Raw genomic sequence first — 72,089 nt, 5'->3', positions numbered from 1 at the left:
GAATGTTGGATGAAGGAGGAGTTGATGTAGAATCCTCATTTGAAGAGGCTCAAAAATCTTGTTTGTTTGTTTATGCCAGCACTTAGCAACTACCCTATAGATTTTCTTTGCCTCTCACTCGTCAATGTCATCATCATCATGTGTGTGTGCATCCTCTTCTCAATGCTTCTTTGTTCCCTCTTCTTTGTAGCCCAGTAGTTTTGTAGACCGGGTAGAAGATACCTCGGGATGTGTTGTGTAATAGACACTGAAGGCAGATGGGTGCTTGCACTACCATTCTAAACACTATGAGATTCCATGTGGAACAAGTTAATGATATATCATAGAAGACCATCAAAACACTTCCATAGTATTCACACAGAGAGAGAGAGAGAGAGAGAGAGAGCATGTAAGGTGTTGAGTTGCTACTGGAGAAGATGCAATAGTCATGGTCAGATGGACTTCATCAGAAACATCATCCTTCCATGCCTAAGGTGGGAAGACAAGCATGGAGCTGTGAAATTTAGAAGTAGAGGATACTGAGAGAGATATAGATAGATAGATTTAATTATCGTCCACGGAGGTCAAATATGACCCTTGGGACCGAAACAAAAGCATTACATGTGTTCTTTTAGGGTGAAGCGTTCGATACATATCAGTTAGGGACTGAGGGTCCAACAGGGATAAAGGAGAAAGGGGGAAAAGGGAAGGATAGGAACGAAACAAAACAAAACCTAAGGGGGGTCATGTTGAGGGGGAGCTGGCTTGGGAGTTCGAAACTCTTGAATGATGGCTTTACCGCCACGGTAGACTGCCCATTTACCTTGTCTACGAGCTTCATGCATCTTTTTGAGCTCGCTTGCTTTACGCTTGAGTTGATTTGCAGTCAATTCCTCGGCAATCCAAAACTTTGTCCCCTTGAGGTGATAGGATTGACGTAGCAACCTCATCCGTTCTTCTTTGTTCTTGAAAGTGAGGATGCATTGGCCATGGGGCACACGCCTATGTGTGTCATTGATCCAAGAGATAGTGTCGGGCTCGACGTTGACTGGTTGAAGAAGGTCATTGAGTTTGATGATAGATTCTTCGAGGGTATCCTCCTCAGTGCACCATGGTGAGGGGAGTCCTCCAATCCTAATCTTTAAGGCAAGGGATTGTTGTATCCGGCATTCTTGTATGGCAGCTTGTATTTCGGTGTCAATCTTTTTATGCGCTGCCTCATTGGCTTCTTTCTGGGTTGTCTTGACAGTCTCAGTGAGAGACGCTTCAACTTTGAGTTTCTTTGCAAGCAAAGTTTCGCTCTCCTTAGCCTTTGTGTCCTCGAGCTTAATCAAGCGTTTTTTCAGTTCAGCATTCTCCAAGGAGAGTTCTTGGATCTGAACCTCTAAAGCTGTGATCCTTGCGTCTTGGCGAGTAGCGGGATCCTTTCTGGGCGCAGCTGCCACAGTAAGAAAACTCTTGTGTGTGTTGGAAATTGGTGTGTTGAAGGAAGTCATGACTATGCGGAAAGCTTTGGGTCTGTGGCCAAGCTCTGCTTTGTGAGAAAAATCTGTTGTGCGACCCCACTCTTGCAGACTTTCAAAAAATGAACTTAATGCTTAAGAGGAAGGGCTGGTTCTGCGACTGTCGTGACTGCTGTAGGCCGACCAAGGCTGTTGGGCAAGTGACGGCAGGTGTACACACACACACATAGAGAGAGAGAGAGAGAGAGAGAGAGAGAGAGAGAGAGAGAGAGAGAGAGAGAGAGAGAGAGAGAGAGAGAGAGAGAGAGAGAGAGAAGGGCTTGTGCCCCCTCTGTATTCGAGAGAAGCTCGGCTCTGTATTCGGCAGCAACCCGCAGCTTGGGCGTCACGGGCAGGGTTTGAGAGAGAGAGAGAGAGAGAGAGAGAGAGAGAGAGAGAGAGAGAGAGAGAGAGAGAGAGAGAGAGAGAGAGAGAGAGAGAGAGAGAGAGAGAGAGAGAGAGAGAGAGAGAGAGAGAGAGAGAGAGAGAGAGAGAGAGAGAGAGAGAGCACCACAATACTGATGGCAGCTGAGGCATGTACTAGGAGTGGAACAAAATGAAATTGGAACTTTTAGTTGGAGTTAATGAAAGGAGGTTGAGCCATTTTCTTATATTTGAATTTAAAATCTCTTTTGATAGCCCGCCTTATTCCACTCTCTCTCCTCCCAAAAGAGGTGTCAAGCGTGCAAACTTACACCTGATTACCAAAATAGATGTAGCAAATATTTGTAGAAGAGTACAACAACTTGTATAATCAATCCCAAGCAAAGATTTATAGTCTCAAAGAGTACTAAGTATCTCTCAAAGCTACATCAAATGACCATTTTGGTGGATCAGCTAACAACTACTAGTGAAGGACATGAAAAGAAGCTAAAAGAATTCAATGCCACTCTATTGGATACTAATGCTCATGCAAAGTGGCTACAGACACAGTCAAAAGTTCAAACCTCCAAGAAACACAAGCTGAAGTGAGACTCAAATATCAAAGTGAGCTACTAAAGGTCAACCAAACGTACTCACATTGCAATGGTCCAACCTGCTATATCAAGCAATGGAAAAGAGGAGCAAATACTTAAAGATAGATATTACATTGGAATAGATGCAAAGAAGGGATCTCTCACTCTCATTCATGACCAAGGAGGAAGCATATTGAAAGCAGATAGCTGATTTTGCAAGCGTCCCTAACAATGGCTCAAAAAAAACTAAAGGACAATAAAAAGGCATGAGAGAGATTACAAGATTTAGATAGTGGACTTATGTAGGCTCCAAGTGGGAGAGTGGAATCAATGATGGATATGCACCACATATGGTAATGGAAAGGATCATGTGAGCTACCACAAGTAGCATGTGTCTCTCAAGTGTGTAGCATGTGTTTATGGAATGAGTAGCATGTGTGACATATAGAGTTCCAATAAAAACGTGTGACTATGCACATAATGATGCATGCTTGGCTTTTAGGTACTGCATTCACTATGGGTGTAAGCTAAAGGCCTACCCCAATCAGCACCTCTGTAAGCTGAAGCTTACATGATGAGCATGCATTTTAATCATGGAGTCTAATATGGGTTACATTTGGTAGCTACATAGGGCTCATAAAGAATAATATAATGCGAGAAGATAGTGTAGTCTTGGAATGAGTTGATTACTTGACAACTATTCTAGGGTTTGAACTTGAGATTCAGATGCCAAATATTAGATTAATTTCAAAAAACCAAATGGAAAAGTCAGACACAATTGAAATGAAATGAAAGACTTCATATGACATGACATGAGTTGAGACAATTGGAATGAGATATTTGAGTTTGTAGCTAGTTCAAAAGCACAAATCTTGAAATAAAAATTTGGAAGGACAAATCTCCATTGTGTCATCATGCCTCTGAAGTTGATCAATTTATCTTTGAGCTCTGAGACTACGCTTCTTTGTTCAGTGTCATTGAGGATATATTTCCAGGACACCCATAGAGCCTTACTCTATTTGTACCAGTCCCTTATTTGATAGAAATTTTGGATGTACCTCATTAGATCAGTAGTCTCATCATAAACTAGCCTATATAGAACTTTGGCAACGTGTCTTCTTTTATTTAGGAGTGTATACATTAAGATTGGTGATTATGACACTGCCTCAATGTAATTAGGTATGATTTGGTTGTCTTGATGTATCAGCTTTCAAAGAATTTTAATTTGAAACATAAAATATAATTTTTTGATCCTATTGTTGTTCCCTATTGATGGTCATTTCAATCTGTAGCCCCTAACTGTTGGATGCATTGTTTTCTAGCATGGCCACAACATGGTGGTCCAAAATCCTTCTGCTATTTGCATCTTTAGTAGCATCCCTTTATCTTCATTTCTAATGTTTTTCATGCATTGGTAAGATGGCTTATTTCCTTGTAAGACTTCTAATTGAATTCCCAAACTCTGAATATTCATGGTAGTTAGTTGCTTTGTCTAGGGATTCACTAAAGTTTCATCCTATGTAAGAATGTTGTAATGGAAATGGCCTATGAACTTTGAGAATAGAGGAATTAGGAGAATTTAAGAAAATCATTTTGTAAGACTACTTTGAGAACATAGATGGTGAACTTAATTGATGGTAGCAACATAAACATAGTACTTAATTAACTTGGCATGAACAATACTTTTTCAAGAAAGAGTTTAGAGTACTTGACAGCAGTTGAGAACCAAATTTATGTGGAGCCGGTCCCCCTTCCAATAGGCTTTTGTATTTTACGTTTTCCCATCAAGAGAGACTTGGTACAATACAATCTTTGTGTTCCTTGTGACTGAGGTGATGCAATGAAGATGGAAAGATTCATGTATCACGAGTATAACATAGACTTTGTAAAAAGAATTAACTATCCCAAGCCTCAATCCCAAAGCCTCAAACACCTTCGAAGGTCGAGAGAGCTAGTGGGTAATGAGGGTAGGGAAGAGGAAGAATAAACATTCATAGGAGAAAGAAATAGTTCGTCATTTATCATCACTCTTCTTGCTAGCATACATAATAGCATAGTAATGAAGGTGGAGAAGATGGCAAGCTTAAGCATTGAAGCATGGCTCTTGGTTAGATTTTCATTCCATAGCCAAGAGTGTTGGTGTAGGCTCTCAACTTCTCTACTAGCTTGGAGAAGGAGATGGAGCTCTTGCACTTTCCACTTCTCACAATGAGAGTGTGTGTGAGTGTGTGTGGGAGAGTATGCCCCCCAAGCAACCCCCCTTCTTGCTTTGGTTGACCCCCCCTTGTATCTCATGCTTGAAGCTCATTGGACCCCCTCCAGGCCTAGCCAATCACATGCAGGAGGCATATCAAACAACAAGGGTAGGTTTTGGACAAGTTTCCTTATTTCCTCTTTTGAGAGAGAGGCTTGATAATTGCGTAGATAACTAATTAATTAACCTAAATGCTTATTGGACCCCTTTTAAGCCTATCCAATAGGATTCAGGCACTTCATGAGGGTAACATGGGTAGGGGCTTGAAATATTTCCTTGTTGCCTCTTGAGGCTTGGATTACCTTGTGTGTGTGTGTGTGTGTGTGTGTGTGTGTGTGTGTGTGTGTGTGTGTGTGTGTGTGTGTTTGTGTGTGTGTGTTCTCTCTCATCCCCCTAGATTTGGGGCTCGCCCCCTCCTTTGTAGGGATGCCTTTGACCTATGAGACACAAGCACCTTAGTCAACAAGCATAACAAAGCACCTCAAGCTTGGATATTGTTCCCACAAGCACTTCAATATCCCTAGTCGGCAAGCACAAAAAGCACTTCAAGCATCTTAGTTAGCAAGCACGACAAGCATCTCAAGCACCGTAGTCATCAAGCACGACAAGCACCTCAAGCTGGGAAATGGTTCCCACCTCAAGCTCGGCCATACCTAAGGTTAAAGGACTTTTATCTCTAACCTTTGGAGGTCTTCAATGAAGCTAACCCTAAGGTCTTTAAGCTCCATTGGCTAGCCTTGCTCTTTGACATATCTCTCATTCGGACCCCTTTACCATTGGCCAGGTGTTGAGATAGATCTATGAGCACGTGTCTATATTCTAACCCTTGTTCTCGTTTATTCTCCCACATTAAATGATCAGTTTAATATGAGAAAATTATTTGGATTGTTTAGATATTAGATTTTATGACATTACCTCTCTCTTGAAATCATAGTCGTCCTTGACTATGAGGTAGAAGAGATAAATCCTTAGTCATTAGTCAATGTTTCTTAGTGGATAGAGGATTCCTTTTTACCCTACGACATTTATTCAAGATGGATGACTAGTCCATTTGGTGCTTGGGAGACATAGCTGACACAAGCATGTCTGCTCTTTAGTCCATTTCATTCTCCCAAAGTAGAGTGACAAATTCTACTTGGTGTTTGAGAGACGTCGTCATCACAAACATGATTCTAGGCATGTATACTATTTCAATTTGTGCACAATAAAAAGAGAATTAGTCTTATAAGACAAAAAATTCATTGGTCATTTAAAAGAAAATTGTACATTTGCTTACTCTAATGTAGCATTGTAAGCATTGACAAGGTTTATACTATCCTTAAGCTGTATTTCTTGCATCCATCTAGCATCTTCAAAAGTATAACTTTTGAACTTAATAAGATACCGTCACATAATCTTACCATGTCGTAGTACCTTGTTTTCATGCCAAAGGAAAGCTTTGGGTTGTAGTAGCTCTTCTTGGTCTTCAATTTTGGGAGGGTCTTCAATAATTGGTTCACTTGGTGGCTCTCCTTTGTAGGGCTTAAGTAGGCTCACATGAAAAGCATTGTGTATGAGCCAATGGTTGGGCAACTTGAGTTGATAAACCATCTCATTGATTGGCTTCAAGATTTGCAAAGGACCATAGTATCTTTTTGCTAATTTAGCATAATATTTTTGATGGCCCGTAGGATTTTTGCTCGTCGTTTGCCTCAACAATCGAGCCTTGGGAGACTTAAGTAAGACCCAATCATTTTCTTTGAACGTTAAGGCCCTGCTATGCTTGTGGCAGCGGCTTTTTTCCTTTGTTGAGAGATGGATATAGCCTCCTTAATATTTTGAAAGGATTCTTGTAGGTCACGGCTATACTCATCAGTAGTGAAGATCTTCCCATGTACTTTAAGTAGCAAGGGACTTTTAGGTCTTCCCTCTATGATTTCAAAAGGTGCTTTTCCCGTAGAAGTATGGACAATTTTATTGTATGCATACTCTACAAGAGGTAAGTACTTTTTCCATTGTGAGCATTGATCTACTTATATAACATAAGTCTTTACTAGATCGAGTATCATAAGATTGACTATCTCACTTTGGCCATCCGTTTGTGGGTGATAGGCCGAAGAGATATTCAATCTTGTACCTAGATTTTCAAAGAGACCTTTCCAAAAATTATTGGTCATTCTAGGATCTCTATCTGACACAATGGATGTTGGCAATCCATGGTGTTTGAAAATATGAGATATGAAGACATTTTCCATTTGATGTGCTAGTCCTTTTGACAGGATAAAGTGTGCTTGCTTACTAAACCCATCAACTATTGTTCATGGATATACTCTCCCATGGTGAATTAGAGATTGACAATGGCTAGAGTAATCCATGTTGCTTCCCTCTATCATACTTAGTCTTTTGGCATACCACACATTTTGAAACATACTCTTGCATGTCCACCTTCATGGTAGGCCATTAGAAGTATGTCTCTACTCCTTGAAGAGTAGGTTGAATCCCTCTATTCCCTGCATAGGAAGGAGCATGGGATTCATACATGACTTTCTCACAAAAAGAGTGGGTGACACATAGCCTATTTCCATGGACAAGATAACCATCCTGCAAGGTGAATCATTTCTCTTTCTTCCCCAAAGCAAGCGCTGACATTATGTCTCTAAAGACAAGGTTAGTAGCATACTCATCTATCACAGAAGATAGATCATTGTGAGTTGCTATAGACACCGCATTAACTTTTGGTCGTTCATGAAATTGCATAGGCCACTTGATTGTGCTTATCGGCAATTTGAGAAATATGAAAATTAAATTGCAAAAGAATATTTTCCCACCTAATTTTTTTGTTGGAAAGCTTTGTTTGCGTCATTAAGTACTTGAGACTTTGGTGGTCGGTTCGTAGAATAAATGGAGTCCCCAATAGATAGTGCTTCCATGTGTCTAAGACATGTAGAACAGCTAAAAGCTCTTTCTCATAAATTCCCAAGACTCGTTTATAGAGCCTTCAGCTTTCATACGCTATGGCATGTCCTTCTTGAAGAAAGAATGCTCCAAGGGAATCACCACAAGCATCACATGGGACCTCAAATGGCTTTGAGAGATCCGGAAGCATGAGGACTGGTTGCTATGGCATGTCCTTCTTGAAGAAAGAATGCTCCAAGGGAATCACCACAAGCATCACATGGGACCTCAAATGGCTTTGAGAGATCCGGAAGCATGAGGACTGGTTGGGAGGTGAGCTTCTCTTTGAGCTCGTCAAAAGCATTTTTCTCCTTAGGAGTCTATAAATACTTAGCGTTCTTCTTTGTTAAGTCATGTAATGGTCCTTCTATTTGCAAAAATTTTGCTATGAAGCGTCTATAGTATGCACACATACCAATAAAGCTTCTTAGCTCATGTAGATTCCTTGGATTAAGCCATGCTTTTATTACCTCTAACTTTGATGGATACATACGGATACCATCCTGAGAGATAATATGACCTAAGTATTGAATCTCTTGAAGGAAAAATTTTCTTTTATTTTGGTTGAGAAAAAGATTGTTCTCCCTCAATGCTTGAAAAATCACTTGGAGATGTTGCTTGTGTTCCTCCAAGGACTTGGAGTAGATGATGATATCATCAAAGAACACTCCAGTGAATTTACGGTAGGGTCTAAAGATTTTCTCCATCAGACGATTGAAAGTGGCTAGTGCATTGGTCAAGCCAAAAGGCATGACTACATATTCATAAAGACCAAACATTGTACAAAACACGGTCTTTAGGATATCTTCATCCACTATCCTTATTTGATGATATCCACTTTAAGTTCAATCCTACTAAAGTAGGTAGATCCTTGTAGCTTATCAAACAGATCTTCTACTTGAGGCACGAGAAATCTGTTTTTGATAGTGATATGGTTTAGTGCTCGATAGACCACACACATACAATATGTACCATATTTCTTTTGCACTAAAAGGACTGGAGGAAAAAAGGGAGATTATCTAGGCCTCACCATCCCTTTGTCTACCAATTCTTGTACTTGCCTCATGATCTCCTCTTGTTGATCTTGGGAAACTCAATAAGGAGGCTTGTTAGGCGGTGAGATTCCTAGTAGGAGTGCAATTTGATGGTCATCATCCCCTCGTTTTGGAGGTAATTCCACAGGGATATCATCGATGAACACAACTTGGAATCCTTTTAGAAAATAAGACAAGTCTAGCTCTTCTTGATTCCTATCATTTACATTTGATGAAATATTAGGACTTTTTAGGAACTCTTTGACAAAAATCATGTACGTAAAAACTGAGATCTTCATTGATTTATCAAAAGCAGGAGGATTTACAAGTGGTATAGTACGACCTGGCTCACTAGCATCTATACACATGTTCTTTCCCCTGTAGGAGAAGTAGATTCTCCTTTCAAGGAACTTCATGTTGGAAGCCATGTGGTTGAACCATGGTGCCCCTAGTATAGCATCCTCATGTTGGAGAGGAGAGATGAAAAAGTCTTCTTTGGTGACATAGCTTTGGACATGAAGCCTCAACATCCTAATCAAGGGAGTAACGGTGGCTTTTTGTCCCTTGAAAGTTGTGTCAGCCACCGTTACAATTTCCATCATCTTGAAATCTTGAATGCCCAACTTGGTGGCCAACTCTATTGATATGAAGTTGTGAGTAGAGCCAGTGTAAAACAAGATGAAGGCATCATGCCCCCTTACCTTCCCCCAAGCATAGGAGAGAGGTGATCCTTTGCAATGAGCATCCTCTTTTGGAACTTCGATGGTGGAAGATCTAGGAGTCTCATTGCGGGCATTTCTCTTGGCACAAGAATGATAGCCATGTCCTTGCTCCCCACACTTAAAGCATTTGTGCTCCTTGCAAAAATCTTCAAGCTCTTCAGTAGAGAGTTTATCTCTACCTTTGTAGAGTCCCTTCTCCTTGGACTAATTGTTGTTGTTGCTGTTATTGTTGAAATTGCCTTGGGAGAATTTTGGGCATTGGTTTTCCCCTTTGTATCACTCTTGTCTTTGTTTTCCATGGGCTTGACATTCCGTCTAGCCCCTTGTTAGAAATTGATGTGCAAAGCAACCATGGTGTGGTGGATTACTTTGGTGATAGAACCAGGCCGTTGAGAGTTGCATACTTGGCCATCTCTTCTCGTAATCTTGTACAAAATTGTTTCTTTTTCTCGGCGAAGTCTATCTTTTGAAAGATAGTAGCCTTGAAATGTATATCCCAAAACTTGTCCACATATTTGTGAATAGACTCATGGGAGGGAATCTTCAAACTTCGCCATTTGGTAAGTACTTTGTCCTTTGCATCGATTGGTAGAAATTGCTTCATGATGGAAACTCATAGTGTTTTCCATGTCTTTGGGGATTCATTGTTGCCACAAATGCTAGCCCACCATTGAGGAGAAAATTTTTAGAAGTGCATAGCTACATGGCATAGCTTGGAGGACACCATGAAGCCCTCCTCTCCAAAGGCCACATCAAATTGCTGGATGAAGGCCAATACTTTGTTGGTGGCACCAAAGGTGCCATCATAGGCGAGAAAAGAGATACTCTTTCCTCCCTCTTTGAACTTCTTGATCTTTTGTGACCTTCACCATGCAGGTTAATATTTGCGATGTCCTCCTCTCTTGTATTCTCTAGGAGAATAGCCATAGCTTTCATTAGAAGAGAAGAAAGGTGCAGAAGAAGGAGAAGAGTGTCCTTTTCTTCCTTTTTTCCCTCTCTTCCCTTTCAGAGTGACGAGGACAAGGTTTATGGGTTGACCGTTTCCTCTTGAGAGGAGTTGATGATCATCTAGACCGCCGTCTTCGTGGAGCCACATCTTTAGAGAAACTTAGGGATTCATTACTTTCCCCTTCTTTGGATTCCTCCTCTCATATGGGAGAGTCTCTTCTTTTGGGGGTCTCATCAAGAGGCCCTCTAATCTCTCTCTCCTCTTGTAGAGGAAAGGAAATCCCATAACCACAAAGTTGTTGAGTAACTTTGGCTTGCAAAGCAAGGTTTCCCATAGCTTGCTGCAACCTAGTAACAAGATAATTGACAAACATGGGGGCATCATCATTAGCACCTTCAAGTGCAAAATCAAAGTTATCAATGTTCATTCTATTCTCTTGGTTATTGTCAGCCATGCTAATTATACTTATGTATAAAATACTTTGTGTGTTTACTTAATGTATTCTTTGGCAATTCAAAACCTTAGTTGCTACTCCTCTTAGCCTTTGAAAATCAGCACTTAAGCATTTACTCCCACGGATCGAATTGGTTAATTATAAAGAGTAGTGGAGTGGGTCTAATATTGCAAAATTGACGAGGGATAGCTCCTTTCAGACTTCTTATGGCTCAATAATGGTGAAGCCATAGGCAAGTCTAAAAAGACCCCATTCTTAAGATCAAAGCTCTTGAGGTGTGCACCATATCCCACATAGTGGGCTCAACAAAATCGATAATAGATCCCAGTCCCACTTACCCTTATATAATTAACAAAATCAACCATTAATAGGCTACTTAAGGACCTCTCTTCTTAAGCAAGAAAAGAGAAACCAAATGCTCTGATACCAATGTAATGGAAATGGCCTATGAACTTTAAGAATAGCATAATAGGAGAATTCAAGAAAGCATTGTTGTGAGACTACGTTGAGAACATAGAGGGTGAACTTAATTAATGGTAGAAACATAAACATAGTACTTAATTAACTTGGCATGAACAATACTTTTCTAAGAGAGAGAGTTTAGAGAACTTTACAATAGTTAAGGACCACATTTATTAGGAGCCAGTACCCTCTCCAATAGGATTTTGTATTATAGGTTCTCCCATCAAGAGAGACTTGGTACAATATAATATTTGTGTTCCTTGTGACTTAGGTGATGCAATGAAGATGGAGATATTCATGCATCACGAGCATAATATAGACTTTGTAAAAAGCATTAACTATCCCAAGCCTTGGTACCAAGGCCTCAAACACCTTCAAAGGTGGGAGAGCTAGTGGAGAATGAGGGTAGGGAAGAGGAAGAAGAAACATTCATAGGAGAAAGAAATAGTTCCTCACTTATCATCACTCTTCTTGCTAGCATATATAATAGCACAGTAATGAAGATGGAGAGATGGCAAGATTAAGCATTGAATCATGGCTCATGGTTAGATTTGCATTCCATAGCCAAGAGTGTTGGTGTAGGCTCTCAACTTCTCTACTAGCTTGGAGAAGGAGATGGAGCTCTTGCACTTTGCACTTCACACAATGAGAGTGTGTGTGGGAGAGTATACCCCCAAGAAACCCCACTTCTTGCTTTGGTTGACTCCCCCCCTTGTAGCTCATGGTTGAAGCTCATTTGACCCCCTCTAGGCCTAGCCAATCACATGTAAGAGGCATATCAAGAAACAAGGGTAGGTTTTGGACAAGTGTCCTTCTTTCCCCTTTTGAGAGAGAGGCTTGATAATTGCTTAGATAAATAATTAATTAATATAAATGCTCATTGGACCCCCTTTTAAGCATATCCAATAGGATTCAGGCACTTCATGAGGGTAACATGGGTAGGGGCTTGGCATGTGTCCTTGTTGCCTCTTGAGGCTTGGCTTACCTTGTGTGTGTGTGTGTGTGTGTGTGTGTGTGTGTGTGTGTGTGTGTGTGTGTGTGTGTGTGTGTGTGTGTGTGTGTGTGTGTGTGTGTGTGTGTGTGTGTGTGTTCTCTCTCATCCCCCTAGATTTGGGGCTCGCCCCCTCCTTTGTAGGGATGCCTTTGAATTATGAGACACAAGCACCTTAGTCAGCAAGCATGACAAAGAACCTGAAGTTTGGGTAGTGTTCCTAGAAGTTTTTCAAGCTCCCTAGTCAACAAGCAGGACACGAACCTCAAGCACCTTAGTCATCAAGCACATGACAAGCACCTCAAGCTGGGGCAAGGTTCCCACCTCAAGCTCGGCCCTAGCCTACCTAAGGTCAAAGGACTTTTAACACAAACCTTTGGAGGTCTTCAATGAACCTAACCCTAAGGTGTTTAAGCTCCATTGGCTAGCCTTGCTCTTTGGCAAACCATCTCTCATACGGACACCTTTACCATTGGCCCCGTGTTGAGATAAATCTATAAGCACATGTCTATATTCTAACCCTTTTTCTCGCTTATTCTCCCACATAAATGATTAGTTTAATATGAGAAAATCATTTTGGTTGGTTAGATATTAGATTTTATGACAAATGTATTCAAATATTTTGTCTAATATCTGAAGTACATTTGAATGTGCTTTTAAAGTGTGAGTCTATTATTTGTGGTAGATGATCACTTTCCATTGCCTTGTCATCCTGCTAGCTTCCACATATAGTATTTGATAGCATTCTAGATCTGAATAGGCATCATTGTCTTGAAGGTATGTGCAGATCTAAAGCTGAATTTTTCTTTTAAGAGTTTCCTTGAACTCAGACATTGATTTGAAAAATATGAAGTATGTTCTAAGTTTGGCTACTCCTAAATTTTTTTCCCATTATCTCTATATGTGAGGATCATTTGTTTTTGGTTCTCTTTAGTGTGATGGTCTGCAAATACATTTCCATGCCCCCTATTGTCTCGACTGCAATGTTTTCCACTTTTTGGTTAAGTTGGGCTTGGGACTTAGTAGGTGGTGACTGGGCTAACCCCCTATGTGACTAGAACTAGGAGCATCCATTGGGTCATCATCATACTTATTTGACAATGGATCCCCCTCAATGTTATCTTATTCTTAATCTTCTTTGTCATCTATGGATGGGTTTCCTAACCTCACTCTTATCTTATTGCAGAAATAGTAAGAACCACAAACATAATTGTCAATCCATGGGACAAAGCTGACTCGACTAGTGCATAGAGTCTACAATAGGGTGTCAATCTCATGGAAAACAACAAAAAACTCGCATATAACACAAGCTACACTCGAATGACCTAAGTCATCAAAAGCTAGTCACTAACAATTGACAAACAAAACATGACCGTTACAACATCAAACGACATCTGAATGTTATGAAACTTCTAGGACAAGTATATAAGACCTAAGCACACATGCTTATGGTCTCAAACCTCACTTTTGATGAAGTGCAGGAATCATGATTACAACAGTGAGATTTTGACCTAGTTATTTCTGACCCCGAATGCATCTACATGCTTAGTAATGATGCCCCAATATCCCGCCTATGCTTACTTTGTGGTTTCCTAGCTTAAATTCCTACTTATGATGGAGTTAGTCCATGGGTTGGCGATGCCAAAAGCTATGATTTACCATGATATGTTTATGTCAATGCATAGAGCTCTTACTTGTGGTTGCAATGCAACAGACGGCACTGCAATGTGACAACCGACAAGGAAGTAGGAAGCATGAGAAGGAGAGAGGTGAGTGTTGTTATCTCATGTTGTGTATTACTTATCCAAAACTTAGTAAAATCTTTACAAAGTTGTCTTTTATACCTTAGCGAAGGTTTACAATGTATAATGTCTTGGAACCCAAGACCTTTTAGGCTCCACAGCTTACTATATCTGCAATCTAGGTACACAAACTGACCTATTACTTACATCTTTGAACTCTTATTGAGCCCGTAACACATTACAATTATCACAATGGCTAAATAAATTGGGAAATTACAATACATGGCCATTTTGGAAAAAAATGAAAAGTGTGTAACTCCAATATTCACTGATTCTTCATATTCATCTTCGATGTGCATTCATAAGGCTTCAATCTTTAGTAGCTCCTTTTAATTGACGTTGGCTCAGTTAACATTCCCCCCGTCTGATTTTAGTTCCTGTCCTTGGGCACTACTGGAAAGTGTCTGAGGAGTCTATGGAAGGTTTTTGATTGGTTGTTTATGGGTTGATTGTCTTCATTTGTCATTGAATTTTTTGATGAGGTTCATTCCGCTGTAGCATCTTGATTGGTTCGAATATGTCTAATGTGAGAGATAATGTCATTTGTCCGTTGTAGCAACATAATGGCGAGGATGTTGTTTATTTATTGTGAGTATGTACAAGAGAAGTAGAATGATGAGGATTTAAATTATGGTCTACTACTTGGATGACCAAAGGCAAAAAAAACCCAGTGGGAAAAAAGATCCTTTGGGATAAGCGCATTATGAAGTACTGATTAGCATGGGAAATATTAATAAAATACTCAAAGGATTATTTTCTAATAGATATGGAATTAAAAATTCAGCAAATATGAGAGGTAGCATGATGGAACATTGGTTTGCCTGTTGTAGTCCACTCAAGGTGCATAGATGGAAGAAAAAAAATGTGTTTAGTGCATATTGTCCAATGGTGGGACTTCCTATATATGCATACACGAAAATGCATGGAAAACAATATGTTGTGCAAGAAAGATTTTGAGGGGTTCTTCAGAAAGATGGTGTAGCTATAAAATCACATGACATGGCTTTGCAAGCTAGCACCCTTTAAGAATGGTTTTCATTGTCAAGGAAAAGTGATCTCATCTTATTGTTCACTGTGCGTGAGTGTTGGACTTTGCGACACTCCATCAATTGTACGTTAATAGACTTTGACTCTTATACTCATCTCATCCACCAGCATGAGCGACATGACTTAGTTATGTTGAACTCTTCCAGCTTGAGCGTAAGCCTAATACCTACGACTCTTAGCACAGAGTTTAATATAACTTGAAGCTTTGGAACTAATGATTTGCTCATTTTATGGCTCAACAACCCAACTCTAACTATGCGAAAGAGTGTTTTGCACCCTGGCGACTTGACTTTTTACATTCTTGTGCTTACTATAAACATTGATTCATGTAAAAGTAAGCTTGAATCCTCAAAAAGAGGATTAGTGAAGGACCAATTTGGCATTGAAGGTTTCTTTTGCCATACCTGTTTTATCATCTTTGAATCAAAAGCTTTCTTGGTTGGGTTGTCCTTCTTTGACTGTGAAGACTCCATTGTTTGTGCGATTCTCCAATTGGGCCTATTGCAAGGAGTCTTTGAGGTTGTTGTAGGCCTCTGTTGGCTATCGCTATCTGGCTTTTGACTCGGTTCATTGCAAGAATTAGGAATCCAAATCTCTTGAGGACCTTTGTAACTCCTTTGTTGACTTTGCTTAGCTCTAGGTCTTGTTGAGCTCTTGAGATCTTCATGCATGTCTGGTGTAGTTGTAGTTGGCTTGTGGTTGACTGGTAGCCAAATCTTTGTATAACCTATGTAGAATCCTTGCCTAAGATAATATTCTTTGAGATCTGTCTCTATTATGTATTTCCTTGAGAGTTGTGGTTGATTGTAGCATTATTTGATATTGTCATTTTGTATATTTTCTTCTTAGGTATCTTAGAATATTCTTGAGGTTGATACCTTGTGGGCCTTCTTTCTTGGGAGGATCTTGATGTTACTTCATATGCTCTTACCTACAGTTTCGATATCCATATATATCTATTACCTCTATAGTACTCATGTTCTTTTAAGCTCCATTGTGATGCTATCCATCCCATGTGTTTGTTTTTTTGTGTTGATTTCCTATCTTTAATCCAAACCAGAACATTGACTTTGACTAAATTTCTTTGAACAAACACTTGATTTACCTTCTTTTGATTTCTTGAGTACTTGGGATGATATATCTTTGCTGGTCTCTCCTTAGAGGTTTTAGTTTGGTCAGCAATTGACTTGAATTTTTGAAATCCTGACTTGCTAGAAGTATATGATCCACGAGTGTTCTTTGATGTAGAGGCATATGCTGTCACACCTTTTGTGATAATGGGTGGAAGGTTCATTTTAGCTTTACCTTTGTATACAATACTTGTCATTGATTCTTGTGACTTTTGCAACTTTGAATGTAGCACTCGGGGGGTTCACTATGTGTAAAACTACCATATCACGTGCGTTCAAGACATTTTTGTAAAACCCCTTATCTGTGAATTTTGTTAGGAGTATAATGTACCCTTTTCTTTTAAAATCTGTATTTTTTTTTTAATTTGAAAAAATAATGTCCTTATGTATATATATTTCTGTAAGTTTCAAGAGCTTTAAATACCCTTCTGTTTAACTCACGTGATTGGTTACATTTTTCTTAGGTGACGTCCCCGGGATATAGCATTACTGTATGTGTTGCTTGCTATCTCTTAGAAAGTAGAGTAGTAGTATTGTATCTTCTTTGTAGGCCTTGTGTTGGTTTAACCACTGATGTCCAAGGATGACATCTGCATGCATGTCTTTTGAAGGCTTTACTTAAAACTTTATATGCTCTTAATGCTTCTGGATGCTAAAAATAGCAACCATGTCTTCTTACGCTGTATTGCATACCTAGCATTGTTTTTCTATCATGTTTTCATGAAGTGATCTGGAGGATCCTATGTTCTCTGCAACTATATTGCAGTTTGTTGTTTTATCCAATAGAGCATTGCATCTGACACTCGGTCCATTTGTATTGCTGAGAACTATAGCTATTCACATTGGAGGTTCTCTTGAAGATCTATGTCTTGCTTTTGTTGTGGTTTCATCTTGATCTAGTTGTGTCTTTATGAAAGGTGACTTGAGACTTTGTGTTCCACTCTGACTTACAACGGTTGATTCGACTATCAATGTCTAGATTTGTGGACTTCTTATAACTTCTTGGCTATTTGCAACCCCGTTCTTCTTAACTTATGGCTTTGGTGGCATTCTCTTCTCAATAGCTATCATGGTTTCTCTTTGCTCTGTTTGATATGCACTTCTTGATGTCTAATCTGCTTTAAGTTAAGTTTGATGGAGATGAATCATCTTCAATAAGCTTCTCTTTGGCATCGGTCTCCATTTTAAATGTGCTTTGAGGACTTTGTGTTGTTGTCCATGAGTGACCAGTCTTGGTCTTCATTCTTTGTTCTTTGTGATGACTTCGTCATGTTTGAACTCCATATCTCTAGCATCTTCTGGACCATTGGCATTCCCACTATGATGTTGTCTGGTACATCTTTTGCTATTATCAAAATTGGGCTTTGATGATCTATGAACCGATTTGAATGGTGGTGGAGATAATTCCCCCACATTCTCCTCATTTGTCTCCAGATATGCTCACAAATTCAGGAACATCTTCCAACTATGGTTGGCCACATTTTTTCTAAGTTTGAAAAGACATGAGGTTTTTGTCTAGCTGAAAATATAGCCTTATTTCACTCAATAGCTTTTCTTTGTTTTCACTGGTGATGTTGCACTTGATCTTCTCAGGATTTCTTTCTATACTAATTGATTTTGTTGTGGCAGTGTCCGTGGATTGAAATTTTTCTACATAAGATTTGTCTTTATCACCTGCCTCCGTTGATGTTGACTTGTATGACTGTGATACTGCACCTTTTTCTTGCAACTGTTGAGCATTGTCTGCCTGCATTTGAGTAACTTTTGATCTTATAAGATCCAATGTACTTTCTGGCAGAATCTGTCTCTTTGGAGGATATTTTGGTGGTGAACTTTGTGTAGATTTCTAGAATTTAGCTTCCATTGAATTTGACCAAGCTATCACTTGTTCTGGTAACTTGAGGCTTTGCATCATCTTGAGATAGTCTTTGACTCCAAGTTTAACATCCCGAGGGGCTTGTAAAAGGTCATGAACCTGTTGATACTCATTACTGTCTGTATCTCAATATGCATATGTCAGCTTGGTCACATATGCACTTGCTTGAACACTATGGGATTTTTTGGCTTTTGGCTTTGACTTGTGGAGATCCTCATAAACTTTTCCCTTGATGATCTTCATAGAAGAATTTGTCTACAGGTTTCTAATGGAATGTGTGTCAATTGGGAACTTCCAACAACCATATGATCTTTCAATGGTTTTTGCTTTGAAGGGTCTGATGGCTAGAAGTTCCTGGGCTTCTAATAGAGCTAAGCTTGATGGATTTGCAGCTCCCCCCTTCCTAGGGTGATCACTATATCCTACCCCATTATGAGAGTTCAAAACTATTTGGCTTTGGTTTTGTCTCATCTTTTGGGACTGTGAAGGCACACTTTTGGGTAGCACTATTGACGTTTAGCATCTGTAAACCTTCTGCATAGTTTCCTATGCATCTCCATGAAACATGTCAAATTATTCTCCAAGTCAAGCTATAAATAGCATTATCTTTGCCCTGATATTGTCTATCCCAAAGGTCTCCTATGATATGAGCTTCTGTGGTTTCAGGACCCAAGGCATCATAGATTCTAGACTCTCGTCTATATGTACGTTTTTTTGGTCAAAGTATATGCTTGTTTGGTCATAACATCGAAGCTTGATTTTTGATGGAGGAGAGTTTGGCTTTGATAGATTTCTAGGCTCACTCGGGTAATATCCTTCAGCTCTAGAGAGGATGGGCTATAATAGATTCTATCCTTTGAAATGAACCATCCTTTTTTATCTATCACTAGACGCACTTCTATGAGCTAGGATGTGGGCCGTTCAAACACTGGTTGATCCTTTTTGTACAGTTGCCCTTTTTGCTCCACATAGTGTGCATATGAATTATGTGTGCCATACAAAGCTAACATCATTCGCTTTGATGTGTCTCTTAGACTCATAAATGATTGCACACTTGTGGTAGTGGATGCAAAATCATTTTCAAACCTTACACTCTTTTTGACCTTTGGTGATAAATCAGGATTCACATTTCCAGTTTGCTCCATGTTTTGCTTGCCAGTTGATGTGTCCCTGTTGTTTGGATTTCGTGAACAATCTTCATAAAAATGTCCACGTTTTCTTCCACAATTTGAGAAATACGCCATGACTGGTGGTATTTCATTTGGTTTTGTCATGTTAAGATCTAGCTAAGAAGTTTCAGTTTGTGTTCTCGCCAAGTTGTCAACATCTTTGTTTAAAACACTGAGCATCAAGTTGTAGACTGTTCCATCTTGACCTTTATCTTGTTGTTGAAACAGTTTTCCAATTAGATTGGCTTCAATTGGCTGATCTGTTGGATCTTCCATTACTAGCTCTTGACTATAGATTTGAACAATGTAATCCATGTACAACGATCCTGATTGCATATGCACTAAATGGATGCTTTGCGAGCTTGTGCAGGTTTCTGGATAACCACTTGGATCCATCTTTTGCGCTTCTATATGCACCTCGTGTTTGAGCTTGTAATACCTAGCTCCACTAAAGTCTAAGAACATCTGGGAGTTTTCTAAATTTGGCTTTACTCTGATCAATAGGATATTGGCTCTTGTGTTTCTTTTTCTACTCATAAGATACCTACGGCCTTCTGAATCTATACAAAACCTTATCTCCAATGTAGCCATAGAGCTGTAAAATCTGGCCCGTTGCACTTGTGCATGTGTTGCTACTTCTACTGGTTAGCTTTGGTTCTCGTGCATTTGAACTCTTGGTTTAACTTGCCTTCATGTTATCTTGGTCTCTAAGAACTATCTCTTAGCTGATCCTAGTGTTGATTAGCAGAATTACTCATGCTCGAGTTTGATAAGACTGCTTTTGCAAAAGTTCTTTTGGCAGTTGATTGCTCTTAGACTCACAAGAATTGATCAACTCTAGCTCAAAAGTGTCAGAATTGCATGCAACCTTTGAAATGATGAAAATCTAGGCCTTGAATAACCTGACCTACAATCCAATGTGATTTGTGCCCCGATTCGCAAGTCCATGCATGAAACTGCCCTAATGGCTTGATTTTACTAAAAATCCATTTTGAAGTGCACTTTTATATGCTTGATCCCATTTTGATAGGGTTTTGATCGTTTGCTCAAATTGCTCAATTTTTTGCTAACTATTGTGATTGATCTGTGTATATCACTTCAAGCTAAGCTAAGTGGGTCGGTATATGAGACTTTCAAATTCTACCCTTGCAAAGAGCTAAAGGACTAATCTGCAACCTGGAAACTGAGTTAACATGTACCAATCTGGGCCCGATGGAACCCAAACTTGACTAGTGGCCTTGTATTATGTTGTTCTAACACTGTACAAGCTCAAAAGTCCAAAATATTGTCTCTGGGGCTCAAAAGTAAATAATTTGATTATTGTCTTTTCTTAGTTTTTTCCACTTTTTAGGCTAGTTTTGCCATATAAACACCTTGTTCTAGTCTCTAGACAAGTTTCCCTGAGTTTGAACAAGATTTGTCCAAATTATCAGCTGTTTAGTGTTCTCGCAAACTTAATTTTCAGTAATCTAGCTTAAGTCTCAATTTTGTGATCCAAATTTCACCAAACTTGATATGTAGAGTCTACTTGATATGCTTGACCTTGTGATATACTCAGTTGTGCAAAAATTCTCAAATCTGGGACAAATGTAAAGAATCTGACTATTTACTTTTCTCAAATTTTCTCACTTTTTAGGCTTGTTTTTCCATATAAACACCTTGTTGAAGTCTCTGGATAAGTTCACTGAGTTTGAACAAGATTTTTCCAAGTTATCAATTTAGTGTCCACAGACTCAGTTTTCAAGAATCTGGCTTAAGTCTCACTTTTGTGATCCAAATTCTATAAGCCTTCACAAAAGATGTTTGTAATCATGCATAGAGTTTTTGGTATCAACATTGATTCATTTTGAGCTAAAAGTAAATAATCACGATTATTTACTATTGACCTGAAATGAACACTTTTTCAACTTTTTAAAATACGCAGTCTTTTTGTGACACGTTTTAAGCCTCTGAGTCAAGTTTCATCAAATTTGAACAAGATTTATCAAGTCAAACTCAATTTCTCAACAATCAGTACAAATTTCAGTCTTTATCAAGTTTTTGGTATGTTTTGTGATCCAAACTCTATGAGCCTTCACAAAAGATGTTTGTAATCATGCATATCAACCTTGATCCATTTTGAGCTAAAAGTCGACAAGGAAGAGAAAGCATAGGGAAAATGAGTTTGTGAACAACTACAAAGGTAGGGAAAAGACTTTTTATTATCACAAAAAGGCAAAACAATCAAGGACGTGCTTGTTGAACATGCACATATAAACTTTGTGCTACATCTACAAGCACCACCGACAAGGTTTCCAATCGACCAATCAAATTGTGTGTTTTCTAATCTCCACAAGAGGTTTTTCTGCTCACTCTTATATTATGTGCTTAACTTGATTGGGTGTATCCATGATAGGTGTATCCACTTTCAGTAATTTCCCCCACCAATACAGCCAAGAAACAACCTCTTTTTTGCCATTCCTATGTACATTTGACTTGCTTGCACTTACTTTGAAGAGGCAAGATTTCATAGCCACACAAAACACATAGTTGCAAACACAATAGAAAGCTTCAATCTGCATTTTTTCACATCTAAATGGTAGTTTTATTGTGTGAGGACTAATTTGGTTCAGCCTGTCACACCCTGTCACCTCACAGCATTGTGACCTTGATGAAGAAATACTTATAACTTTTTATGGGCTTTTTTTCTTTACTTACCCTCTTGCACATGAAATGTTCAATTGGCAAGAAATTTAATCTGATTTATTGATAATTTTTTGGATCTTTTTATAATTAATATTCATTTTTCTTTGTTAGAATTTATATTTATAAAAACCTCATTTTTTTACACTAGATATCTAATGATGTAGAGCTTACTTTGCAAGATCCAATGGTCATTTGATAGATTTGACCCAAGGAATGTGACCATGCAAAAAAATTAAACTTTAACGGCTCATTTTTTTAAGATCTACCTTAGAAAATAACAAAGACTGCTTAGAGAACCTTGATATATATATTTTTTAAATCTAATAAATAATGTACATTGCCACTCATTTTGATTTTCATATATGTCATAACTCTTAGTGTAAGGTCCTCATAGAAAAAATTTGAGTCAATTTGAGTAAGGGAAAGACACGTTTTCATTGTTTTAATTTTTTTCACTTGAGGTGTGCCTCCTTAGGTTTGGTGAATACCAAACCTAGAAATTTTGACACTTGTCAACCAACCATGGCTTGGTTCTACTCTCCCAATCCTAGTTGGCTAGTCCACCTCATACAAGGAGGCCACCACGTTAGCAAGGGTCCATGTCATTACCCATCTCACCTTCCACATCACAACAATTACCACTTTGACCGTAACACTTGGCTTGCCATGTTACTCTAATTGGCAACTCATCCACCACCCTTCACTGCCACCTTGCATGCCACTTCACCTTAAGTGCCATGTCATCCACCACCTCACATGCCACGTGTAAGTATTGCTTGCATGGCTTGCCACATCACTCACAACCTCATGAGCCACCAAGCATGCCACATCGCCACCTTGCCAACTCATCACGTCCTTTTTTGTCACTTAATCATTACATGTCACCATTTTGACACGTCATCATATGACATGGCAAATGAGGGGATCCCATCGGCCACCTCATATTTCCACCTATGCATTCCATGTCATCAATCATCCACATCAGCTTGCCACATGGATGACCATGTCATTCATGCTGGCCACCTCAATAGCCATGTCATTTTTTTAAAAAAAGTAAAATTAAAAATCAAGATATCTCAACCTAATTCTTTACGTGGTAATTTAAGAAAAAAAAATGTTTTTATGCATTTTTTTATTTTTTAAAAGTGTAAATTAATAAAATTCTATTTATTTGAAATATCATTGGATAACAAAAAGAAGATCTTTTAAAAATAGCTTTTGGTTTACTTATGCACACGGGTCTGGGACCTTTCGTATCGATACAAGCCGCACGTAGCTCACGGCGAAAAAAACGTCCACCGTGCTCCTTGATCACACCGCGTCCCAAGCGGGAGCTTACTGTAGTCGGTGCCTCGGTCCTGGACACGGTCCGCCATCACTCATCGTCTATTGAACCTCGTCAACCACCCCGAGAACGTTGAGCCCCCCTAGACCTGAAAACAACCCGAAGCCCGTCAGTGGAAGGTAGCCTTAGCACTCGCCTGAGCCGGGGGGGGGATTGCATCCCAACGTCATAAGAGGGGTGTGGGGAACTTGTCGCCTCACCTCATCTGTCCTTTGCACCATAGTGTGCCCCTTCTCATATCAACTGAGCACCACTATCTTATAGTTGTACACAATCCAGTGTGGGCCGACAAACCCCCCAAGAACCATGACCCACGGGCTGACAAATGGGGGAAATCCCCTTGTTGGGGAAAGGCTGTAAGAGAAGGTTTCCACAAGACGGATTGCGATGGCCATGAAACTTTGCAGGGCGGGGATTTAGGTGCTTTCCCTGCCCTTGCAATGTTTCATGGCCATCCACTCCCGTCTCGTTGGTCTAGGGTGGCACAATCACCAATTTTTTTGTTTTGGCTTCGCTAAGGGCCCAATGGTAAAAAACTGGCGATTGTGCCACAGTAGACCGTCGAGACGAATTGTGTTGCCCATAAAACTTTACAAGGAAAAGTATTTAGGTGCTTTCCCTGCCCCTACAAAGTTCTTTGGCCATCCGCTCCCGTCTCGTCGATTTAGGGTGGCACAATTTGTTGGGGTATAAAGCCCAATGTGGTCGCCCAGGTAAGTGGGCGGGCCGCCAGGTATGTACACATATTCTTTTGTAAAAACCTAACAAGAACTCACTATGATCTACACATTACAGTAGAGCGAGTTCACCATATCGTCGTGCTCTTCTTCTCGCACTCTCTCGCGCGTCACACTTCCGCTCGTACTCCTTCAACTGGTATCAGAGCTCAGATCGAGGCTCGGGGCAGCACTGCAGGAGGCTAGAGTCACCAACTCAGATTGGAGTGAAATTCGACAGGCGAAGACACGGCCCCAAATCTCGTGGGAAAGTCCGAAGGGCTAGGTGTTGTCAGAATTTCATTCTGAGGTCATCTCGGCCACCGTTCGGCTTCGACAAAGGTCTGCGCAGGCCATTTTCGACTACGTGGTCTCGGCGGGTGCAGATCCGACTCTGCAAATTTGGGGTTTTCGGCCTACGACTGCAGGTGCTGAGGATATCGACACTCCCAGAGTGTTGATTTGTGGCTGTCTACACATCGAAGGACGGCTCACAGTTCTTGGAGGTGTGTCACATACGACACGGACGCATCTACACACAGACTGTAGGTGACATCCACTAGTTCATCAGGTAGCTTGTGTTTGCTGCTTGATATTCCAGATTTCATCCTGACATTGCAGGTACTTCCACATGGGATGTATTGTCAGAGATGATGTATGTCTGTTGAGGGTTTGCTGGCTGTGAGTCACGCAGCAAACAACCGCCGCAGCGGTTACAGCATACAGTGGGAAATTTGTGGATGTATGACTTTGTGGGAAGTCTATGTACTGTCAGATTTACTGCAGCCTTTGTTAAGGGTCGAGTGAGGTTTTATTGAGCTGGGGGATTCTCGAATGTTGAGATCCTTTCGGTGATACAGGTCTTGGAGCGATCCCTTGAGCACCCTTAGATAGGCAGCTAGGATGTATTGACTCTGAGTTAGACAATTGGGATTGCATCTTTGCTTTACTGCCGTTGAGGCATTCTCACAGTCTATGCTTACAGGACAATGACAAGACAGTACAGGTGAAGGACAGGTTTACCCGCAGCTTACAGTGTCAAAGAGACAGTGGTTTTTTGAGCTGTTTTTTGGTCTGTTTTTAGTACACCAGAGCCATTTTACAAAGGAGACTCTGCCAAAATTTCATCCATTTTACAAAGGAAACTCTGCCGAATTTTTCCCAGGAAAGTAAACTAGTGTGAAGCGTAGCTATGGCTGGATCACAGGACACTTCTCTTTACAATATCAAGAAGCTAGATGGAACCAATTTCCCATTGTGGAAGCAGTAGATTTGGCACGTGTTGGTACAAAAGAAGCAGATAAAACCTATAAATCTCAAGGGGATAAAACCAGAAGATATGGACGAAGATGAATGGAACGAAATGGATGAATTGGCACTTTCTACCATTATGCTGACTTTGGGAGAAAGCGTTTACTTCAATGTAGCAGACGAGATGTCGGCTTATCATGCATGGTTAAAGCTAAGTGATCTTTATGAGAAGCAGAGTGCAGCTTCATAGGTATACTGGCTTAAGAAGCTTGTTGACTTGAAGATGAAAGAAGGGACACCTATGTCCAATCATCTGAATGAATTCAACACAATCTATAGTCAGTTGTCAGCTCAAGGTGTCAAGTTTGATGAACCTGTTAGAGCTATGTTCCTGTTGATCACATTGCCAGAAAGTTGGGACACTTTTCGCACAGTTTTGAGTAATTCTGCACCTCCAGATGGTTTGAACATAGCAGGTGTAGAAGGAAGTCTGCTTACTGAAGAAACCAATAGAAAGACAATGGACAAAGGCAAAGGAGCAGCCTTAGTTGTCAGGGGAAGGACCAAAGAAAAGTACAAAGGTGGAAAGAGGAATCAGTCTCGTAGCAAGTCCCGCAGTGCTAAAGGCAAGAGTGACATAGAATGCTACCATTGTGGCAAGAAGGGTCACATGAAAAGAGACTGCAGAGAATGGAAAGCAGAAAAAGGCAAAGAGAAAGCTGAAGACCATGGTGAGAAGAACAAGTCCTCAGTGAAGATTCAAGAAATAAATGTGACAAACACTGTTGCAGAGGATGACAGTCTATGTCAGGAGACATCTACTTCTTGAAGAATACAATGGACTCAGCTCTTCTTACAGCATCTGATGGAAATGCACTGAGTGACTGGATTATAGACTTAGGGGCATCACTTCATGTGTCTCCAAACAAGGAGTGGTTTACCTCTTATGTGACCACTAAAGATCATGTTCGGCTAGGCAATGGGCAGACATGTGAGATCTTAGGTGTTGGAGATGTTCAATTGAAGTTTTAGAATGGCTCTTCTTTCACGCTGAAGAATGTGAGACATGTTCCCGCAATTACAAAGAGCTTGATCAGCACAGGTTTACTTGATGATGCTGGCTACGTCACCACTTTTGGACAGAACATGTGGAAGATATCCAAGGGTTCTATGACAGTGGCACATGGAGTAAATTCTGGAGGACTTTACATGATTTATGTATCAAATGTCTCTAAAAATGTAATCAATGTAACCGAGCAGCCGAACGTTTCTTTGTGGCATAGCCGGTTAGGACATATGTCCAAGAAGGGAATGGAAATCTTGTCTTGTTCTGGTTATTTGCCTGGCTTTTCATTTAATGATTTTGAATTCTGTGAACATTGTCTGTATGGTAAGCAAACACAGCAGCCACATAAGCATAGAAGCAGTAGAAGAGATACACATTTGGCACTTGTTCATAGTGATTTGTGTGGACCTATGCCTAACCTATCTCTAGGGGGAGCTTCTTACTTTATGACATTTATAGATGATTACTCGAGGAAAGTATGGGTTTACTTTCTCAAGCACAAGGATGAAGCATTTAGTGTTTTCAAAACGTTTGTGACACTTGTGGAGAATCAGAGTGGCAAGAAGCTTAAATGCTTACGCACTACAATGGTGGAGAGTATGTTTCAAAGGCCTTTCAGGACTTTTGTGAGTCAAAAGGTATAAAACATGAACTTACTGCTCCTTACAATCCTCCTCAAAATGGTGTTGCTGAGAGGATGAATAGGACCATACAAGAGAAGGTCAGAAGTATGTTGTCTAATGCACAGCTGCCAAATGGGTTTTGGGTTGAAGCTGTATCAACAACTGTTCATCTTGTAAATAGATCTCCTAGCAAGGTTTTGCAGAAGGATTCAATGCCAGAGATGGTATGGTCAGGCAAAATGCCCTCATACAAGCATCTCAGAGTCTTTGGCTGTGAGGCATATACTCACGTTCCAAAGGAATTTAGGAACAAACTTGAGCCAAAGAGTAGAAAGTGCATCTTTCTAGGCTATGGTAATTCTGGTGAGATGGGGTACAGACTTTGGGATCCCGAATCTAGAAAGGTTGTCCGCAGCAATGATGTTCACTTTAATGAATCTAAATATCATTCTAAACCAGAGAGGGTTGAGGAGATTAGAAGAGTTGTCTTCCAAGAAGATGGACCTGCACGTGCAAGACAAAATGTCAGGGCTCAAGAGGAGCAAGGACAGGATAGAGTGGAACCACAGGTTGTGGTTGAGCCTGAGCCACCTATTGTGCGTAGATGTGGACGTGTCACGCGACCTCCTGATAGGTTTGTTCCATCTATGAACTATGTCATGTTGACTGATTGCAATGAGCCTTTATGTTACAAGGAAGCAATGCAAATGAAGGACTCCGGGAATTGGCAATTGGCCATGCAGTCAGAGATGACAGCTCTGCATAAAAACCAGACATGGAAGCTAGTTAAATTACCAAGGGGCAAAAAGGCTATACCCTGTAAATGGGTTTACAGGTATAAGATCACCGCTCATGATAGTCAACCAAAGTACAAAGCAAGGCTTGTTGCCAAGGGCTTTAAGCAAGAACAAGGCATTGACTTTGATGAAGTCTTCTCTCCGATGGTCAAGATGACTACATTGAGATGCTTTCTTGCATTGGTTTCCATATTAGATTTGGTGTTGCACCAAATGGATGTCAAGACAACGTTCTTGCATGGTGATTTAGATGTGGAAATTTATATGCAGCAGCCAGAAGGGTTTGTTGAGAAAGGCAAGGAAGATTGGGTATGCCAGTTGTTAAAGAGTCTTTATGGCTTAAAACAATCACCGAGGGCATGGTACCATAAATTCCACAAGTTTATGCTTTCTCAAGGCTACAAACGTAGTGAGTTCGATCACTATCTATATACAAAGAAGGCCAAGGATGGCAGTTGGCTGATCCTTATTTTGTATGCGGATGACATGTTGATTGCTGGCAAGCACTTGGAAGAAATTTCAGCTTTGAAGTCAAAGATGGCAAAATCGTTTGACATGAAAGACATGGGTGAGGCAAGTCATATACTTGGTATGCGCATTGAGAGAGACAGATCAAAGAAGTTGATTTGGTTATCTCAAACAGAGTATATTGACAAGGTTTTGCAACGTTTCAATATGGAGAAGGGAAAGGCATTGAGTGTTCCATTGCCACCATATGTGAAACTTAGCAAACAAGATTGTCCTGTGTCTGAGGAAGAACAAGCTGAAGTGGATAAGATTCCATATGCGTCTGCAGTGGGTAGTTTGATGTATGCAATGATTGCTACTCGCCTAGACATTGCATTTGCAGTGGGAGTAGTAAGTCCATACATGTCAAACCCAGGCAAGAAACATTGGGAGGCAGTGAAAGGACTATTGAGATACCTGAAAGCTACAAAGAGTATGCGTATATGCTATGGGAGTCAGGAGCTAAGTGTAAAGGGTTTTACAGAATCAGATTATGCAGGTGACTTAGACAACCGAAGGTCTACGTCAGGGTATGTCTTTACATTGGTTGGTGGAGCAGTATCATGGCGTTCTAGATTACAAGATTGTGTTACTCAGTCTACTACAGAGGCTGAATATGTTGCAGCATCAGAGGCATGCAAAGAATCAATTTGGCTTAATCGACTAGTAACAGACTTGGGAATCAAAGAAGAGATGCCTGTGATATATTGTGATAGTCAAAGTGCTATACAATTGGCTCGCAATCCAGTTTATCACTCAAAGACAAAGCATGTGGTTGTGAAGTATCATTTCATCAGGGAAATGCTCGAGGATAAGCAACTTCAGCTTGTCAAAGTTCACACCACAAAAAATCCTGCTGATCTACTTACAAAAGGACTTTCCTCAGAGAGCTTTGCGCATTTTCGCAAGCAGTTAGGTGTAGGGTAGTACATCACTTCTCTACATCTCTTGTATATTAGCTTGTATAGTAGCTTCTCTCACACTTAAAGTACCACATTGGACTTTAAGTGGGAGGTTGTTGGGGTATAAAGCCCAATGTGGTCGCCCAGGTAAGTGGGCGGGCCGCCAGGTATGTACACATATTCTTTTGTAAAAACCTAATAAGAACTCACTATGCTCTACACATTATAGTAGAGCGAGTTCACCATATCGTCGTGCTCTTCTTCTCGCACTCTCTCTCGCGTCGCACTTCTGCTCGTACTCCTTCACAATTGTCCTTTTTTTTGTTTTGGCTTTGCTAAGGGCCCAATGGTCAAAAACTGGCGATTGTGCCACCATAGCCCGTCAAGACAAATTACGATGCCCATGAAACTTTGCAAGGGTTTAGGGTTTTAGGTGCTTTCCTTGTCCCTGCAATGTCTCATCTCGTCGGTCTAGAGTTGCACAATCGCCAATTTTTTTGTTTTGGCTTCGCTAAGGGCCCAATAGTAAAAAACTGGCGATTCTACCATTGTAGACCGTCGAGACAGATTGCAATGTCCTAGAAAATTTGCAAGGGTGTGTATTTAGGTTCTTTCCTTACCCTTGCAATGTTTCATGGCCATCCACTCTCGTCTCGTCGGTCTAGGTTGGCACATCGCCAATCTTTTTGTTATGGCTTCCATAAGAGCCCAATGGTAAAAAACTAGCGATTGTCCAACAATAGACCTTCGAGACAGATTGCGTTGCCATGAAACTTTGCAAGGGTGAGCATTTAGGTGCTTTCCCTGCCCTTGCAAAGTTTCATGGCCATCCGCTCCCGTCTCGTCGGTCTAGGGTGGCACAATCGCCAGTTTTTTCATTTTGGCTTCGCTAGGGGCCCAATGGTAAAAAACTGGCGATTCTGCCACTGGAGACCGTTAAGACGGATTGCGATGCCCATGAAACTTTGTAGGGTTGGGAATTTAGGTTCTTTCTTTGCCCTTGCAATGTTTCATGGCCATCCATTCCCGTCTCATCGGTCTAGGGTGGCACAATCACCAATTTTTTTGTTTTGGCTTCGCTAAGGGCCCAATGGTAAAAAATTGGCAACGATTGTGCCACCGTAGACCGTCGAGACGGATTGCGATGACCATGAAAGTTTGTAGGGAAGTGATTTGGATGCTTTCCATGCCCTTGAAAAGTTTCATGGCCATCCGCTCCCATCTCCTCAGTCTAGGGTGGCACAATCGCCATTTTCTTCGTTTTGGCTTTGCTAACGGCCCAATGGTAAAAAACTGGCGATTGTGCCATATTAGACTGTTGAGACGGATTGCATTACCCATGAAACTTTGCAAGGAAAGGAATTTAAGTACTTTCCCTACCCTTGTAGAGTTTCATGGCCATCCCCTCTCGTCTCGTCGGTCTAGGGTGGCACAATCGCCAAATTCTTTGTTTTGGCTTCGCTAAGGGCCCACTGGTCCAAAACTAGTGATTGTGCCACTGTAGCCCATCGAGATGGATTGCGATGCCCATGAAACTTTTCATGGGTGGTGATTTAGGTGCTTTCTCTATATCTACAAAGTTTCATGTCCATCCGCTCCCATCTTGTTGGTCTAGGGTGGCACAATCGCCGATTTTCTCGTTTTGGCTTCGCTAAGGGTCCAATGGTTAAAAACTGATAATTATGCCACCGTAGACCATCGAGACAGATTGCAATGCCCATGAAACTTTGCAAAGATAGAATTTAGGTGCTTTCCCTACCCTTGCAATGTTTCATGGCCATCCGCTCTCGTCTCGTTGGTCTAGGGTGGCACAATCGCCAATTTTTTTTGTTTTAGCTTCGCTAAGGGCCCAATGGTCAAAACTGGCGATTGTGCCACCGTAGCCCGTCGAGACAGATTGCGTTGCCCATGAAAATTTTCAAGGGTAGGGATTTATGTGCTTTCCCTACCCCTACAATGTTTCATGGTCATCCGCTCCCGTCTCATATGTCTAGGGTCGCACAATCGCCAATTTTTTTGTTTTGGCTTCGCTAAGGGCCCAATGGTAAAAAACTGGTAGTTGTGCCACCGTAGCCCGTCGAGATGGATTGAGATGCCCATGAAACTTTGCAAGGGGGGGTATTTAGGTGCTTTCCCTTGTCTCTTTTGGTGTAGGGTGGGACAATCTCCAAGTTATTCGTTTTGGCTTCACTAAGGGCGCAATGATAAAAAACTGGCGATCATGCCACAATAGACCGTCGAGAGGGATTGCATTGCCCATGAAACTTTGTAGGGGTGGGGTTTAAAGTGCTTTCCCTACCCATGCCCATTTTCATGGCCATCCTCTCCCGTCTCGTCAGTCTAGGGTGGCACAATCGCCAATTTTTTTGTTTTGGCTTCGCTAAGTGCCCAATGGTAAAAAACTGGAGATTGTGCCATAGTAGACAATCAAGACGGATTGTTTTGCCCATGAAACTTTGTAGGGATGGGTATTTAATGTTCTTTCCCTTCCCCTGCAAAGTTTCATGGTCATCGGCTCCCGTCTTGTCGGTCTAGGGTGGCACAATTGCCAAATTTTTCGTTTTGGCTTTGCTAAGGACCCAGTGGTCGAAAACTGGCAATTGTGCCATCTTTAGACCATCGAGACGGATTGCCATGCCCATGAAATTTGGCAAGGATGGGGATTGAGGTTCTTTCCCTACCCCTGCAATGTTTCATGGCCATCTGCTCCCATCTCGTCGGTCTAGGGTGGTACAATCGCTAATTTTTTTGTTTTGGCTTTGCTAACTGGTGATTGTGCCACCGTAGACCATTGAGACGGATTGCAATGCCCATGAAACTTTGTAGAGGCAGGTACTTAGGTGCTTTCCCTACCCTTGCAATGTTTCATGGCCATCGACTCCCATGTCATTGGTTTAGGGTGGCACAATTACCAATTTTTTCGTTTTCGTTTCGCTAAGGGCCCAATGGTAAAAAACTGGCGATTGTGCCACAGTAGACCGTCGAGACAGATTGTGTTACCCATGAAACTTTATAGTGATGGGTATTTAAGTGCACATAATGACACCTAGCATTTTTTTTAAAAAGTATTACCCACCGCTCTACCAATTAAATATTTGTAGGTGAAGACTACAAAAATGTACCTGAGAAGGACCTCCTATATTGGATGGCCACAAGACATTTCATGAGTGGGGCAGAGTATAATTTTTTCACCCTTACAAATTTTCCCAGCCATCTGATATGATATGGGCAGTCAAGGCCCATACTATGTGCTAAAATGAGACATATGACTCATACAACAAATTTTAGCACATAGTATAGGTCGAGACCTCTGAAACCATATTGGATGGCCATAATACTTTTAATGGATAGGGTTGATTACTATTTCCTAACTCATGAAAATTCTCACATCTATTCGATATGGTTTGCGTGGTCAAAGCCCATACTATGCGCTAAAATGGACCGTATGATCCGTACGACCCATTCTAGCTCATAATATGGTTTGAGACCACCTAAACCATATTGAATGGCCACAAGAATTTGTAAGGGTGGGTATGATAACTATTTTTCCATCCCTACAACTTTTCATAGCCATTCAATATGGTATGGACCATTAAACCCATAATATGTGGTAAAATGGGCCGTATAAGACATATGGTCCATTTTAGCACATAGTATGGTTAAGGACCGTCCAAAACATATCAGATGGCCACAAGAAACTACAAGGATGGGTATGATCAATGTTACTTCACCCCTGCAATGTTACACAACCATCCAATATGGTATGGACGGTCAAGGCCCATATTATGCGCTAAAATGGGACGTATGAGCCATACGGCCCATTTTAGCGTATATTATGGGTCGGAATTTTGCCCAAGTAAGGGAGAGTATAAGTTTTCCACCCCTAAAAATTTTCCCACCCATTTGATATGGTATGGGCAGTCAAGGCCCATACTATGTGCTAAAATGAGATATATGGCTCATACAACAAATTTTAGCACATAGTATGGGTCGATACCTCTCAAACCATATTGGATGGCCTTAAGACTTTGCATGGGCTGGGTTAAGTACTATTTACTCATTGTGAAAAGTCTCATAGCTATTTGATATGGTTTGGGTGGTCAAAGCCCATACTATGGGCTAAAATGAACCGTATGAAGCATACGACTCATTCTTGCGCATAGTATGGTTCGAGACCACCCAAATCATATTGGATTGCCACAAGACTTTACATGGTTGGGGGTGAGCTCTATTATCCCATCCCTATAATGTCTCATAGCCATTCGATATGGTATAGGCTATTAAGGCCCATAATATGTGCTAAAATGGGCCGCATGAGACATAAAGTCCATTTTAGCACATAGTTTGTTTCGGGACCGCCCAAACTAGCCACAATACTTTTCACAGGTGGAGGTGAGAACCATTATTTCACCTTTGAAATGTTACACAAGTATCCGATATGATATGGACAGTTAAAACGCATACTATGTGCTTAAATGGAATATATGGCTCATACAACCCATTTTAGCGCATAGTATGGGACTTGATAGCCCATACCATATCGGATGAATGTGCAAATTTTCACGGGTGGAATAATAGTTCTCACTCCCATCCGTACCATTTTTCACAGCCATCCAATATGGTTTGGGCGGTCTTGATCCATACTATGCGCTAAAATAGGCCCGTATGAGTCATACATCCCATTTTAGCGCATAGTATGGGCCTTGATCACCCACACCAGTTTGATTGGATGGTTAAATGGTCCCGATCCATACTATGCGCTAAAATGGGCCATTTGGCACATACAACCCATTTTAGCGCATATTATCGGCCTTGATTGCCCATACCATAGTGGATGGCTGTGAAAATTTTCATAGGTAGGAAAATAATCCCCACCCCCACCCCTAAAAATTTTCATAGCCATCGAAACTGGCATGGGTGGTCAAGGCCCATACTATGCGCTAAACTGGGCCGTATGGCCATTTGAGTACATAGTATGATTTGCGACCACCCAAAACATATTGGATGGCCACAGGACTTTTCATGGGTGGGGTTGAGAACCATTTTACAACCCGTGCAAAGTTTCATAGCCATCCAATATGGTATGGGTGGTCAAAGCCCATAATACGTGCTAAAATGTGTCATATGAGCCATACGACCCATTTTAGCGCATAGTATGGTTTGGGACTATTTTCCAAACCGTATTAGATGGCCATGAGACTTTTCACGAATGGGTGAGTAACACTTAACCACCCCTACAAATTTTCACAGCCATCCAATATGGTATGGACAATCAAGGCCCATACTATGCACTAAAATGGAACATATGGCTCATATAACCCATTTTAGCACATAGTATGGGTCGGGACCGACCAAACCATATAAGATGGCCGTGATACATTACACAAATGGGTGTGAAGATCATCTCTGCAAGTCTCATTGGGTGCCACGTAACTCACCGAGTTGCGTGGAATGCAAACGGTTGGAGATGTGTCCATGTAACTCGTCGAGTTACGTGGCCACCACATAACCCGCCGAGTTACGTGGACTTATGATGTGTATGCCACGTCATTGTTGAGAGTTTTTACAAGAAGGAATCCACGTAAATTGCCGAGTTATGTGGCCTGCCTATGTAGCAATCTAGTAGGCTTTTCCATGTAACTCTCTGAGTTACGTGGCTTGCCTATGTTGGCATAGCCACGTTACTCAGTGAGTTATGTGGCAATGCTGTGTGTGCATGTACGTGGAAATAACACGTCACCTTTGTGGCATGACCACATCACTTGGCGAGTTATGTGGAGCTTCTTACCAGTAACTCGCCGAGTTCTAGAAGTATGCCATGCATCCCAATTTCCTACTTCGGACACGACGGTAACTCGGTGAGTTAGCCGCATTGCGGAGGTCACACTTGGGTGCGGACTACGAGAAGTGGGTACACTCTATCTTGCATACACCCAATTATTGTAGATATCTATCCCTTGGATAATGAAGACTAGAAGACAAGGGAATGCATTAGGGGAATCTTTTATGCATCCCATGCACTGGTGTGTGAGCTTCTCTACAACACTAGTTCTAGAAGAGAATTAGCTGAATTTCTACCACCACTTTTACAATGCTCCTCGTTTTGCACTTAAATTTTTCATGCTTTGATATCTCCCACGTCCTACAAAGAAAATTCCAGAGTCCAATTCATGTCCCTAAAACATCTGAGTGCCTTTGACTAAATCTCCATCAAGAGATACTTAAGACCAAATGTTTCTAGTCATGTGATATGTGTCTCCATCTTCATGCCCATACATGTGTTTATTGAATTCTTCCATGATGAGGACTTAGAAAGACTGGTGCCATTCTTATCTACAAGTTAAACAAATGCCTTGATTCTTTAGATGATGCTTGGGATGTCCATGATTCTGATGATGTCTTGTGCAAGGTGGATAAGAAGTATATTGTGTGTAAGTATGTGATAGCCTCACTACATAAGATGGCATCCAATGCATGGCGAATTCATAGTTGTGGACTATGATTTAATTGATGACATGAACAATCTAATGAAGATGCTTGAGGTGTGTTGTGGACCTGACCTAGTGACAATTCTTATCATTCAAGGTAGTGCCACACTATGACAAGTGCATGAGGACTTAGAGAATGTGGTTGACCTCAACCTACCTCCAAAATTTCTTTTTCAATGCAACATGCAAAAGGTAATATGTTTTGAAGTACACATTGACTTTACATTGTTTTCATTCCCCGTAAATCATTGTCACAATAATTTGGTCTAATCATTATGTTGGATTAACTCTATTGTATATGTTCCTCAAAGAAAGGAGAAGGAGATAGTTTATGTAGAGATAAGATATGATCATATTCTATTTGTGGTGTAGTGCAACTCATAATTCAAGGCACAATCTTGATCAAAAGCACCATGATGCTCTACGCTACAATTTTGTAATGAAGTCGTACACAAAAACTCAGTAATTGTCATACATACGTCAATTAAAAAACAATTTTCTTGCAAATATAGTCTGAGCACAATTGTTTTTTCTATTTTGACTTATCTTTACATTGCATATAATCATGTAAATTGTATTTTCCAATCAAATATGTTGAGTTTTAACTATCTTTTGCAATACTAGGTATAACTTTCTCGGGCTTGATGATCATCAGTAGAATGTAAAGGCTCTCTATAGAAAGGTATAGAGGGAGAGTTAGGAGGGATGGAAGGTGAGCAAGTGGGTGAAGGATCAACCTCAGTAGCACAAGCAAATAAGGGTGCTGGGTCATGTTGTTGAGACAATCATGGGTGTTGGTGGATCAACTCAAGGTTGAGGAAAGGATTGTGTAGTGGCTTCCTCATTCCCCATAAAATTGGGTATAATAAAAAGGCTAGAGGTAGAGTGATAACAGAGGTGAGGGGAGAAAATTCTAGGTGCCATTCGAAGAAATTTGGACTCACTTTTGGGCTTTTTAGTTCTAGAGAGAGAGTGGCGCTCCACCGATGAGGAAGAGGCTAACGTTACGTTGAAAATTGGCATTTTAGAGGGAAACTTGTTGACAAGATAAGAAAAAACAAAAAAACTATTATTCAAATTATAAACTGTCACACTTTCAAAGCGTAAATGTCGTAAACCGTATTGGAATTGGACATGATCTCTTCGGATAGCTAATTCTAGTGTTAGGATTTAAAGCTAATGGTAAGTTGTCAGTTCAGTTAGTAAAATTGGAATAGAGACCAAAACTAAACTAAAATGGTTATCTGAAGTGAATTAATCAATTGAAAGGTAGACATACTGGACAATTGGAAAAGTGATTGCAGTTTCAGATAATCAGTACAAGATGGAATGGTTTGAAGCTCGAATGATTACAGTAGTAAGGATTACAAGATTACAAGCGAATAGATTGCTACTAGGAAATTGCTCGAAGGTTAAGCCAAAAGAACTCCGAAGTAAGAAGCAAGAATTAAGCAACCCGATTACTTGTAATGGGTCCTATTTATAGCCTTCTCAAAGTTACTGTGGTAACTACCGTGGTAACTACTGACTGATCCACTGTTCGGCTTCCAGGAGACAGTTTCCGTCTACTGAGACTGTCTTCGCCTTCTACATCCTTCCCTCCTTTCTTGAATTTTGGTACGACTCCAAAATTTTTGAAAAATCCACCAGCTGATTCTAAATTAGTGCTGAGGAACCCGTTTAGATTTGTAGTTGAGGTCCAAATCCTAAACCCTAAACCCATATGTCTGTTTCCTGAGTTGGCCGATGTTCCTCTTGAGTTGGCCTATGCTCCTCATGATAGTACTCCTCTTGAGTCACTAGCTCTCCTCGTATTGTTAGCTGTATTCCATATTTCATGCTTGTCGAGTGCTTGACACCCCTATAATTGTAATTCCAAGGGTGTCCTGCCAAAGAAATTCCAACGCCTTACTCGGAAAATCCATTGTCTAATTCTGAGATGGAACTACCCAGTATCCTTCCACTGACCCGCTTCCGCTTGCCCTTCTTTGGTGCTAGTGATTTAGAAGTTCCAATGCCAGCATTTTCCTTCTGGATAAGTTGATTAATGGCCTCCTGCTCCAGCTGATCCCTCCTCTGACCGTGGACATCTCCAATTCATAAGGCATGAGAGGATTATATTTTTAGTGTTGGGATCATACAATGTACGTCTTCCCTTTGTCAGTTGGCATCTGGCCAACTTATGACAATGAGAAGCCGTATGGAGCCATCCTTCAGGGAGAGGCTGATTTGTTTTAATCCTAGCTTCAAAGAGTATTTCAACCATTTACCTATACTATGGGCCTAAACTTGGTTTAGCCGTAATATCCTTTTCAAGGATCTTAGAGGACTCCACAGTAAGTTGAAGTAGTTGATTTGTGATCTTGGTGAGCCCTCTGACCTGGATCTTCCATTGGCCCATACATAACTTGATTCTCTGCATTTCTCCTTGCAGTTTCAATACATCATCCACTTGTAGAGCATCAACAATCAGTCTCTACCAGGATTTCCATTCTACAATGGATCGCTCATACCAATCTTGAAGATCATCAATGATATTATAGTATGTGAGCCAATCTACTAGTTCTAGATGTTGATGATACAGTGCTAGGAAAAACCTTGGCAGCTCAATTTCTCTAGCTGGTAAATCATGCAGGAGGACTAGGGAATCGGGTACAAACTCCAAAAAGTTGAGGACAGCTTAGTTCTCTTGCTGCATCATCTTTCTGGTAACTCTAACTAGCTGAAACAGTCTTCGGAGAGCAGTTGCTTATTCTCCTGCTGTCATTTAAGTTTGAGGCCCCTTACTAGTGGTAGCCTGATCTTCAATAATAGCTTGTACCCTCTGATCCAGAACTCCCCTGGCAATTTTCATTTGTAGTAAAACTTCTTTCAATTGACTTCTGACCTCTTTCATACATTTATATGTTTGCATGTTCCCCAACAAGAGCTCTATTTCGAAGGCTAGGGAATGACAGTCTGCAGTAGAATGCCGCTACAAGTGTGGATTAGCTAGTTTATCATCAGTAGTTAGTGCCCATTTAGGTACTCTCTTTAGCAAATGAATTTTGCTAGGATGTTCAGGTAACTGGCACAATTCCTGATCATAAAAAGCGGTTGATTTCCAATGCTAGATTATTTCTCTGGCGCCGACATATAGTCGCTGAAATCGTTCAAGATTAGAAAGAAGATTATCATCCTCCAAATACATCCTAGTTATAGGAGCTTGCTGATGTCTTAGCCTCTTGTTCAGTGTGATGAGCTGTAATGAATGTTGCTCATCACCTTTAAGAATCTCAATCACAGCTTTACCTTTCCCCTTCACATCCGAACTGTGCTGTGATTTGTGTACTGGTGAATTTTGAGTGTTTCTAGGTTATTGATCTCCAACCTGCTGATCACCCAACTACTACTGACCCCTATACTGGTCTGGCTGCTTTGTATTGGGCTGATTGCCCCCTGTTGCAGCTGGTCCACCAACACCATATCCTGAAGGTGGAGATGGAGGAGAGTCGTCATCATCATGCCTTTCTACTAGTTCATCCTCCTTCTCTTCCTCCTCTACTGCTTTATCATCATCCTTATCAAGGTTATTCTACTATTCAATATAGTGCAAGATGGCTTGATTTTCCAAAGCATCGTGTTCAACAATTTTATCCTGCAAATCACTTTGTATTGTTTCCATGAGCACCCTCAGATTATCTATATTGAAAACAACATTTCCCACTGGATTCAATATATCAATCAAATTATTATAGACATATCTTTGAGTTAAAGTGGCTTTCAATGCAGTGTGGTTGGTCAGCAATGAGTTGAAATCAACCCTCTTCACTCGCAGCATGGTTTCAAATCTCTCAATAGCTCTCTCGGCCTCTGCCTTTTCTTCTTTTAGCATCCTCACCTTAGACTCCATCTTTGACAACTTATTTTCTAAAGTTTGAATGGTCCTAGATGATTGATTTTCAAGGATATTGTGCCGGAGGGAACGTGCTCCTCTATCTTGATCCAACTTCTCAACTTGCTGCTTAGTCTCCCTCAGTTCGGCCTTTAACTTGGTCAATTCATCATTAGGCCCTGAGGCATCCAACGTTTGTCCTATAGCATTAACAATCAACTGAATAAGTATTGAACAACCATCATTCAACATTGATGGGTCACAAGCAACTGGCTCATAAACTGTGACAGGATCCGTATAGGGTAATGAGGTAGAATCAGGTTTATGCAGGACTAATCGTCCTCTGAGCGGATGAGTCTGCAACTATTGTAACCTGCCTTCTTGGTTAAAGTCAAAGCCAATTCATTGTAAGGGATGAAAACTTTACCAATTGGACTAGAAGGTGTTGGTCCTTTTTCCTTATCAGTATGAACCACCGATTGCTCATCATTGGTCCTATGTGGCTAGTCTTTTCCTGCACTGGTGGTCGCTGATCTTTGCCTTGCTGGCTGGCTGGTTCCACCAGCGGTCTGGACTAGAGGCTGGTCTGTCTGTGTTAACTGAGTCAACGTCAGTTAACAGAAGCTACTAAAGACCGAAGACGTACGGATGCATATCGAGGATGAATACGAAGAAGCAGTAAAGATTAGAGTTACACATTTTCCACGTTTTTCCAAAAATGGTCACGTATTATAAATTCTCGATTTATTTCAAGCCATTGTAATATTTTAATGTGTTATGGGCTCAATGGGAGTTCCAAGTGGTAAAGAATAGGTCACTTACTGTGCCTAGGTTACAGATTCAGTAAGTGGTGAGTTCTAAAGGCCTTGGGCGCCCGGACATTGCATATTTTTAACCTAGGTATATAAGGCAGTGTGTAAAAGAAATTAGGGTTCTCAAGCTCATTTGTTGAGAGCACTCTTTGGGTGAGAGCTCTTGAGGTGTGTGGCTATGGAGTCCTTGAGCTTCTTCTTGCTCATGAGACTTGATTAACACTAATCAATGATTCAATCTCTTTCAGTATGCCTCTCTCATGCTTCTTATGATTGCCTATGATGCTTAGATTAGCTAGATCTTAACTAATTGGTGGTTAATCCCTCTCTAGTCTTGTGTGATTGCCCTATTTTGCTTGTGTGTGCATGTAGATTTGATTGGAGTGTGGTGCTCAATAGATATATGTGTGTGTGCTTGGGATTAGTGTGTTGCATGATAGGATTAGTGTTGTGTGCGTCTTGCAATTGTAGTGTGTGTGATTCGGTTGTTTGGAGGTGAAGAGAAGTGGATATGGAGATTGTAGTGTGTGTGATTGGGTTGATTGGAGGTGAAGAGAAGTGGATATGGAGATTGCCCTTCATTGCGGCTTAGATCCTCCATAGGCGGAGAATCTCACTTTGTAGAGTTAACCATTTGTGTTGCCACGATTAGCTCACTAACCGTGTGAGTGTTTCCATGCCCTAGCCGGGTAGATCATCCCTCTGGATTGATAATTTTGTTGGTCGTTGGAGCTATTGCAACGATGGGACCCCCAATATTGGCGTCGTTGCCGGGGATGATGGCCTACGCTAGTGTAATTGTGACATAATCGAATGCGTTTCCTCACTAATTTCACTTGTGTGTTTATGTTTTTGTGGATTTTGAATGTGTGTGCATGAAGCAATGTGTTCATAATTCCCTAATGGGTCATCGTATCTTGCCAATTGTGTGTTTACACACTCTCATTTCTCACTAACCCCTTGCTAATTTCACTAATTTTTGCTAATTTACTAACTTGCTATGAAGGATTGGAGCATTCGACCATTCAATTGATCTTCAACGGAAAGGTAATTAAGGTGGTATTTTCAACCTCCCTAGAATCTAGAGATGTGTAAAATTGTGTAGAAATCCCACCATGATGCAATGTAATATTGATGCAATGTAATGCTATGCTATGTTGATGCAATTCAATGTTGATGTTATGGATTGAAAATTTTGCGATTATTCGTTTTCACGCCCCGTCGTAATGCCGAAATTTTTAAGAATTGGTGGCGCATGAATTTGACAAGTTTCAATTGCTAATTGATGAATCTGTGTTGCTAATTGGATGCCTAATTGAGTTAATTGCATGCTTGGATGGTCAATTTCAAGTGTGTGTGTGTGTAAAAATCAAGTGTGTGTGCATTCTAATTGAGTGTGTGTATGCTAATTTTAGGTGTGTGTGCACTATTTTGCCCATGTTTGTGCACCTAGAAATCAATGTGTGCGTTATGATTTTTCAATTGTGATGCTTAATTTGTGTTGTGCTCATACCCAAATAATGATTTGTGAAGTCACAATGAAAATCCAAAAAATTTAACCCTTTTGTGTGCGCACCTAAAGTTTAGTAAAAACTGCCAATTTTTTAGTGTGTGTGCCTAAAAAGTGTGTAATTTGCATGGTTAATTCAATGTTTTGATTGCATAATTGATGTGTGTAATGATTAAATGCTATGTTTTTGTGCTCAAAACAGGGATTTACAAACTCTAATTGTGTCAAATTTTAACCTAATTTTGTCGATAATTTTGCCAGTTTAATTGTCTAGTCTTGATTTATTTGATGAAATTATTGGCAATTGAATTGATGTGATTTGTGCAATTTTATTTGACTGCACTATTTCCCAATGTGTGGAGAATTTATTTTAAAAATTTGGGTATTTTTTGGATAATTTTTGTAATTTTTTGGCAATTTTTGCATTAATTTTTGTATAACTCCATAAAAATTTGATTTTGCGATCTTTACAAGCTATTTTGTGTGTGCAAAATTATGGCATCATTTTGTTCGAATTTGTACCCTCCCTGTTTGAGTTTTGAGCGTTTTACTATTTCCGGACGCTAGGTGGACAATTTTGTCAAAATTGGCATTTTTGATAAAATCTGCTATTTTCGGTGTGCTTTTGCCTGTCAAAAATGATATTGTGAATGATGATGATTTTCTAAGACTCCTCAAAAATTTTAGGAAATTTTTTGGATTTTTCTGGTGATATTTTGGAGTTTCGGCTTAATTTTTGCATTTGTGGATATTTGAAAATAAAAAATTAATAAAAAACGGGTTTCAAGCTTTGGTGTCGTGCCTTGCAGCGCATAAAATACTTCTCTTCTTCTTCTTCTCGTTCCCTATGAACACACCCCCTCACCCTCTCTCTCTTCTCTAACTTCCTCTCTCTCTCTCTAACTTACTCTCTTTCTCTCTCTGCCTTTCGGTGCAGTGCGTGAACCCAAAGATAGAATAAAAACCGAGGTCCAATGTATTTTAACCGGCGGAAATCCAAAACATCCGGTTATATTTTGAGCTTGCCTTGAAGAAAACCGAGAAATTTCCACAAGTTTAGTGTAGTTACCGACAAAAGCTTCAACTTTTGACCTAAAAACCGGGTAGCCCTACGCGGGAACACTCTCTCTCTCCTCTCCCTCTCTCTCCCCCTACTCTCTGTCTTACTCTCTCTCTCTCTCTCTCCACTCTCTCCCTTTTTCTCTCTAACTCTCTCTCTCTTCTCTTGTCGTTTCCACCCACACACACCCACGTCTCCCCACCTCGCTCTCTCTCGCGCGTGTCCGTTGAGTCCGCCCTCAACCTCGCTCTGCACGTTCTCGGCCCACGCGCTGACACTGCCCACCCACCTGCTCTGCTGACGGTGCTAGGCTGCCCCACTCTCCCTCTCTGTGTCTGCGCGCCACACTCTGAGTCTTCGCTGCTGTCAGAACTCGACAGCACACACTTAACGATGCAGACAGTTAAGACTAGTAAGTAAAGGTGAAACAAAAATTTATTTTGTTTTGTTTCTTATTTAATTTAGTGTATTCACTTTTTCTTTTTCTTTTTTAACATAAAAGAGTTTTAAAAATTACCCCAAAAAAAACATTAAAGAACAATGAACAGAATTTAAAAAAATATTAAAAATCCAATCAAAAATAAAAACTCATAAAAAATAGAAAACTTCTTAGAAAATTCAGTAAAAAAAATTTTGACAAAAAAATCACAAAATCAATAAAAAAATTCATAAAAATTTAAAAAAAGGATTTAAAAAATCCCAATAATTGAAGAAAATCTTTAAAAATTCAAAAACTCCACAGATAATTTAAAAAAAACCATAAAATTTTATAAAAACAATAAAAATTTTCAAAAACCAATAAAAATTCAAAAAAAGAGTTAGAAAAGTATAAAAAATAGAAAACGTATTTAAAAAGATTAAATAATTTTTTTAATCTGTTTAAAAAAATAGAAAAAAACATAGAAAATTCACAAAAAAATAAAAAACACATAGAAAATCACAAAAAATTAAAAAATTCACAAAAATTTTACAAAAATAGTAAAAAAGTTAGAAAATTTGCAAAAAATCCTTAAAAAGTCCAAAATTGACTGGAAAAATGTCAATAAATCATAACAATTCATAAAAACTCATAAAAATTATAAAATTATAAAAAAATTTATAAAAACTATAACTTTCCTAAAAAAATCATAAAAATACAAAGAAATAGAAAATCCAAAATTTTACAAATAATTAGAAAAAATAAAAAGGAAGGCGCAGAAAGTGCCAGAAAAAGCCAGAACGAGGCTGAAAAGCAAAAAACAACACCGGGGAAGCCGAGAAGTACTGTATCGCACACTGAACAAATCGCGAAAAAGCTAGAAGAGCCATAAACCGAGCAAACCGTGCAAAGTGAACCAGAGATTAGCCAGAGAAAGCGAGAAAAAAGATCAACTCGAAGCAGTTGAGCGGCATGCAAATTTTCAAATTTTGCATGCTAAAAATTGGCTAGTGCAAGCAATTGCATTGCAAATTAGCTTCTAATTGGACGAACAGGGAAAACTCACATGTGAGTGCATATTAATCTAGTACAAGCAGCATAAATTCTGCTAATTGATATCAAAATCTGCAATGAGACAGTTTTTACAAACCAGTCAACATGGACTCAAATCGATCTGAGAGTTCAAGTACAACAGGACAAGCCAATAGGAGTGGCACCACAAGTGCAATAGCAACCGACCAGATTTTACAACTATATGGCTACGATGGAGATAAAGTCTTGTACACAAATTCAGAAGGCCATAGATATCTAATGAGCAGTAAAAGCAGCGCAGAAGCCAAGATCTTATTGATCAAAGTAAAGCCAGATTTAGAGAACTCCTAGATGTTCACTGACTTCAGAGGAGCCAGGTATTGCAAGCTCAAAGACGAAGTGCAGATAGGAGTGCACAAAATTGACCAAAATGTTTATCCAGAAATCTGCACAAGCCAACAAAACATACAGTTGGTGCATATGCAATTAGGGTCATTGTACATGGATTAGAGTGGTCAGATCTATAATCGAGAGCCAGAATTGCAAGATCCAACAGATCAACCAATAGAAGCTAGTCTAATTGGAGAACCAGGCCAAAGACGGTATAAAGGTCAAGATGGAGCAATCTACAGCTTGATGCTTAGTGTTTTGAAAGAAGATGCCGATAACTTGGTCAGCACAAAAGCTAAAACTTCTTAGCTAAATCTTGACATGACAGAACCAGATGAAATACCACCAGTCATGGCATACTGCTCAGATTGTGGAAGAAAAGGTGGAAATTTTTCTGAAGATTGTCCAAGAAATCCAGACAACAGGGACACATCAACAGCGAAGCAAGGTACAGAGCAAAATGGAAATGCGAATCTCGATGTAAGTGCATTTAACTTGTCACTTTTAATGCAATCAGATGATTTTGCATTACAATTAGAAGCACCACTAAAAGCACTGCAAGTTCAAAATCAGCATAAAGATGCACAAACACCTGAAAAGCCTAAAATTGACTCTTTAAACAAAAAATTCTTGCATGAATTTAGTCAAGGTGTCGAGATATCACCAAAGGTTGAAAAGACTGTTAGGTTTGCAAATGATTCTGCATTTACTGACACAAGTGTGCAATCATTTATGAGTCTAAAGGACACATCAAACAGAATGATGTTAGCTTTGTATGGTACACATAATTCATATGTACTATGTAGACCAAAAAGGAAAACTGTACAAAAAGGATCAACGTGTGTTTGAACAACCCATATACCAGCTCATAGAAGTGCATCCAGTGATAGATCAGAAAGGATGGTTCATTCAAAAGAAAGAATCTATTATAGCCACTCCTCTCTAGAGCTGAAGGATATTACCCGAGTGAACCCAAAAATCTATTCAGAGCCAAACTCTCCTCCATCGAAGATCAAGCTTCGATGTTGTGACCAAACGAGCACATACTTTGACCAAAACAATCGTAGATATAGACAAGAGTCTAGCATCTATGATGCCTTGGGTCCTGAAACCACAGAAGCTCATATCATAGGAGACCCATGGGATAGACAATATCAGGGCAAAGATAATGCTATCTACAGCTTGACTTGGGGAATAATTTGTCATGTTTCAGGAAGATACATAGGAAACTATGTAGAAGGTTTACAGATGCCAAATTCCAGCAGTGCTACCCAAAGTGTACCTTCACAGTCCCAAAAGGTGAGACTGAACCAGATCCAAACAACTTTGAACTCTTACAATGAAGCAAGCTATAGTGATCACTCTAGGGAGGGGGGAGCTGTAAATTCATCACGCTCATCGCTTGTACCAGGAACCGCAATATCAGTTAGAAGCCCTAGAGCTTCTAGCCAACAGACCTCTTCAAAGCAAAAACCATTGAAAGATCATTTGGTTGTTGGAAGTTTCCAATTGACCGAGGTTCCCTCAGAATCTGCAAACCAATGCCTCTATGAAGATCATCAAGGACAGAAGTTTCACCTGATCTCCACAAGTCAAAGTAAAAAATCGACAAATCCAATAGTGTTCAAAAAGTTACATGTGATCAAGCTCACATATACATATTAAGATGCACATGGTAACAAATATCAGAAAGATCATGATCTTGTACAGACCCATACGGATGGCACGACCTGAAGTCAAAGACTATCTAAAGATGGTGCAAAGTCTCAAGCTGCCAGAACAGGTGGCACAAAATTCAAAGTCAAGCTGCTAAAGTCCAGAAAGCTACACAAAAGTAACCACCAAAATCTCCTCCGAAGAGACAGATCCTGCAAGAAAGTACAATGGATCTTTTAAGATTAAAGGTTACCCAAATGTAGGTGGACAATTCTCGACAATTGCAAAAAGGTGCAATGTTATAGCAAAACAAGTCGACACCAACGAAAGCAGGTGGTCGAAGCAAAGAAGTTGAAGAAAAATTTCAATTCAAGGATGCTACCACAACAAAATCAATCAATACAAAAAGAAATCCTGAGAAGGTAAAGTGCAACATTGTTGGTGAAAACAAAGAAAGGCTGTCAAGAGAAGTAAAGCTAGATTTTCAGCTAGACAAGAACCTCATGTCCTTTCGCACTTGGAAAAGATGTGGCCAACCACAATGAAAGATTCTCATGAATTTGTGAGCATATCAAGAAACAAACAATCAGAATGCTGGGGAATCATCTCCACCACCATTGAAGTAAGTTCACAGATCATCATAGCTCAATTCCATGTGATCACATCAAAAGATATGCCAGGCGACATCATAATGGGAATGCCAATGGCCCAGAATATGTTAGAGATACAGAATGCAAACATGACAAAGTCATCACAGACAACAAAGAATGGAGATCAAGAATGGTCACCCATGGACGACAGCACAAAGTCCTCAAGCACAGTTAAAATGGAGACTTATGCCAAAGAAAAGCATATTGAAGATGATTCATCTCCATTGAATAGAAGTTCCATGCTATTTATTAGTGTTAGAATACACGATAAAAAGGCCATGATAATTATGTCAAGGGTAGAAAATTAGTGTAAATATTTTTTTGAGTCCAATTATACTAATTTTAGATAAAAAGTAAAGGTGGAAATTAGTAAAACATGTTAGATAATTACATGCTATATATCAGTGTTAGAATACATGATTAAAAAAAAGTCCAAGATTATTATGTCAAGGCTAGAAAATTAGTGTGGATATTTATTTGAGTCAAATTATTTGAGCCTTCTCAGGGCTAAGCCTCTTGCAGCCGAAGAAACCCACTCTACAAGGAACTATAATGGATTTAATAACTTTAGGGAAAGAGCCAGAGTACTTTCAACCAAGGATATCAACCACATGGAGTAGCTGCAGCAATGAACTTGGAGCAAACCTTCCCAAACGTTAGGTGCTATGGATGCAATCAAATGGGGCACCATAGAAATAACTGTCCAGAAGAGCAAAACCCTCGAACTACTGCTAGAGCCATTCCTCAAAATCAAGGAGATAATCTACGAGGAGGTAGATATAGAGGACGAGGTAGAGGAAGAGCAAGAGGATCCAGATCCTATGCAATCATGGGAGAACCAACCTTATGAATAAGGAAGATAAAGGAGCCACTCGCTTGGCCACAGTTAGCAATCCTAGAGCTTTGTAAACCACTATAAATCAACAATGTAAAACTTTGAGTTACTTATATATTACAATGGTATACATGATTTTCTTTTTCAAAATTACTTAAGGAACCTAGAGTTAAGTTATTTACCAGATAATTAGTTTAGCTAATTGTCTTAGTAGAAAAACACTATTTTCAAGGAAAAATTAAAGGAGGAAAATAGCAAATTAGACTAAAAGATTTGAAATCACTTTCAAGGGTAAAATATATATTAAGGAACCCGTGATAATTATCTTAACCACATTTGATTAGTTTAGCTAATTATCTTAGTAAAAAAACATTGTTTTTAAGAAAACATTAAAGGAGGGAAATAGCAAATTAGACTCAAAAGCTTTGAGATAATTTTCAGAGGAAGAAAGACATCTTAGGGAACCAGTGATAATTATCTTAACCACAGATAATTTGTTTAGCTAATTACCTTAGTAGAAAAACACTATTTTTAAGAGAAAAAATAAAGGGGAAAATTAGCAAATTAGACTAAAAAGCTTTGAGATAGTTTTCAGAGCTAAAACACATCTTAAGGAACCATGATAACTATATTAATTACAAATAATTATTTTAGATAATTATCTTAATAAAAAAATACTATTTTTAAGAGAAAATTGAAGGGAGAAATTAGTAAATCATGTTAGATGATTACTTGCTATCTATCAATGTTAGAATACATGATAAAAAGTCCATGGTAATTATGTCAAGATTAGAAAATTAGTGTAGATATTTATTTGAGTCAAATTATACTAATCGTAGTTAAAAAGTAAAGGGGGACATTAGTAAATCATGTTATATGATTACATGCTATTTATCAGTGTTAGAATACATGATAAAAAGGTCTTGATAGTTATGTCAAGGCTAGAAAATTAGTGTAGAGATTTATTTGAGTCAAATTATATTAATTTTAAATAAAAAGTAAAGGGGAAAATTAGTAAATCATGTTAAATGATTACATGCTATTTATCAAAGTTAGATTACACGACCAAGAGGCCGTGAAAATTATGTCAAGGTTAGAAATTTAGTATAGATATTTATCTAAGTCAAATTATACTAATTTTATCTAAAAAGTAAAGGAGAAAAATTAGTAAATCATGTTAGATGATTACATGCTATTTTTGAGAGCTATATTACATCATAAAGGAGATGTGATAATTATATCAAGGTTAGAAACTTAGTATAGATATTAAGTTTAGTCAAATTATACTAATTCTAGCTAAGAACTAAAGGAAAAAATTAGTAAATCATGTTATATAATTACATGCTATTTATTAGAGCTATATTACATTCAAAAAAGGTCGTGATAATTATTTCAAGGTTAGAAAATTAGTATAGATATTTATCTAAGTCAAGTTATACTAATTTTAGCTAAAAATTAAAGATGGAAATTAAATAATTCAGTTGGAAAATTAAAAGATAATTACCAGTGGTCAAAAATATTCTTATCTACTTGTGATAATTATACCATAGTTAATTAGTGAGGTTAGGAAATTATAATTAACCAAAAATCTTATTTTTAGCAAAAGATTAATTAAAATAAATAGACTTTCCGGTCAAAAGTTTTTAGGAAATTTATAGTAAGTGTAAACCTCTGATATAAAGTTGAGGAAATAAAATCTTTGAGAGAAAAAAAATAGAATAAATATTAAGCTCAAAATAATCAGATTCCAAGCTTAAAATTTGATGGAGAATTTAGGAAAAAGATATAGAAAATTATAAGAAAATTAGGAGAGCTTAGAAAACCCTTAGAAAAGTTTTGGAAAAAGTTATCATACCCATATAGGAAAATAAGAAATTACTAGGTCAAGAATTTATCAATTAAGACTTTAAATCAACCATACAGAGGTTAAGTTTAGCTTTTGGATATTTTACCTAATGATTAGACGTCCTTTTATAAGGATAAGAAGTTATGGCACCTAAAAGGATCCGAGACAATCTTATATTTGATGATGAGGACAGAGCTCTAAAAAGAACTAGAGCGTCGCACGACGATGAAGCTGGGCCTAGTAGTAAGCCTACAAAGGAGATTCTTCAGGCACCATTGCAACAGCAGATGGCCGATCAGTCCCAGGTGGGTTTCCCATTATTCCATTAAGTCTTTAAATAGTTTAAGTTCTTTTATAAGTTAGCATTGCATTGCATACGTAAGGACTAAGTAAGAATCAGAAAAGGAATAATTGATCAAAAACGGAAGGTAACTTCCAATGTGCATTTGTTTATAATGCAAGAAAGAATTGTTTGGATTAAAACTGGTTGAATTAGGAAAGATATGATTGATCATCCTTAAAACAGCTTGTCTCAAGACACCTCCGACCCCTTGGTATAAATTGATGATAATGATGGCTTTCCAGCCACGGATAAGTCGGTTATCCCCATGAACAATGAGTTTCTACTCTGTGTCATGTCTTGATGTTTCTACATAAGTTAGGATACCGTTTTTATCCTAGGGGAGCCGCCCGGTTGTATGGGCGACTGGTTTGGTGTATGGGCACCCAGAACCTTGGGTGGGGGTTTATCCACTCCAGATTGTGAATAAAGAATGGGTGCCATTTTTCACCCTTAGGTGGTCTTGAGACAAGAAGAGTACTGGTCATGGTTGTTATGGATAAATTTTTTATTGACAGTACCCTGTCTTAAGTTTAAAGATGTCTGTTTGCAAAGAGAATGTTTTCAATACTGTTTTCAAGGGCTGTTTTAATGAAATATGGTTATGAAGGATGAAAGAAATCATTATTTTAAATGTTAAAACAAGGTGATAGTAATTAGAAAATAAATGAATCATGTGTGAGTGCGGGGTGGTAAGTGGGTATTGACTAAGGTTGTCAATCATGGACGGACGGGTGGACCTGATTAGTCAGGTAACTATCCATCCCTGCGCATTAAAAACGTTTAGAAAACTTCTTCACTTGGAAGAGGAGTCCACTAGTGGCTGTGCCCTCACATCTGTTAGGGGGAAAAAAGCGTTGGTTAAGGATACCTTAACCCAAATTATTGAAGTTATAGGGCCGAAATAGTTTTGGACTTTTAATATGTTGTTCCATTTCCGCTGCGAGGCAGGACTAGGTCTTATTCTAGGGCTATCGACCTAAACCACTGCCAATGGTAAAGGTCTATTCCTTTGATTTTTCTTGTTTAGAGACTCTGATTTTTATTAGGCCTAGAGACTTGTCAAGGATCCCATACTGATCTTGGTATAGGCGGGTTGGGATATTACAAGTGGTATCAGAGCGTGTGTTAATTAACGTCTTGGACCTAGAGAAAAGTTTAAGCTATTAGGTTGAAATAAGTGATCTCTGAGAAATTCAAATTAAAGACGGATTTTATTGAAAAGAGGGAGAGAAAGAAAGAGAGAGAATTAACCCCATCTTTGCAAGAAGACTTCCATCAGGCCTACTGTAAATCCATGGATTTCAACATTAGGTTTATGAGAGTTTGCCTATCCCGACACAATTCAATGCAAAAAAGAGTGATGAAATGGCTAGATAAGAGATTTTCTCCTTCCACTTGGAGGATCAACTGGTCAGGATTTGGTGGAATTTTCTTCATTGATGCGGGAGAGTTAGAAGGTTTAGAAATAAATATGAAGAGACTCAAATGGGTTGAAGATCTTCAAGTGATTGAAGTATACTTTTTCATTAGAACGGAGAATCTAGAGGAAAACCTTGTAATAAATGATGTCCAAGTATCACAAAATCAGTGGGCGTTTGATCAGGTGTCTAAAGTAATCTACCCAGGTAGAATTAGGCCCATAGGTGTAGGCCCTAGTTTTAATGGACCAAAAGATGTTGTATATTTTGATCCTATATCTGATCCACCCAAAGTCCACAAGATTCTAGTATAGGATTATCGTCACCCTTGTACATAGTAGGACCTCCATGGATTGTATTAACTCTTGTACATATTATGGTTCTCATGGGTATGCTATAAGCAGTTTTGTTTATGGCTTGGCAATTGTCTTTATCCTGTGTGCAAATAAGTTAAAAGCATAAGTAAGAGAGATTTCATTTGGTACCAAATTCCACTAATTTAACCTCAGGTAAATACTCGTGTAAATAGCCTTTACACTATTGCTCAAGAGAAAACACTACTACTAAATAAAGTTCAACTCCCTACTTTCAACGGACAGGGACCCATTTAGAGTGAGATGCCGAAGCATGGTTAGATGCTATGGACAACTATTTTAAAACTGCAGGAACTGCTTAAGAAAACCAAACAATGTTGGGTATGTTCCGTCTCAGCGGAGATGCCAAACTTTGGTGGAAGCAACACTGCAGAGATAATCCCACGAGTAGTCCGTCTTGGGAGAAAATGAAGCACGCAATCAAAGAGCGCTATCTCCCTCCTTCACATCCGGCTATCAAGATGAACGAAGTCTTTGGTCTACGCCAGCTAGGACTTTCATTAGAGGAGTACTATACCAAGTTTGTGTATTTACAATGCTATGCTCCTCAGATGACCATGGAGCAACAAATTGCCCGTTTCTATCAAGGCCTCAATAAACCCCTGAGTACACGTCTCGAAGCCATGAGGCCTACATCAATACAGGATGCCCTTCTCAAGGCTAAGCCTCTTGCAGCCAAAAGAACCCACTCTACAAGGAACTATAATGGATTTAATAACTTTAGCGGAAGAGCCAGACATTAGGAAAATTTTGAACTCATTTTTGGGCCTTTTAAGAGTGCCACATCATCAAAGTTGTACAAAAGAAAGCAACCCGGTAGACCCCTCTAAATATTGCTTAGAACCCCATGATATGACCTATCATTGGAAAGTTCTTGAAAAATGGATTCTAAAGAGCCAAGGTCCGAAAACTTTGGATGACTTCTATGAAATTTATGCCATTTTTTTTCAATCAGCCAGGTTTTGTTACCGTTACGGTAATCTAAAATCACCTTTTTCTATATCTACATGAAGGCAATGTCCGATACATGCATGCTATATATCAATAGATAGCATTTGAAGAGTAGATTCTAAATATCCAACCTCCAACAAGTTTGGATGTTATTTGCAAAAAATTTACTAATCCCCACTTTTTGAAAGCTATGCCACATCAACAATTCTTACAAGGCCCATTTTTTAGTCCAAACTTTTCCTAATGGAACCTTCAACCAAGGATATCAACGACGTGGAGTAGCTGCAGTAGTGAGCTTGGAGCAGACCTTACCAAATGTTAGGTGCTATGGATGCAATCAAATGGAGCACCATAGAAATAACTGTCCAGAAGAGTAAAACCCTCAAACTACTGCTAGAGCCATTCCTCAAAATCAAGGAGATAATCTAAGACGAGGTAGAAATGGAGGATGAGGTAGAGGAAGAGCAAGAGGAGCCAAATCTTATGCAATCATGGGAGAACCAACCTTATGAATAAGGAAGATAAAAGAGCCACTCACTTGGCCACAGTTAGCAATCCTAGAGATTTGTAAACCACTATAAATCAACAATGTAAAACTTTGAGTTACTTATTTATTATAATGGTATACATGATTTTCTTTTCCATAATAACTTAAGGAATCTAAAGTTAAGTTAGTATTCAATCTAGAAATTAAGGATTGATCTAGCAAATGAGATAGAGGTTCTTGATAGTATGAAAAGAATTTGAATCTTGAGACTGAGATAGTTATCAAGAAACCAACTCACATTCTTTGTGCACACGATAGCCTTCCTTGAAAAATGACCTAGATATGAAAGTATTAATGTACGAGACTAATAGGAAGCCAAAAAGAACTCTTGGTATGATACTTCTTAAAACCCTTTACATATTGTTGGTCAACCAGGTTAGAGCACAGAGGGGATACCTCTGGTGCAATGGTGGAAGCTTGTGCCGAACGGAGATTGCTCAGAATGGCAAGAACACGCCGAGCGCGTTCAGATTGGCAAAGTTGGAATACATGATACTTGTTGAACGTTGATTGCTCTGAATGGTCAGTTAGACAGAGCGCGTTCATGTTGACAAGGTGAATATATGGATCTTTTATGGAATTGATTTAACCTGGGTTTTGAGATGATACAAATGGTTTGTAAAGGTTTTTAAGATGGGCTTAACACTAAGAGTTCCTTTGGGGAGAATTGACTAGCAAAAAGTAACTCCAACCGGATTGAATCCTTGAAACTAGAAAGAATTCTTAGAGTAATCAGGAACACTTGGTAAAGTGGAAATATTATTCCACCAAGGATCCCACTTGGAAAAATGAAACCTCTTTTTCTCAAAGATTTTCTTAATTTCGGTTGAGATGAGGGCATCTCAAATTCTTAAGTTAGGGTGATTGTAAGGTCTCCATCTTTCTAGCTGTCGAGGGATGAACTCAAAGTTTAGAGGAAAGCATTGGACTTACAAACAGGTAAAGCACTATCTCTAAAGCAATTTAAAATGGTATTTTTGAAATCTTAAGCACAGCAAACCTCGGGCTAGAAATTTTCAGATTTAAATTCGGACAAAAACTGACATCGCTAGTCCTTTCGAAAGATTCAATGTAAATTAAATTATTAAGAAAAATTGAATGGTTGCAGTAATCATTTAAGCATAGACTTTACTAAAGGCCTCCTAGATATTTACCAATTAAGCAAAAATAAGTCAAAATATAGCAAAATGGATAGTTTAAAGCTGGCAGGTAATGGGAGGCGTCATCACTGACCTACCAAGGACACAATTAACAGTAGGGGATGCCATCTTGAGTTGTAGGGCTGCTTGAGCTGCAAGAAACTATCATTTTCAGCCTATGAGATCCTATGAGCGCTCAGAAACCTATAAATAAGACCCCTTGCTTCACATTTTGACTAGACTCAGAGTCCTGACAAATTCTCTCTCACCTAGAGAGATCTCTACTCAAAAATCACTAGAGAGCAAAGCTCTAGTTGGTTAATCCATGGTAATAAGCACTAAACCTTTTTAATTAGCAGAATTATGTTAATCTATTTATATTTTCTTAATTAATTCAATTAATTAAGAAGATTAAACTTACTTACACTCTAAAATTCTTTCCTAATTCTTTATTCTCTCTTTATTATTGAGATTAAGCTTAGGGATACTAATCTAATTAATTATTATATTATATTACAATTAAAATTACTCATTTTAATCATAAATCAATGATAGTTATACTAGTTAAACTTAGATTAAGATAATATAATTATCAAAGCTGTGTTAGACTGTCAAGATGTTAGAAAAATTATCTCTTAATTTTTTGAATAATTTTTGTAATTAATTCAAACAAATTACATTATTTTCAAGGAAAAATTAAAGGAGGAAAATAGAAAATTAGACTAAAAAACTTTGAGATAATTTTAGAGGTGAAATACATCTTAAGAAACCCGTTATAATTATCTTAACCACAGATAACTAGTTTAGCTAATTATCTCAGTAGTAAAACACTACTTTTAAGAGAATCTTAAAGGGGGGAAATAGCAAATTAGACTAAAAAGCTTTGAAATAATTTTCAAAGGTGAAATACATGTTAGGAAACCCGTGATAATTATCTTAACTATAGATAATTAGTTTAGCTAATTCTCTTAGTAGAAAGACTCTATTTTCAAGGAAAAATTAAACGAAGAAAATAGAAAATTAGACTAAAAAATTTTGAAATAATTTTTAAAAGTAAAACACATATTAGGGAACCCATGATAATTATCTTAATTATAGATAATTAGTTTAGCTAATTATCTAAGTAAAAAAACATTTTTTTTAAAGAAACATTAAAGGAGGAAAAAGGAAAATTATACTAAAAAGCTTTGAAATAATTTTCACAGGGAGAAAGACATCTTAGGGAACCAGTGATAATTATCTTAACCACAGATAGTTTGTTTAGCTAATTATCTTAGTAAAAAACTAGCAAATTAGACTAAAAAGCTTTGAGATAATTTCCAGAGCTAAAACACATCTTAAGGAACTGTGATAACTATATTGATTACAGATAATTAGTTTAGATAATTATCTTAGTAAAGAAACATTGTTTTTAAAAAAAATTAAAGGGAAAAATAATCAAATCATGTTAGATGATTACATGTTATTTATCAATGTTAGAACACATGATAAAAAGTCCGTGATAATTATGTCAAGGTTAGAAAATTAGTGTAGATATTTATTTGAGTCAAATTATACTAATTTCAGATTAAAAGTAAAGGGGAAAATTAGTAAATCATGTTATATGATTACATGCTATTTATCAGTGTTAGAATACATGATAAAAAGGTCGTGATAATTATATCAAGTCTAAAAAATTAGTGTAGATATTTATTTGAGTCAAATTATACTAAAGAGGGAACTTAGTAAATCATGTTAGATAATTGCATGCTATTTATCAGTGTTAGAATACATGATAAAAAGGCTGTGATAATTATGTCAAAGCTAGAAAATTAGTGTAGATATTTATTTGAGTCAAATTATACTAATTTTAGATACAAAGTAAAGAGAGAAATTAGTAAATCATGTTAAATGATTACATGCTATTTATTAAAGTTAGATTATATGATCAAGAGGCCGTTAAAATTTTATCAAGGTTAGAAAATTAGTATAGATATTAATCTTAGTCAAATTATACTAATTTTAGCTAAGAAGTAAAGAAGAAAAATTAGTAAATCATGTTAGATGACTACATGATATTTTTTAGAAGTATATTACATCATAAAGGAGCTGTGATAATTATGTCAAGGTTAGAAACTTAGTATAGATATTTAGTTTAGTCAAATTATACTAATTATAGCTAAGAACTAAAGGGAGAAATTAGTAAATCATGTTATAGGATTACATGCTATTTATCAGAGTTAAATTACAGATAATTATTTTAAGGTTAGAAAATTAGTATAGATATTTATTTAAGTCAAATTATACTATTTTTAACTAAAAATTAAAGATGGAAATTAGATAATTGAGTTGGAAAATAAGAAGATAATTACCAGAGGTCAAAAATATTCTTATCTACTTGTGATAATTATACCATAGTTAATTAGTGAGGTTAGGAAATTATAATTGACCAAAATACCTATTTTTAGCAAAAGATTAATTAAAATAAATAGACTTTGCGGTCAAAAGTTTTTAGAAAAATTATACTAAGTGTAAACCTGTGGTATAAAGTTGAGAAAATGAAATCTTTAAGAGAAAATAAATAGAATAAATATTAAGCTCACAATAAGCAGATTCCAAGCTTAAAACTCGATGGAGAAATTAGGAAAAAGATATAGAAAATTAGGAGAGCTTAGAAAACCCTTAGGAAAGCTTTGGAAAAGTTATCATACCCTTATAGAAAAATATTAGATTACTAGGTTAAGAATTTACCAATTAAAACTATAAATTTAACCATAAAAAAGTTAAGTTTAGCTTTTGGATATTTTACCTAATGATTAGACGTCCTTTTTATAAGGATAAGAAGTTATGGCACCTAAAAGTACCCGAGCCAATCCTACATATGATGATGAGGAAAGAGCTCTAAAAAGAACTAGAGTGTCGCACGACGATGAAGCTGGGCCTAGTAGTAGGCCTACGGAGGAGAGTCTTCACGCACCAGTGCAGCAGCAGATGGCCGATCAGTCTTAGGGGGGTTTCCCATTATTCAATTAAGTTTTTAAATAGTTTAAGTTCTTTTATAAGTTATCATTGCATATGTAAGGAGTGAGTAAGAATCAAACAAGAAATAATTGACCAAAAACGGAAGGTAACTTCCAACATGTATTTGTTTATAATGTAGGAAAGAATTGTTTGGGTTAAAACTGGTTGAATTAGGAAAGATATGATTGATCATCTTTAAGATAGCTTGTCTCAAGACACCTCCAACTCCTTGGTATAAATTGATGATATTGATGGCTTTCCAGCCATGGATAAGTCGATTACCCCCATGAACGATGATTTTCTACTCCGTGTCATGTCTTGATATTTCTACATAAGTTAGGATACCATTTTTATCCTAGGGTAGCCGTCCGGTTGTATGGGCAACTGGTTTGGTGTATGGACACCCGGAACCTTGGGTGGGGGTTTATCCACTCCGGATTGTGAATAAGGAATGGGTGCCATTTTTTCACCCTTAGGTGGTCTTGAGACAAGAAGAGTACTGGTCATGGTTGTTATGGACAATGTTTTCATTGACAGTACCCTGTCTTAAGTTTAAAGATGTCTATTTGCAAAAAGAAAGTTTTCAATACTGTTTTCAAGGGATGTTTTAATGAAATCTGGTTATGAAGGATAAAAGAAATCATTATTTTAAATGTTAAAACAAGGTGATAATAATTAGAAAATAAATGAATCACGTGTGAGTGCGGGTTGGTACGTGGGGATTGACTAAGATTGTCAATCATGGACGGGTGGACCTGATTAGTCAGGTAACTATCCATCCTTGCGCACTAAAAACATTTAGAAAACTTCTTCACTTGGAAGAGGAGTCCACATGTGGCTGTTCCCTCACATCTGTTAGGGGGAAAAAAGCGTTGGTTAAGGATACCTTAACCCAAATTATTGAAGTTATAGGGCCGAAATAGTTTTGGATTTTTAATATGTTGTTCCGTTTCTGCTACGAGGCAGGACTAGGTATTATTCTAGGGCTATAGACCCAAACCATTGTCAATAGTAAAGGTCTATTCCCTAGATTTTTCTTGTTTAGAGACTCTGATTTTTATTAGGCCTAGAGACCTATCAAGGATCCCATCCCGATCTTGGTATAGGCGGTTTGGGATCTTACAAATTACCTCTTGCTAGACTGACATGTGCTTGTTCTAAGATAGGAAGGTATTCATCCTCATTGGCACATATTCTGAGTTGTTGGTATTTTTTGCATTGATAAAATTGACTTCCAACCATCATGTAGTTGGTAGCTTTCATCTCTCTATCTTCTCTTACTCATATCCTCAGGGAATGTCCTATTGGTAAGATATTCTACCAGAGATCTACTCCATTGTGGTGTCACATATATCTCGAATAATTTTGCATGAGGTACATCAGTCTTTTCCTTACATTGAAAGCAATTGTTCACATAATCATGAACATATCTCCTAATCATAGGACAATAGACCCCTAGCCAGGTTAATCACCATAAGGTTTGGTCTTCTCCACAAAGTGGAGTCCTTCAACCATCATATGAGCTTTTTGCAAATAGTTTACATGTTCCTTAGGGCCGATGCACAACAATAGAATTCCATCTTTGTCTTTCCGATAAAGCGTTCTAGCCAACAACTGATCTATGGCTAATTTGCTCAATCAATTATGGCTAATTTCTCAATCAATTGATATATGGCTAATTGCTCAATCGACCAAGCAAAACATCCCTATACTCTTTTAATGTTCGAATGAGATTTGGTTCCTCCCCAGGAGAAAAATTTGTAGCTATGTATGCTAGTTTTGAGTTCCTCTTGGCTCTGCTAAGTCAATTTGTTTGGCATTTTTAGGTCCCTCATAGGATTTTTCCAGTTATTTCAATTGTGGAAATGGTTTCTCTACAATGATTCGTTGATCTTGCAAGGTGTATTTCTTGTAGTGAAAAGGAACATTGATTTCCCTTGGTTTATCATATTCTAACTCCATTTCAGTAGGCCAAACCTTCAAAGTCTGTTACACACCAGTGACTTTTCTTCATTTTCCCCTAGGTATGAAGGCAATGTCTACACTATTTGAGCTTTTGATAAGCTTGACTGCTTAGTTCCCCAGTCTCCATACAAGGATTGTTCATCTAGTTCCATAGGTGGTTGATCTAGCCACATCTCTTTGATAGAAACTGATTTTAGAGGTAGGCTTCTTTCCTTCGCTTCCTTAACCCATTCCCAGAGGTGGTTTGGCTAGTCTTCGTGAACTAGGGGAACTCCATCTAGCCCCTCCTCACTATCTGGAACTATTAGTTCCGGTGTATCAGAGTTTGCTAGCATTTTTCTCAACTCTTCATCATTTTGCGGTTTGTCTTTGTTCAACTTGGTCACGATATTTGTTGATTTTCCTATGACTTCCAACTGAGGTTTTTGTTTCTCCAACATAGACTGTGTGATTTGCACCAAGTTCTTGTAAGCTTCAAGTTTAGTGGCTTCCATGTCAGGTTTTGGGTTATTTTTCCATTTGGTCTCTAATGTCTGCAATCCCGCTTGGAAAGCTTTGAAAGCTATGTTAATTGCTTCGTCCAAATTTTGATGATCTCTGTTTTGACTCTTTAAATTTCGAAGACAATGTCTGCGTCATTTTCTCTACCTTCTTTTGTACTTTTTCTTCAATCTCATTGCTTTTGTCTTCTAAGATTATATCATTTGCGTCGCCCTTTTTTGGAGTTTTTTGAAGGTTTATTGGGTGTCTTTGACCCATTTGCATTTTTCTCATGATTAGCTCTAGCTTGTGCCATCGTAACTACTTGAATTTGAACTATGGATTTCCCTTCTAATGAGCTACTTGGCATGACTTGAACTACATTTATGATTGCCTTTCCTTTGTTTGTTGGGTTCCTAAGACAATCTTTTGGAAAATGTCTGTGCTTGTGGCCGCACTCCCCACAATATGCCTCAATTGGGTTTACATTCTTCTCTGGCTCAGGAAAATGATTTTTCCAATGGTCATTTGTGTCACAATTATGGCTATTCCATGTTCTTGGTTTAGGAATTGGTTTCATCATAGGTGGTCTATCCCCTTGGTCTGCAATGAAGTAAACTAGTGTCGCATTGGGTGGTGCCTGATAAACTTGTTCCACTGTTTGACGGGTGTTGATGACTAAGTGTATCACTTGTCCTCTATCATCCACCATCACAGAACTTGTTTCGTTATAATGACTGGTACTAGAGCCTACTCCTCCACTTGTCCTCCTCCAGGTATCATGTACTCATGTCATGTACCCAATATTTTTCAATAAAATTATTTTATTTACTTTGCAAATATTTAAGGTTCGCATTTTAAGAAGTCATAAAGCGTTTTAAATGAATGATGGGATCAAAAATCGAACTCTTGGACTATTAATGGTCTTTATTCACTTGGAAACAATAGGTTGATATGGAAAACTTAAGCCTCAAGTCTATCTCTAAAGATAAGAGTTGACCCTTAAGAAACGAGGAGTATTTTTAGAAGAGAAGGAGTAGAAGGAATATTTTTAGGAAAGATGGAGTATTTTTAGAGAAGTGAGAGTCTCTTTTCTTGGAAGCCAAGCTCCTTATAACATTAGAGACTCAAAATCACGAATCAAAATGCTTGTTATTAATTAATTTATTTTTTAGATCCGCGAACGTACGCGAACTTATCTTTGTGCTTTGTGCTATTCTTAGCTTGTGCTTTTGGCTCTTGAGAGTCTATATAAAGACCCCTCTTCCCTCAATTTCAAAACACACAAACACAGAAGTTCTCAGAAGCGGAAGATCTCTTGCCATAACGCTAGAGTTACCTTCTCTCCCTCAACCTCTCACCCTAACCCATCTCCATCTCTAACTCCCTCTCTACCATCATTGTATTGCCCTTGTATTCTTGAGTTCTCTTTCTCTCTTCTCTATCTCGATATGATGGCCCCAAAATGAGTGACTTGAAGTTTGAAGCACGCTCATGTCGCTCCACCTCCAAGAAAGGTACAAAAGAAGGTATCATCTACTCCAATCATAACTCAAGCAAAGGTATTGACTCTACAAGAAGTTCAAACCATCCAACCTCCAACACGGGAGTAATCGAACATGTCGCTAATCCGGTAAGACAAATTTATAATTTTGCATTGCTATTCATGTTGACTTGGGAAGTCAAGTATAGGGAATCTCTTAAACCATCCAAGAAACGTGATTCTATCCACAAGAAACAAGCATATGTTTTCATAGATTAGTGAAAGTCACAATTTGATAAATTGTCATTGTTTGATAAATTGTTATTATTTGATAAGTTGTTACTGGTTGATATGAAGAGTTGGTTGATCATGTTTGGAAAATCACTTGAAGAGAAGAATTGTTGAAAGAATATCTTTTGTGGTTAGCACAGATTAAGCTGAGGTTATCGGCTCTCTTTTGTTCCTCGCGGTTAGCGGGATGCCTCGTGGTTAGCAGGATGCCTGGCGGTTAGCAAGATGCCTTGCGATTAGCGGGATGCCTCAAGGTTAGCGAGATGGGAAGTTTGGATAATTTGCGATTAGCAAATAAATCCTTTGCAAAGGCTCTGTTGGTTAAACAGAGAAAGTCTGCGGCGGGTAGCGACAAACTCATAAGAAATTGGAAAATTTCTTTTTATTGAAATATAGGATTTTCTTCACTAGACCTTGTTTGAATTGTTTTGGTATTGTTTGAAGGGTTGTATAAAAGAATCTATGTCTGGAATTATCTAAGGAACACTGTTTGTATATATAAAACAGTGTGGTAGTAATTAGAAAACAAGACAAAAAGTGTGAGCGTGGGGTGGAAAGTGGGGGTTGGCTCAGGTTTCTATTCAAGGATGGGTGGTCTCGATTAGTCAAGAAACTCTCCACTCCCTCTTATTAAGAGAAGCGAAATTAGAGACTCACTGTACCAGGAGTCGAGAAGTCCTAAAGATACATGCCCCTGAAAGCTATGGACCCGATTAGCCAGGTGCCTTTCATAAGATTACTAGTTAGTTTACACTATGTCTCATATCATATTCAGGGTTTATGAATGGCAGTCGTGCTTTTAAACTGGGGGAAAAGGCGTTGTTTATGGATTCTAAATATGTCAATGGGATTTCATATCTATGTTATAGTAAATAGCTTCTTTTAGAATCCTTGATTTATCAATCTGGCTTGTGGCGTATGACCCTTACAACCACGATCACTATGGATAGAGAACTTCTTCTCTTCTGTTACTCGTATCTCTGTTTTGTGAAAACGGAGTAGGGTGTGGTCAATGGAACTTGAGAATAAGGGAAGGCCATCTATCAAGTTTCCCCAATCTTCTCGGGGTTGGGGACCTCGCAACTTAATTGGTATATGATTGGTTCCTAGTAGTGGTGGATGTTGGCCTAATACTGATTGTGGTCTTTCCATAGCCATAGGTGGTTTTTGAACTTGTGCCATGTTTGGTGGATATCTACACATGGTGTTGTGAGAGCGAAGCACACCACCCATAAAGTGTATGCAACACAACCTAGATCAAAATAATATCAATCGAGGACATAGATGACATGATAGGCACACGGAGGAAATCTCTTTAGCTTGTCAAGCTAAGGCCATCCTACACATACAACACTCTGGAAGGCCAACTAAACCACAACCTAGAGTCTCACTGCTCTCAACTACACCACCTAGCCACATACACACAAACGGAAGGAAACTCACTAACACATACCAAAATCGTACAAAACTTAAGGAACACCATCCCCTCACTAGGATACAGCCGTCCCTAAGCCTCTACACTCAAAACCCTAGCTCTAAACCCATCTACATAAAACGCATATAAAGACAGAGAAGAATTTTGAAAGTGCCCAAAACAAAAATCTAAGAGTACCTATGTGTAGCTTATGTCATCACGATTCTGACGAAAAATTTCACGCAAAAACTAGACATTGTTTGATATATTTACGGCCGCAAATAGCTCGTAGATGCACGAGCGCGTTCGCTCTATTCTGGGAGGAATGCTTAGCATTGTCGTGTAGATCTTGCCAAGGCTAGCACAATAGTGCGGTTGGATCTAAAATGTGATGAAAGAGCGGGGAGTAGCACCAGGATGAAACTCACACACTCTCTCTCCCCCTCTCTCTCACACATAGTTGACGACAGCTTAAAACTTATGATTATGATGAAAGTGTTGTTACAAAAGTGGTGACCTAGGTACCTTTATACAAAGTTCACCTTAGGTTAAAGCTAAAATAGAGTTCAAGGGGTAAAATGGATTTTTCTATACAATCTGGAAGTGCCATTGCACCTCGGCTTCTGCAACTAGACTACCTACTTATTACAAATAAATTTTATAACCATAATCCTCAGCATACCATAACTCTCAAAAAATAAGGCTTTGTCACAGTTATGTTGTGATGTTGACCCTGCCATCAACATTCCCCCTCTCCGCAATCATGTCATCCCTGACATGACCTGGTTGTCGATGTCGGTGCGGTCTTTGTTGTTGTTTTGCTATTGTGAAGAAAGTATAGGATGTACCCTTTGCGCGAGCTTGTCCTATTCATCCAATCCAATGTACATAGTCTTCACATGATTTAGGAAAATCATAATTGATGAAAAATTTATGTCCTTCACATCCATGCTTAGATGCAACTATCTGTTTCTGTCATTAAAGGTCTATTGCCAGATCTAAATTCAGAAGGAACCTAATCTCGTTCAGCTCGACTCTTATCATCATGGATAGAGAAAGCTCCATCCATCACTTGCTCTAACAAATTTTTCAATCTAAGTATTTGTGATTCTTAGAAATAACTTCTACAATCTGTAGAAATGAGTGATTGGCTTTCAAATCTTGTGAACCAATGTTAACTTTGTAAACATTTGTAGAAATTGGATGGCTAAACCTTCAATTCATTTAGGCCAAGTTTCACTTCAATACAAAATCTGTCTGTCATGCCAAATCTGTTTGAGGTTCAAAACCCATGTCTAGCATTTGATCTGCCTCATTAAGGGCAGCCAATTCAGAAACGGTGATTACTTCTGTGTCTGCTCTTCTTCGTTGGTGACTCCTTTGTTCCTACATCAAGGTGATCAAAATGCATTTTGCACTGTTAGCTTTGATGTGCTATAAATCAATATACTGCTTCTACTTGATACATGACTTAATTAAAGCCTGACAAACCCCATCTAATTTCCCAAGTTAGTAACTTTCTTCAAAAGGGATTTATCTGGCATGATTTGCGATAGATGACCATCGACGAGCTATCATTGTTAATTTGTCCCCAAAATTCATATACATGATGTACAGGGTATGTAGGTGGCTATCTTGGCTTCAGATTTTAAAAAATTGCATCTTTGGCTAGCAAGGGTTCTTTTTCTTTTTTTTGAAACCCTTAGCTTGTACACTCACTCCCGACAAAATTTGGCTTGATTTGGCTTTACAAGCTAACTTTTTGGATTTCAATCTCAAAACGGATGATGGGCATTTTTGGCATCTTTTGGCTGCCAAATTATGTAGAACCAATGATGTGATAACCAAAATTTGGCTTGACTCTTGGTTGCTTCTGCAAATCTCTATCATGATAAATGATTGAACTATCATTTCCGCCCCTTTTGTTTCTGTCAGTGTTGTTAGTCCCTTTTGTTTGTTAGACTTCATTAAGTCACATACAAGATAGAAGATTATAGTATAAAGATCTACTTCCTGTATATGGCCTTGTCATCGTGTGAAGTGTCTAATGGAAACTTTACACTTGCTGGGTGCTTTCATTTAGTCGCATCACCAACTTCCTATGTCCTTGTATTCCATCCAAGATTTTTATGACCACTCTCAATCATGTTTGGCCTCATGTTGTTATTGAAGGCTGATCGGCATTCATTTCTTCCCTCTAACAAAGAATTGTTGCATATGGCTTTCGAGACATGCTTCTTGAAGTGTCATCATTTTCTTGGACCTTCTTCTCTTTGTATAGCTCGACACCGCTTCAGTATTTTCTTCATCTAGATAATGGTTTTTTTTCCTTTTTCTTTTTTGAAAGTCTCAAAAAGATCTAAATAAAATTAAAAATCAACTCAACCAAAAAGAAAAATCAATTTAATAGAATTATAATGCTATGTACACTATACACATGTCCCTAGGGGCTCATATATGGATTTTGCTCCTGTACTTCTCTTGTAATGCTACTATGAGGGCATATACTCTGAATTTGTCAAAAAATGTCACAATCGAACGCAAAAATTCAATACAACTCACAAAACATTTCCCTCTAATATTCATATATGAGGTCCGCATTTAGAATGCCTCCCTACCTCCTATTGGGAGTCCTCCTTGATGACAGGGTATCACCAAGGGTATGTGTTGTGCTTGAGCAATCAAAAAATGTGCCTATGCAAGCCTTGTAATGTAGCCCTATTATGAATACACAATCAATGCATGGAAAAGACTTATGATGTGCAAGATGTGGGTATAAGCAATTTTCTTATTGGAATTTGCTGGCGAGGCTTCCTATTCTAAGCAATGTGATGATCTTTGAAGCTCATGTGCCGTTTGCTTGATTGAGGTTATAGAGCTTGTTGAAGGCTTACTTATCTGTTTGAGGCTTTTTGGGATCCATTTTAATCTTGTGGTTGGTTGTCGTAATTACATTGTTCCTCAGAGTGGGTTCTCTTCTAGCTGTATTGTAACCATATGAGGAAATGAAAGAATTCAAGCGGTGGTGCAGTGAAAGTAGGGTTACTGGCTCCCTTTAGGACCCACTTCTTTGTGATTATTGGTTGTTTTGTTGATGATGCTCGTTTGGGAACCCATACTTGTCCCTGCTTTGTTTGTGTTTTGAAGAGACTTTCCACCTTGTCTTTGTGTGAGTCTTCAGCGGTCTTCTAACCCTTCTTAGAATCCTCCCTCTCCTTCCTCTACCCTTAACCTTGCCTTCAATCATATCTTCACCCTCCTTAAACCCCTTCTCTCTTTCTTTCCTTCCTTCCACATAAAACCATTCTTTATTGAAGCCCTATCTTCCTTTAAAAATGACAATAACATTGTTATCAAACCGGCCGATAAAAACCTAGGACCCATTATCCTCTCCAAAATTGGTATAATAAGGAAGCCCTTCGTCACCTCATGGACCCGCTTACCTACTCCAAATTTTCTTCCCCTCCTCTAGCTTTTGTTTCTTCCCTCCTCACCTCCATTGTTTTGAATTACCCCCTTCTCCCCAACAATGAAAGAGATTTCATCCTCTCCTCCTCTCTAGTTAAACCAAAACCTTGCCCCTTTTTTCTCCTACCAAAAATCCATAAACCCTCCCTTGTTGGCCGCCCCATTTTCTCTTACAAAGGTTACATTGTGGAAAGTGAGTCTAAATGGCTCCACGCATAGCTCTACCCTATTCTCTTAACCAAAACCCAGCACCTCAAAGATTCCCACTCCCTTATCTTGGACCTTAACTCCACACCATTTCCTCCCCATATTATCCTTTTTTCTTTTGACGTAGAATCCCTATATCCTAGCATCCCCATCATGGAGGGACTCTCAGCTCTCAAGAATTCCATCCAAGAATCTTTTCTCTGGCACCAAACCAAAGGCACGGCAATGGGATCAAATTTTACACTCGTTTATGCTTGCCTTTTTCTTTGATCTTTAGAAGAAGGCATGAAGCTACTCACCTCCCCTTCTCTTCTTTATTTAAGAGACTCATAGATGACTCTTTTGGCATTTGGGATGGTCCTTCTTCTAGTTTAAGAAAGCTTCTTCAAAGCTATGGGCATCCTCTCCAAGAGCATATCAAAATCTCTTCTTCCATCTGCTCTCAAGAGGCTTTTATTTTGGATATCCATTTCTTCAAAGGAGCCTGGTTTGCCACCTATGGTATACCTTGACTCACATTGTCAACAAAAACCCCTCAATTCCTACAACTACATCCCTTGGCAGTCTTGGCATCCAACACACCAAAAGATTTCTTTTATTCTTTTGGAACTCAAAAGGTACATCATTTGGGAAAGCCCTCTTTTGGGTTTTGTCACTATTCGTAACCTCTTCTTTGCAAGGCTTAGAGCAAAAGGCTATCGCCCCTCCATTTTGGAAGCTTGCTTACCCTTTGTTCCTTATGAAACTAAACCATCTCTCCTTCACAAATTGCAAAAAACCAAGCTTTCACCAACCATTGTAAAGTAAAGATCTATCCGACTCGGAGATTTTTTATGCGCCACAAGGCACGGTACCAAAGCTTAAAACCCGCTTCATTTTATTTATTTTTCATTTTTTATTTTCAAATTTTCAAGAAATGCCAAAATGGGCCGAAAATTAGCTGAAACTCAAAAAAATCGCCAGAAAATCCCACAATTTGCCAAAAAATTTCCCAAAAATTCCCAAAAAATTCTAGAAATCTTAGAAAATCATTGTAATTCACTATTGAGCATTTTCGACACACAAAAGCACACCAAAAATAGAAAATTTTACCCAAAATGCAATTTGCGACAGAATCGTCAACCGGGCCCCCGGAAATAACAAAACGCTCAAAACTCGACCACGGATGGCACAAATGTGAACAAAATGATGCCTAGTTATGCACACAAAAAATGGCTCATAAAGATCGCAACATATCAATTTTTATGGAATTACCCAAAACTTAATGCAAAAATTAGCAAAAAAATATAAAAATTATCTGAAAAATATCAAAAAAAATTCTACAAATTCTCCTCACATTGGGGAATGGTGCACACAAATAAAATTTTCACAAATCACATCAATTCAATTGCCAACAATTTTATCAATAAAATCAAGACTAGGCAATTAAACCGGCAAAATTACCGACAAAAGTAGGTCAACAATTGACGCAATTATAGTGTGTAAATCACTGTTTTGAGCAAAAAAAATGCAGCATTCCATCATTACACACATCATTTATGCAATCGAAACATTGAATTAACGATGCAAATCAAACACTTTTTTAGGCACATACACACTAAAAAATTGGCAGTTTTTACCAATCTTTAGGTGCGCACACAAAATTGTTAAATTTGTTGGATTTGCAATGTGATTTCACAAATCATTAGTCGAGAATGTGCACAACACAAATCAATCATCACAATTGAAAAATCATAACGCACACATTGATTTCTAGGTGCTCAAACATGGACAAAATATGTGCACACACACCTAAAATTAGCATATACACACTCTATTAGAGTGCACACACACTTGAAATTGACCATCCAAGCATGCAGTTAGCTCAATTAGGCACCCAATTAGCAACCTACAATCACCAATTAGCAATTGAAACTTGTCAAATCATATGCCACCAATTCTTTAAACTTTCGGCATTATGACGGCGTGAAAATGAATAATCGCAAAATTTTCAATCCATAACATCAACATAGCATAGCATTACATTGCATCATCATGGTGGGATTTCTACACAATTCTACACATCTCTAGATTCTAGGGAGGTTGAGAATACCACCTTGATTACCTTTTCGTTGAAGATCAATTGAATGGTCGAATGCTCCAATCCTTCATAGCAAATTAATAAGTTAGCAAAAATTAGTCAAATTAGCAAGGGGTTAGTGAGAAAATCCACAAAAACATAAACATAAAAGTTAAATTAGTGAGGGAACGCATATGTTTATGCCACAATTACACTAGCGTAGGCCATCGTCCCCAGCAATGGTGCCAAATGTTGGGGGTCCCATCATTGCAATAGCTCCAATGGCCAACAAAATTATCAATCCGGAGGGATGAGCTACCCGATGGCTAGGGCATGGAAACACTCACACGGTTAGTGAGTTAATCATGGCAACACAAATGGTTAACTCTACAAGGTGAGCTTCTCAGCCTATGGAGGAGCTAAAATGCAATGAAGGGCAATCTCCATATCCACTTCTCTTCACCTTCAATCAACCCAATCACACACACTACGATTGCAAGATGCACACAACACTAATCCTATCATGCAACACACTAATCGCAAGCACACACACATAGATCTATCGAGCACCACACTCCAATCAAACCTACATGCACACACAAGAAAAAGAGGGCAATCACACAAGATTAGAGAGGGATTAACCACTAATTAATTAATATCTAGTTAATCTAAGCATCATAGGCAATCATAAGAAGCATGAGAGAGGCATAGTGAAAGAGAATGAATCATTGATTAGTGTTAATCAAGTCTCATGAGCAAGGAGAAGCTCAAGGACTCCATAGCCACACACCTCAAGAGATCTCACCAAAGAGTGCTCTTAACAAGTGAGCTTGAAAACCCTAATTTCTTTTACACACTACCTTATATACCTAGGTTAAAAATATGCAATGTCCAGGCACCCAAGGCCTTTAGGGCTCACCACTTACTGAATCTGCAACCTAGACACAGTAAGTGACCTATTCTTTACAAGTTGGAACTCCCATTGAGCCCGTAACACATTAAAATATTACAATGGCTTGAAATAAATCAGGAATTTACAATACGTGACCATTTTGAGAAAACGTGAAAAGTGTGTAAATCCAATCTTTACTGCTTCTTCACGTTGATTTTCAATGTGCATCCATACGTCTTCAGTCTTTAGCAGCTTCTGTTAACTGACATTGACTCAGTTAACACAAAGTCTCACTAAAATTGAAATCACTGAAATGCTTGTAAACACCACTTTGTTGATAGCCAACTAGGCTAGAGCAAGTCAAACCATAAATATCATACATATGCATGTGATACTTGTCACTTTCCAAGATACTAGAAAATCCAATGTGCCAAAAGAACCTGTGATTGCCCCTATGCATGTAAAGCTATATCTATGAGATGTCTTTAAGAAGCCTTCATTGGCTATGTATATGCAATACCACAAAGAACATATATCATGGCAAAAAATGCATATGGAAATGCAAAACACTATTAAGAACGTGTCCATGGCCTAAACAAATCACACCACCTATAAGGTCATTCACCAATGTTGATGCCGGGTGTCACTCCTCTATAGAAATGGCACTTCATTTAAGCGCATCAATGATGTAGCCATCTGTGAAAAATGGTGTCATGCCGAAGGATAAGCCTATACTGAATGGAAGTGTATGTGTGTCTAGAGATCGATCAAGGCCGATGTTGTCAAAGTTGTGCTAAAGATATCAAGATTAGGAGATTCTCAACGATGAATAGGGTGCCGATGTCAAAGATGATGGGTCGATTGAATGTTTGCCAAGAGATGTGAATCGATGCAAAGATTCAAGGGCCAAGGGAGTAGGGAAAATGTGTGCATGTGTAGCATGCACACATACTCTTTCTCTCTACTTCTCCAAATTTCAACAATGTTTTAAATGCTAGAGAGAGTTGCACTACCTCTAATTATTTTCTAGATTTGCATGTCTTGTATAATTATTCCAACACACACACACACATAACATTGGTGGGTCCAGAAGACTTATCAGAATAGCACCCTTACATGTAATACATATCCTAATAAATGTCGGACCTTAAGATCCCATATGTTGAGTTACTAATTTGATACTTTAGGCTAGGATAATTTGGCTACCAGTTTTTACAATGTAATGTATGAGGTGACAAGATTAATTATATATATTCTTGTGCAAACAAAAACTCCTTCAGGAGGTACGTTATCTTCAAGCAATCTTTTGAGCGGTATATAACCAAAGTATGGGTGTTTGGTTTTTGCAATAAACCATGGTGTTACCATTTACAAACTTTGGCACTCATTGTAAATTGACATTGTTTGATGCAAACTTTTGTAGTTCTATTTTGGAGCTCCCTAAATTTCTTGTAACGTGCATATGGGTCTATGCTAAGCCGGCCAGTGATATTTTTTAGCGGCTCTCATCCTAAATAAAGCAAACCTTATTTATTGTCACCACAGGTGCATACATGCGCATTTACAGTTTGGGAACACACACTCACAAACACACGTACGTATTCACACACACACATGGGGTTCCCCATCATCATGTGTATCTTGGATTAGACTGTGTGACAAGAAAAAGACCAGGGTCTTGCGGTTTCTCTTGGTACGACTACATAGCCATAAAGCTCCTGCTGTGTTATTTCACACATGGTGGCCACTTCTAACCATCAGGTAGGTCTTTGCACCTACTGAGATCTACTATTTCCTCTTTTGATACATCTTGAATGAATGAAAGTCGGTTTCAATAATACTTGTTTCTATCTCAGAATACATCACTTGATCTACAGTAGTGTAAAAGAAAGTTTACGGTTCATTATTTAAATGGTTTCATTATGATGGTACGGATGATGTATATGAGACAATAACTTTTTGGGGTTTGCATGTTGTGAATATATCTGGCTTTTTTACGTAAAATAAATGGGGACATGGGCTTGGTATTTACAAGTTCGCATCGACAAAGATATCAAAACTGGTTTTTTAACCAGGTTTTTTAACCAGCATATTATTTGACAATATCTGTTCATTTCAAGCAATACATAGAGTTGTTTGGCTGACTGTGTATCTATATACAACATGTATAATACACTTACATAAAACAATATGGGAATGGTTGTAATAAGATGGACGTGGTCATTATCTGGTCATTTTTACAAAATACAAGGTTGAGAGATGAGTATACGGTTGATGTGGCATTACATAATGTGCTGGTTGTTTGATAGGTAACTTTGCATAAAATGGCCGATT

This window comes from Adiantum capillus-veneris, chromosome 13, assembly GCF_014529385.1.
Source record: "Adiantum capillus-veneris isolate H3 chromosome 13, ASM1452938v2, whole genome shotgun sequence".
NCBI classification, from domain to species: domain Eukaryota; kingdom Viridiplantae; phylum Streptophyta; class Polypodiopsida; order Polypodiales; family Pteridaceae; genus Adiantum; species Adiantum capillus-veneris.
This window is presented reverse-complemented; position numbering follows the sequence as displayed.